The 67,077-nt window shown below is 29.7% G+C and overlaps 1 protein-coding gene across 1 annotated transcript; it reads right to left on the reverse strand.

The window, feature by feature from the left end:
- Positions 1-7,972: 7,972 nt before the first annotated feature.
- On the reverse strand, positions 7,973-51,787 carry Invadolysin (leishmanolysin-like peptidase, invadolysin). Its single transcript, XM_011506673.1, has 11 exons — positions 51,711-51,787; positions 20,496-20,607; positions 19,771-19,952; positions 18,478-18,678; positions 15,030-15,255; positions 13,821-14,014; positions 12,501-12,633; positions 11,615-11,774; positions 10,795-10,961; positions 9,442-9,561; positions 7,973-8,241 (listed from the first exon to the last, which is right to left on the reverse strand). The coding sequence occupies exons 1-11, from the start codon at positions 51,746-51,748 to the stop codon at positions 8,080-8,082; spliced, it is 1,695 nt and encodes a 564-aa protein (XP_011504975.1). The 5' UTR covers positions 51,749-51,787; the 3' UTR covers positions 7,973-8,079.
- Positions 51,788-67,077: the final 15,290 nt, after the last annotated feature.

A 67,077-nucleotide genomic window follows, 5' to 3' on the forward strand; every position in this document is an offset into this window, starting at 1 on the left:
TAAGGAAATAAAATGTTTTCCATGTTCTCAAACAACACGCATTGTAGTTATGCGAATAATTCTAAAATTATCACTTCGATCATTAAAATGTTTTTAATCGCGAAAACTAGTTTTTATGTTTCAAACGAATGAGTTTGAAAATTTTTTCCAACTAAAGTAATATATTTGAAAGCATTAGATGCAGTTTCTATATGAGTTGTTTTGGATTTTAGTTTGCCGATGAAATAATGACTTTAAATAACGATGATAAATTTGATTTTAAAAATCATCATTTGATCTTACATGTTATTCTAGATAATTACGAGCAGAGATTGATTCGATCAACTTCGTTATTTTACCGTATTTTTATTTGGAAAATACAATAAAGCAAATAATCTATATTTTATACTATATACATTCGGGTTGTCTAATTAGCCGATGAATCTTCTCTTGAAAAGAAATATTGTTTCTGAATGGGTAAAGATATCGATGTTATTATTTGTCCTTTTAAATATTTTGAATTTCAAAGTATCGACGTAATAATAAAGTAAGGAAATCAAATAGTAATTCGTAGAAGTTAAATATACGAAAGAGCGGTACTTTATTGAATTTATTTAACGGACGTTTAATATTTTTAAATACATTTAAATTTTCAGTGAAATCTTATAAATCAGGTTTATTTTATCTAGTTAGTACGACCTCTGAATTCTCTTGGACTTGGCTAACTAATTCAAAACTATTTATTAGGTGACGAATTTTTCAAAAATGCAGTTGTTACAGTTAGAATATTTTTAAAAAATGGTTGATATAATTTGTTATGCTATGTAGAAATCTTCCTGAAAAGTGGAGTAAATAACTTTTTTTATTAAAATTTTTAAACTATTAAAATTTTAGATTATTTCATGTTAGCAAACAATCATTAATTGTTAAATATTAAAAAAAAATAAAAAATCAATAGTTTGTTGTTAATTTCTACGTCTCTATTTATCAAACTATGAGTATTTTATTTTTTTTTATCGGCTGGCTTTTTGTTTGGTGTGATTCACATCATGTTTTAAAATTATGAATACAAATCTATTTTATTTAATAACAAAAATTTCGTTGTTTATTTGCGATAAAACACAAATTAATTTGTACATATAATAGATTTGATTTCATTGCTGTACTATTAATAATATCAATTTGTTCTATATTATGTTTATAAATAACTTTCTTAATATAAAGTTCTCTTAAAGATCACAATGTTTAAATTATTTCTTTGTAATGCAATCTATTTAAGTAAAATAAATCATTACAACGGCTCTATATAATATAAAAGATATGTAATTAAATAATAATATTTAATGTTAAAATTGTTCACCGAATTCTTTGTTAATTGTGAAAAAAAAATATATATAAATTTTATTCGCATTAACGAGAAAAGTTTTACAATCTATTTTATTTTAGTATTTTATTGCGGATTATTATTTGAAGAATAAAAAATATCTGATTTTTTTTAGGATTTCAAAATAGATATCGAATAAAAAAGATTAAGTATTAGCATTTTGTTAAAACTGTAAAATGGCTTGAGAAAGTGAATTAAATAAATTAATGAAAATTACAGTGAATTTCGAAAATCAATTTTTACTATTTTTTAGTTAAATAAATTCTCATTATGTTTAATCACAATGTAATTAGTTAATTTTGTGAATGTGAAATTATCCAAGTATAGTAAGTAAATTTGTCTTAAATTGATTAAATTAAATTAAATCAAATTAAATATCTAATAGAGAAGTACATTCTTAACGATGAAATAGACAATTGAAATTATTGCTCTTTTTGTTCGCCTATAAGCTTGTTATGAAAAATAATAAATGTAATATAAAATGGTACCTTAAATATATATATTAAATATATATATATATATATATATATATATATATATATATGTGTGTGTATACACGCACACACACACGCACACGCACACGCGCACACACGCACACACACGCGCGCGCACACACACACACACGCGCGCGCACACACACACACAAGCGCGCGCGCGCGCACATGTGGATATATAATAATTTTATTCTTAACAATTAAACTTACATTTATGAATATTTATCATCAACATCGTCAGTTACTTCTGTTGCTTTATACATGTCGTAGAAAAAATATTAATAATAATGTCATTTACGAGATTTCTCAAAGATTACATTATTTAATGATGATACTAATGTAAAAATAAACTTTTATCGTATACTCAAATAAAAGATTTAGTAGATGCCATAAATAAATACCGTAATTAAAAAATTATATAAATTCACTAACTCAAAATGTTAAAGTAGAAGGTAATTCGTATAACAGTATGAAATAAGCGAGCGCAGAAAGAAAAGGAAGACGGAAAAGATGAAGAGATTATCATTAAGTCACACGAGCATTTGACTAATAATTGTAAAACAACCAATAATCTTGTAATAATGATGAAAGAAGTAACATCTTGATAAGTGACAACTTCATAATTGTCACAAAATAAAGTGTCTGATATACTGAGCGATCAAGGTGCGAATTGAAAATTAAGGAAGGGTAGAAGAAAGTAGGTGGCAGGCGAAAAGGTATGCAGTGAATTTTGTAGGCACTCAGCTGGCCCCCAAGGGGACTCTAATTTACAATTATGAGCTTAAAGCGAGACAGATAATTCGACGAGCGACCAGCTTTCTTCCTGTATCTCGCAATCATTCAACGGAAGCTTTGCGGTTCTTACGTCTACGGACAGATAAGCGGTCACGGTGTGATATACTATACGAGGTGGGGGTGACAGTTGACACGACCGTGACCAGGAATATGAACGCAGACGGGAGCATGTGTTTGAAGTTTAGTGGGGCTTTGAAAGTAGGTATTCGCGAAAATGTCTCGTCGGATTTTCATCGTGACAGTAGCAAGTGGAATTAAAGGGCTAATGGCTTATCTAGTGAAAGACAATGCAGATTTTCTTGGCTAAATTTGCGTCAGTATTATAATTATTTGAGTGATGTGAAGTTTGATGATGTGCATGACTTTGTAATATCTTTGAAAATTTGTAACATTGAGATTGTAAGATATTGGGAAGGTAATGTGCAGTACTGTTTTGAATGTATTTTCAGCAATATAAGGATGACTGATGTTTATATATTAACGAATTCATGAATATCACATTAATCAACTTACTTTATTAACGTCATAATAGTATAACAATGTTATTATCATATAAATATATATTTTTCCACAGATAATTATTAATTTTGGCATAGTTATATATAAACTGTGAAATGTCGAGTTATCGCTTATATTTCTTAAAATATGCATATTTATTCTTGCATATGAAATAGATTATAAAAAAAGTATGTTTATAATATTAACAGTTGCAATTTTGTATTGTTGACGCGCCAAATAAATAATTAAAGTATAATCAATTACGTTGTAATTTAATAAGCAGATTGAAAGATCGTTTAGAAAATATTATAATACTGATTCGATGATTTTTTTTTCTTTCGGCTTCATCCAGGTTCATGGCAATGACACTATAATTTAATTAATATGACAATTCAGTAGAGCTCTTAAATAGTATATTGGCTATTCGTTCGAAAAATTTCAAAAGCATCAAATAATTATGTAATTAAATAATGTATAGTAGTACATAAAGTCGGCATTATTGTTTACAATAGAATAATATTCATTTAGTTAACGATACCTACAGAGGGTTGTGCAGGTAACTGTAATAATATTAGGTGGTTCAATGGTACAAGTCGCAGCCTTCCTCAAACTATATAATTTTAATTATTATTTCATGTTGATAGTTACTTAAAATGAAATGCTACATATTAGCAAAATAGTTAAAATTTTTATCGAAAAGCAGTAACATTAAATAAAGGTACGTTATCTACATTAATTATTACGATTAAAGTTATGTGGTATTATCGATCAATTCTAGATCGAGTCGGTTGCTGTGATAAAATAACAAATGATAATGGAAATATTAATAATAAGCTGAATAATCCTAGTTTTCCTTTTCTATTAAATACAGAATATTTACGAGTAATTTGGCATTGAAGCTTATACAATGTATTCTCTTATATTCAAATATAATACAGGATGATATTATTAAAAAATATTTATTATGTATATATATTTTTAAAATATTATATACGACCTTGGCTCGAAGATTAAAGAAAAGGTTTTGTAGTTGAAAATACATTTATCGTGCAATATATTATTTTCTTGAAATTATTAAAGATTTATTTAGTTGGAAATAAAAAAAAAATATAATTCTTTATATACCTTATTTTGATGTGCGTAGTACGTATAGGAGGAAGGCGAATAAGGAAAACGATAGAAAGGGATGAGAAGTGGGAGAGGGAGAGAGAGAGAGAGAGAGAGAGAGAGAGAGAGTGTGTGTGTGTATATAATGAGAAATAAGGGAAAAGTGATAGAGCATTTGAAATTGACTCTACAAACGTTAATTTTTGTAACTTTTTTCGAAAACGTATTAATTTAATTTATACAAATCATTTTGTGAATTGAGAGAATAAGCTTATTTCATCTAAATTTGTATGTAACTTTTATTTATAATTACTTTATAATTTATCAAATTACACTAAGATATTTTGTTTAATATAGCAATTGATTAAACGGTTAGATTCTAATTTTGAAAATGTTTTCACAGCGAATAATCCCAATCTATAATATTTGAAATTATTTTTTTCAATTAAATAAAATTTTCATAAAGTATTATAATACATAAAGTCATCAAATATTTCGTATGGATATATCGAGACAATATAAAATACCATTTTTATTTAGTTTTATTAAATTGTATATTTATATTCAGATTGTAATAAAAAATTCAACAGTCAAATTTAATTAAAAATTCAAGTATGTATATTTTATATATATTTAATTTTACTTTTTTTGGCAATTGTTTATCATAATATGAACAATTACGAAAAAAATAATTTTACTCGTTTTTATGAAATTTTTGTAAAACGTTTAATGGAAAACAGCTTCAATATTTTAATTATAAAATATGTACGTTAAACAATTATCTAAAATATTAGTTTGCTATTGTTTTTCTATTATTTCTATAACATTTTACCGTTTATAGTGATTTTTTTGTTTTTGTATTCTAGTAATAATAGTCGAGTATTATTAAAACATGTAGATTAATGTTTATAAATTGAAATAATTTAAATTTTATATCTTTATATATATACCGTTCTATTTGAATAATAATTAAAGAGGAAATTTTCCCTATTAAAATGTGTTAAATACAACATTGTATTTATTATTATTCTTTTATTACTATTTTACGAATGATAATTATTAATAGAAAAAATACTTCCTTAAATTGCATCTTCCAACAATGCATATATTTGAAAGTAGTATAAAATGAAATTATTAAAACAATAATTATTATTAATGCAGGGTATTAGGAAAAATAAGTTAAACATTACTTGTATTTTTACAATTTATCTCTGTCAATAATAAGTGTACAATTTTATTAATTCTTGTAAATAAATATTTAATAGACTTATATAAGTATATCTTTGCTTCATAGCTTTTGAAATAACATTCTATTAACATAACATGCAATATAACGTTATATAAAACGAGATCCCAAAAAATTTTGATGAAAAATATCAACATTAATATTTATTTTCGAAATGACAATTGTATAATCCTCGATAAAGTTCTAATGAATTGCAGTCAATTTAATGATTTGTATAACATTTACAATTTTACATTAAATAAAATTTCTCTTTTCCTTTAGTAAATAGATTTTATCTTATTAACATCCATCAATTTTTTTGACATTTTCTAATTAATTTATTTAAAGTAAAAGTGTAGATAAATCATTATATTGGGACTGATAATTCACAAACATTTACAGTTTTATCCTTTCGCTTTAATAAATTACAGAAAATTATTACACCTTATTATATTTTCGAATTAGTTATTAAATAAATTTTCATTTGAAAAGTTGCATAAAAAATAACGATTTAATTTAAAGTCTTAAATTGTTTTTGTTTCTGATGTATGTATATTATGAAGATATAATAAAAATACTTTGGAAATTAGAATACTTAGACTTTTCTGTTGTAATGCCATAATTTCCAAGACAAACTATAAAAAGAAAAAGACAAAGAGTTTTACTATATTTTTTATTTTTTATTTATTTTTTTTTTATAACTGTCGCATCTATGGATGAATGTTAATTATTAAAATTATAACTTGATATTATCGATATTAGATGAAAAATCTATTGATAAATAAAAACTTTTCTCACTTGATTGCCAATAAAGTGAAAAATAGTTTATTAACCTAGTTAAAGATAAATTTATATTATATTATTTAATTTAGTTATTAATTGAATAGAGTGATGTAAGTATTAAATAATAATATTGAATGAAATTTCGGCCTTTAGTCGATTGTTTCTCCATAGCAATTTATGCAACTTTACAGTTTCATTTAACTCGAACAAACCTAGCTATGGTACATACACTATGCATTTTATACTCTTTTGATATGGAATGTTATTTCTCTTCTTTCATTCGCCTAATGAGTTGTGTATTACGTTATGAGAGAAGCGAATAGTCTTTTAAGAATATATTGTCGTCAGATTTGAAAGTCAACGAGCGAATTTACATCGTTTCATCCAATCGACGCACTTTCGATAAGAATCTCTGTATATACGTATATTGAAATGAAGGAAAAATAGGATAATCAACCATATTTTCTCGCGTGTACGTTCTTACGTAAAAACTTTCTTTATATTAATTTGATTACCTTTCAACTTTTTTTATCCTTCCAAACAGATGTTATAAATATATCATAAATCTGAAGATTCTTGCATGGCAAGATGTTTACGATTTTCACAGTTTATCTTTCATGATTTTTTCATTTATTTACAAATTTATTGCAAGCATCTTATTTATTCTTCGGCATCGCTTGCTTTACCTGCAATATACTCGATTTCATATAACTGGATATATCTATAATTAATTTATGGGATTTTCTTTTTTTGCAAATAGTTAGATTAAACGTAGCTCTCCGAAATATTCAAGCTATTTACATATTGGAATGTCAGAATGCATTTAAAAACTAATTTTCACTTCTATAATTATTTACACGTATTGAAAAATGTCAAAGTACAGTAAGAGAAAGTAAAAAGTTTTTGCCGTTTATAATAATTTCTAAATACGCAACTAACATTACATCTAATCGGTCCTAAATCTTGATTACTTATGGCTTCAAGAATATAAAAATTAGAATAAATGGCAACAAATAAACGCACTCTTAATTCTAAAAAACTTTATAATAAATTGAAATTTCATAACGAGGGTAAAACGAATGTTTGCCTTTATAATGCTCGGCAAATTATTAATTTTTCCCTAAATGCTAAGGTATCAGAATTATCTCAGTGAAGGAGACGAGAGAGTAAATTTTCAAACTGTTTCACCGACTCAAAACTTCATTACATGAAATTTCTTTTATCATCAAGTGTATTTCAATTGATTTAAAATTTCATTACTCGTATAATGAAATTTGCCAACAATTTATATAATTCAAATACTCGTGGACGACATTTCTTCTATCTCAATATATTGGTAAAATGTTTATTATGTTATCAATATGTGATTAGCATCCTACTATCTACTTTACCTACACATCGTTCCAATTATACGCACGTCATTGAAATACATTAATGGATAATAAGCTTGAAATTCTTTAACAAAACACTCGGCTTCTCAAAAGCAATAAATGCAATTATTATTAATAAAAAATATTGATCCCCCGTTTTTTTCCCATTTAACCTATGATATTTTTTTAACTGGAGAATTAATAAACGTAAAGTTGACTCGGTCGGTAATCTATCACTCTCCTGTCTCTCACAAAATCACAATTGTCTGAAGTTGAAATTGCGAAGATTTTTGCATTACACGCCAGCAAGCAATTTTAAAATCTCCAACATTGAATCAAACTAATCAGATAATGTTCTCCCTTTCGTAACATCTTCGTTTCTCTCTCACGCTCTCCCCACGTGTGGCCTTAAATAAAAGTAAACTAGCTGGCGCACAGATTTGATCATCTGAAAACGAAGAGGAGGACCATAATGAGGCTGAGGGTTGTCGTATTCAGGACGCAGCTCGATGCCCGGTCGCAGTTGAGGGTGTCACGGTGATAGAACGTCGCCGGAGGATGTTCATCGCCTGGCTTACATTTCTCGTTGCGCAGCATGAACTCTTCCTGCGAATGTGACGTGATTTTCAATTTATTTGGTCGAAACTTGCACTTTTTCTTATTATTTATAAAATTAATTTAATCGTACGTAAGATTTGGAAGGCCTTTAATAATTTAAATACTAACTATCAATAATAAACATTAACTTGAAAGCTAAACAATGAAACTTTTAGTTTACATATAGTAATATTTCTTTAGGATGGTGATCTAATTATATATATTTTCCAGTGAAAATTCTAAACTAAACTTTTGCAAACAATTTTCGTGTAATTTGTGTAAATAAAATACCCTATGCATTTGCAATTTATCAAACTATTTATATAGTCGAAAGGGATGAAAAACATATTTTTAGTCTTGTATGGAAAGAATTATATTTGTACATTAAATGTACATAGAAAGTTGTCCGAAACATTTTAATTAGTCTTTTTTTTATTAATGTATCTTAAACGAATAGTAAAAGAATTAAATAGCGACTTACGTCGCAGCAATGTTATATAAAGTTTTTATAAAGCTTAGAGTTATAAGATAGTATATACTACTAATTGTTTAATATTATTAATTATAATCTTATTTAATTATTTTTTATTTGATAAAACTAGCAGTAATTTAAAAATCATAAATAAAATTACACACAATAAAATTTATAATTATACTTATTTTTTAAATGAAATAAATTTAATTAAAAAATTTCGACAAAACGTATAAAGGCGAAGCAAACGCTTTTTGATGTCTTTTATTTCGGTATTATTTTTCTTTTCTTTTCATTTCTTTCGAAACACACGACTGCTGCATATTGAAACCAAAAATTCATAAGATGGTTAAGCGATTATATGGCTTATTTGTCTTATTTATTGCTTATTTGCGCATTTCAAGTAATTATAACTAAAAATTATTAAAACATTTAAGATTGTAAAATTTCTTGTAAATGGAAGGTCGGAACAGACTAGCTCTGAGCACATCTGCCTCTTTTATCAAACAAAATTTCCAGCAGTTTAACAATCGATATCCAATAATCAATCCAAATAATGCCTACCATTGAAGGTTAAAAATCTCCATCTTGTCATTCATTAAAGTCAGTCATAAATAAGAGAAAATGGCGAATCGCTGATTTGTCGATACGCGCTAGCTAAGTAAGCTTAAGACGAAGGAGAGTGATCAAAAGGAAAAAGGTCTCATAAAGACCAATAGGGTGAACGGATTTATCACCTGGCAAAGGTCTCGGCATGGTGGGCAAATCAGGGCGCCCTTGTGAAGCCACTCGTTCTGCATTATCCTGATGGCGATCTCTTGGCCAGCGTGGTAACACGTGTACGTGTAATTCGTGACCTGCGGAGCACAATTGCCAAGGTATAAAGATAGAAGATGTAGGAGGTTGTTTAGTTAAGCTGCGAGTACGATCACGCAGATTAACCGCGAGAATTTGTGAATAACGCAATGATCTCGATAATGTGACGAAGGACGATGTGATAAATTTAATTGCGTAGAGAATTAATTGCTGTGGCCTATGTACATCTTATGCATTTGTCTCTTTCTTTTTGTGCCAATAATTTTGAAGTGATTTAGCGGTCTTTTCGGTTGAAGCTTTAACGATTATTTTACTCTAGTTTTTACCGTGATAACTTTAATTTAATCGGACACTCAATTACAAATAAATTGATAAGATATAAAAAATAAGGGAGTTTTTAAATAAACAGTAACTTAATTTCAAACGTGATGTCAATTTTTCGATTCTTCTTAGTATTTAAAAGATCGTAGCATAACGCGATATTTCAATCATTAAAATTAAATGAAAAAATTATGTATTAATAAATTTTAATAAGTCAAATAGAAATGTTTTTATAAATAATTGAACTCGATCTTGCCAGTTATTCTAAATTGTATATACAATATTTATGGTATTTAGCGGTTTATTAATGCACAAGATAAATATTTTATTTCTATTTATTTCAATGAATAAATTACGTTAAGCATAGTTTAAACATTGCATTTTATGTGAATTTATTTTAAAATCAAGTATTTTATGTAAAATATGAAATTCAGTAAAATTATGGTATAATATTAAAATATTAATATAAACAAGTTCAATATGTGCATACGTTTAAGTTTTAAAATACGCATGCGATTAAATATTATTATTATATTTGTGAATAGTTGTATATTTTCTGAAATGCTATTCGACAGTTTTCTCGACGATGTATCGTACTTTACGTATTCCTGTTCCCGAAAAAAGAACTTGGGGGTATTACTTGGGGTTGAATTGCAGTCATATTATTTGGTATTATTTCATGACAAAATACATGAAACGAGCCCCGGATAAGTGTATTAGTATTTTTCCACGATGCAGTCCCAATAAATTCCTTAGCTATTTATGAATAAGCTAACGTAGGTGTTGTAAAACAATATTTCAATAATCCCCTCATCGTTAGTACACAAATCAGGCAGGAATTCAACAAAGATAAAATAATCTAACAGCATCGGTAAAATGAGAGTCTCGTCACCAACAATCGGCGCAACAACGACAATATACAATCGGTTTGCCATTATCGCATTATTACAAACCATAATATGTAGCCGTCCAGCCTCGCACTTGTATTGGTAGCACCCGGAGCCCCAGTGCTGCCATTGTCGCACCTGTTTGCACGTTCTCTCTTCCCACATCTGATTTGTGTGGTCGAAGCATCGAGATTTACCACCATACCTCTCCAAGGCGAAGTTTTTTTGCGGATCTATCGACAGAGAGACATCGGTGTAAGTTATTTAGACATTATTATTTATTCCTTATTCTTAAATTAACGGTAGCGCGGTTAGACTTGACTGACTCCATTATGGGAATGGATATTAAAATGCTAAGAAGATGTAGGCTTAATAAGATTAGATATTACATTATCATCGGCATTGAGTCAGTGATTGCACGATATAATATAATGGAGATAACGATATGGCAATAAGAATCGATAATTGTATGTGCAAAAGTGAAATATTGAGATTATGAGTACGAGTTAAGTATTTGTGAATTAATTTACGGAAAAATTTTTTCATGTTTGTTTCAAGTTTCTATAGTTTTAAGTGAACATCTAATAAACTGTCCATATGTGAAAGAAATATTTAAGGGAAGAGAAAGCTATATAGTAAGTATCAGGGCGGTTTGTAAATATAATCGTTAAGAGCTCATAAGGAAACTGCTACGTATGTGTGCTACGTGCAATGGGTGTATCGTGCCTCTCTCTCTCTCTCTCTCTCTCTCTCTCTCTCTCTCTCTCTCTCTCTCTATCATTTTATATTTGAATTGTTTCTTTGGGATAGTTCTTTAGATGGCTATGACTTTAGGAAAGTGTATCGATACAGTATTTCCCAATTGTTAAAAATTATCTTTACTCACGTGGATTGTTGTCCTCGTAAAGGCAGTGCGAGCCACGAACAACTGTGTTGTTGGCCCTCCAGGTGAATTCCTGGTTGTAAGGGCAGTAATCTGCGAGAGAGATCGAACCACCGTAATACTCTTCCCGGCCCCGCGGAACGTTCGGGATCCAATCAAAATTCTAGAGAAATTGTTACGTGTGCAGTTAAATACATTGTGATTGCATTCACAGTTAATTAAAGCTTCAAATCAACTGTGTATTTGTAATTGGAATATTTGTTTTTAAGAAACATGAGTTTAAACAGAGTTCGTTATTTCAGTACAATTTTATCGAGAAGATTATTAGTAAACAGGTATCATTTCACCAGTATTAAATAAAATAATTTTTTTTATGAAAACTTGCATCACTATTTATTTAATTTATAAACCACATTAAGAATGTACGTTTTCACTTTTCTGAAAATACTGTTCACGATATCTCAATCTTTATATATGGGCAATTTTTATTAATAAAATATAAATATTGCTGTATCGAATATTTATGAGTATTGGACTTCACTTTTTATTGGAAGATTTATTTGCAATATACTGGTTCGTGAATCCGAAATTTTAGTCCAATAATTTTGAAATACTGTCAGAATTATATTAATCATAATTATTAATGGTCGAATACTTATTTCGTACAATTTTTATATAAATATTCAATCAGTTTAATTTTGTTGCAATTTACACTTGCACCTACTTTCGGAACTGAATTGATTTTTTAGCCTCAATATAACTGTAATTTTAATCGACCAAGAAAAATTAATTTCCTCTCGGCTCGATCAATGCTAGCTTTATTATTTATTTGCAGAATAAAATTTTATTCTGCAAGTTTTATGTACATACATTGCACGAGCGAACGAACCTGATATTGCTTAGGCAGCGGTTGCGGGTGTTCCACGAGGTTGCAAAGAGCGACGGAGCTTCGGTCGTCGGTGCATTCGGTTTGCAAAGGATCTCGCTTCACTTTATTGCAAAACGGATGAATGGATTTACCTCTGAAAAATTACGACATTGAAAGAAGAGGGCTTTCCAATTTTTAACTACTTATAAGTTTTTGTATCTTTTGTACATACGTTTCGTTATCCTTTCTGCGAAGCGGCAACCAACAATAAAATATTTATAGATTATATAGAATAAATTGTTAGTAAAGTGTCGAAGTATTACGTGGAAAGATTTATGGGCACTTGGATTTTAACCAAAATCGATAATTTATCAAGATTATTGTAAAAAATTTGCAAAGCACTTTTACGTATATAGAGAAAAATTAAATATTCCGAAAATATTATTACAAATAAATATTTCGATTGGTCGTAAGGGTTAATCGGAGCAAGTGCTTGTAATTATTCTGTTATTGTTATGTTTTGTTTTTGCTATTTTCGACTATTTACATTTAAAAATACTAAATACTCAATTAAAGTAGAGTAAATACTTTGAAGGACTTGTGAGTCAATAATTTATTTTCAATTAATAACGAAACAATAATTCACATTGAAAGTTATTTTATGCTTTATAGTTTAATAAAATTTGATCATTATATATTAAAGGATATTATAAGGAAATATTGTGCATACGATTTGGTTGGCATATTTAAACAAAAGATAATATTTAATTCTGTAATACTATTATTTACCCGTGGATTTAAAAGAATAAAATAAAAAGGATTTTCTTTGGAGGGTGTTGTACGAAGAATTTATAAGAGAATCTTCGCAAGAGAAGGAGAGAAAAATTTGAAAAAATATTTGATAGGTTATAAAATTCTAAACTATTGGAAAAATTGAAGTCATTGTTAAAATGTAGACAGCCTCTATTTTAGAAATAAGATGATAAACTTTTAATGATATACACGTGGGAATGAAGTAATAAAATCCCCTAAGTGAAGAAATGAAAAATCTTTCTCCTTCCTCCTACTGGCAATGTGAAAGATAGTTTGAACGTCTATAAAAAGAGTTTTTGCAACAGTTGTCATTATATTAGAAGGAATTATAGTTAAGTCAGTAGTTGAATTTGTTAGCAATAAATGAAAGTATTTCTTTGAATCGATACCGTCAACAGCATTTATATTATTCGTAATTTATAGATAAAGTTCACGGACACCTTCAGCTTACCGTCGCTATTCTATAGAATTAGTATGTAAGACGGCCATTAAAGCTAGGGATTCTGTAATCAATCGAAGTCAACGTACGATAACTTCGAGGACTTGGATACGATCCATTCTTTGCAGGACTTCATAGCAAAGTCGCAACCCAACTTCCTGCCCCAGCCGAGTTCCTGGGCCATCGAATAGTTGGCGCTGTACCAGCCAGTGTCCTCCATGAGCGCCAGGGTAATCCTCGAGTAGACGGGATTTTGGGTATGGGTGCCGGTCATCGCCTCATTCTGTACAAATACGACATGTGAAATATATGTCTTGGCAATCGATTAAAGGTCTCATTGGCCGTAAGTGATTTAAAGAGACGACGGCTTGATGGAACGGATTTGTCTGTCTCTCAAATAAATTCTCTCTCTCTCTCTCTCTCTCTCTCTCTCTCTCTCTCTCAGTATCTTACAGTATACTAGTGATATTTCTCTGCATCTAAAATACAGTGTATATATTTTTTATTGCTAAATTAGTCGAACCAATCAATCAATACGATTTACGTTAATTGCCATTTGAATTTAAATATCAAACTCATTTTTGCATAATCTCTTCTTTCCCACTCATTGTTACTGATTTATCATAATGTATCTAACACATCCAATATCTTGCGATAAATTCATTTTTATAATCAACTCGGGTACTACGGTCAATTGATTAAAATTTAATTCTTTATTATTATTATATTAATAATTTCGTATTTCTGTAGTGTACGAGTACTATATATAGTCAATAGTCTCGATTCCTCCAGTTTTTCAGACATTCTCTGTTAATTACCGAGTAAAGTTTTGTTCTTTAGGCTACATCAGTCTCCATTAATTATCTTTTTTTTACAACTCTCTCATTATTAAATAGATTTACTAAATTAACAAAACCATATTAATATATAGTCCAGAGTCCATTCGCGTTAAAGAATTGAATTTCGAAAAATAATAATATGAATAGAAGCATCAACGAACTTCAATCGAGTCATCATTTGTAAAGTTCAACTTTAATACTTTCTATTAAACGAAACGTAAAATATCAGATAAGAAACGGACAAGGAGCACAAGCCGCGTTATTTTTGAAAATATAATTTTCACAACGCTCCAGTTACTCTAACGAATATATTTAATAACATTAAGAGTTTGAGTAGCTTTGAATAAATTATTTCCAGCGACACCCTAATGAGAGAGATCCAAAGCCATAGACACTCATGAAAGGCATAAAATAAGTCCATGATAACGAATTAACGGTAATAATAATTTATCGGCTCACCTCGAAGACCCTCTTCTCCCAGTGCGTGAGAGCCGTGCCGTTCTCACCCTGATCTTCGAGTTCCGCGCCCTCCAGGTCTCGACATCCAAAGTGTGCCCGAACTTCGGCGCGCACTCGCGGCGTCACGATCATCTGCATCGAACGCCGGACGCTACCTCCGTGTACCTGCCAGCTATGTCTTATCACCGTGCGTATCGTATTGTCGCTCCATTGGTGGGTCTGTAACCTGAGAACGCAATGGTTCAGTTATTAGCACTTGGCCAAAATGGCTGTTGCTGCTTCTTCTCCCCTGTGATAATTAATGGACTAAGCCAGCGGCCCCATGGGAAACGTCTTACGGGAGTGTAAATAGTACGCGATGCTTATACCTTTTAAAGTTACACATTGCATTTATATTTGCGATTATTCTTGTTCACTGGAAGTGTGTGTGTGTGCGCGCGCGCGCGCGCGTGTCTGTGTCTGTGCCTGTATCCGTGTGTGTGTATAATTTTCTTGGCGATAAAATATTAATAGACAAGTTAATGGGTATTTATGTAGCATAATACGGTTTTTAGTCATATTAATAAGCAATTCAATTTATCACATTAATTTAAAATCAATATTTGTAATCACTACATTATTTTAAAATAAAATCAAAAGAAGAGGACCCACTTTAATTGTAAGAGCTCTGACTTGTCCATACTTTATTATTTTTAAATACTGTTTGCTTACCCATTCGTCACATTCTGGAGAATACTAGAAAAGTGTATAGATTTTGAAAAAAAAAACCTGATTGTTTCGTGATTAGGAGGGACAATCATTATTAAATGAAAAAAAAAAATGTCAATCCGAGATAATGCCGTTTTTGTTTTCGCACTATTTTTATTAATCTAGTAAATTTTATGAATCTTATTAAACCAAATAATAAATGTACGCCGTGATAAATAATTATTTGATAAGACAGATTAATTTTTTGAGCATAATATTTCATCAGATTAATAATTAATAACATTCTTACAATAAAAATTTTATCTATATTTCAATATAGATAAGTCAATGCTTGCAGAAATAAAAGCACAGTTATATATATTTAAATATATTTTTTTAATTTAATTTAATTTATTATCTTTTGTTTCTTCGCATACATAACGATAAGCATTTAGTTTGAAATGCATATAATATAAAGTGATCTTCTTTATCACAAGACTTTTATTCTACTGAATATTATATTAAACAAAGTTGCTTTTATTCCTTAATCGAGTGATTATTTCCAATGGTTATTTATGAATTATTAAATACTATACAAAATGGCATTGATAAATATGATAAATCATGCCAATGTTATTATTTCTTAGTCATTTGCCAGTAGAACGTTATCGTTGATGAAATGCTCCAGTAAAGTGTACCCAAGAAAGGAAATACATCAGAGAGATAAGAAAAGGGTCGTATCAGAAAAATCACAGTCGGAAAATGTTTCGCCGTAAATTTCGTGAAATCTGTTCGCTCTCCTGCATTGTGCAAGGAAAGAAAACAACGGAGCCAAGTACCAGTGGAAACCGACGTGAGTAGTACAGAAAGAAAAATAAAAGTCTCGGCCTTCTCTTTTTCACATCATTTGCTCGGCTTTTATGTCGGATTCGAGGATGAAAATTACGAGATACGTGGCTCGTAATACATTCGCATGAGCTTTAAGATAAGAAGCCGATTAAAATGAAGGTATGTAAGACACTTAAAATAATTGCGAATTCATAATCGAGTATCAATTTCGTAAACGGAGCATATCATTAATGAGTAAGATATATGTTGTATAAAAAGTTGCATCGGTTAAATTCTGCTTATTAATGGACATTTCTACTCGCAGAATAAAATTTTCAATATACGGTTAAAATAAATTATTCATTAATTTTATATTATTTTAGTTATATAAAATAATGACTTTCGATTAACATATACTTTAAATGAGTCGATAACTGTAAAGAATTTGTTAATATTGGCCAAGGAAACAAATAAGAAGGTTTAATAATAAAATTGAATTACAATAAATATAATAATTAATATGTTGAATTCAATTAGTACATAAAAACATTACGTTAAAAATAGTATTTTTATGTCTGTTTTGAATTTATATTCTATTTCACTGTTCTCTCAAATAAAGACTCTTAAATCTCAATTTAAGAGCTAAATTTAACATAATTATATAGCGCCAATACATTCGTTAATACTCGCGAAGCAATATTGATGGTAAATAATGTTTTTGAAAATTATGAAATAGACTTTTAGACTATAATAGTATAATAGGATTCTTGAAAAATAAATTTAATAATTAGATTAATTTAAATGTCAGACTCGGTAATTGACACTATCGAGAATGGTTAAGTAAAATTTAGTAAAGAAAATTCACGGCCATTTAGCAATTTAATATGCTTTAGAAAGAATCAACTCTCGAATATTAACAGTTTTAAAATAGAGTTAAGATTTTTGTTAAACTATCGCAAGTTATCTTAAACTGAAAATACTTCAGTAAGTTTACAAACATCAAGCGAATCGTTCGAAATGTATCCCATAAATGACTTTTGGATATCATTTTACGAAATAAGAAAATTTTATCTATAATGCACAAATACAAACTTTCTGCCTTTTAATAGAAGAATAATAACAAATGCCCTATACCTAACAAAAATGACTCTAATTCATTAAGTTCTATTCTATAAGCGCAAAAGTGGGAATTGCTAATTAGCAACATTTAGCAGAGAGCAGCCCGCTTCAAGAGTACAGCATTTAGCTTAAAAGTCAGTAGTATATTAAGTAAACCTTATTCAAATGGCCGCGATAAAGAATGAAAAGGATGGAGAATTGTGTGGGTGAGGGGGACGGGGGTGAGGCGTTAGGGAAACGATCGATGTTCGCTCGCTATCCCCGCGACTTCACAAGTCCATGTGTATTTGTTTTTGGAATTGGAAAATTCCGAGAGTCGCGGCAGTGGCGGCGAGCAAACCCGATGAACCTTCTGTCTGCCGACGCTGATGCGCGTCTCTATTTTTTCTCGAGGATGAGTGGATGAAACGAGGCCGGAAGAATTCATGGAGTTCGGTGTACTGTGTAATTTTGATTGGCGCTCCGGAATTCGGAACAGAGAATCTCAAAGCCCATGCGAGGCATTCATTTCCATTGGGTTATTTTACCGAGTTGGTCAGCTGTACTGACTGGCACTGATTATCGAAAAATCCTCGATAAACAACGCTAGAATGCCATGGTACGCTAGATGGACGATTATGCTATAATTTTTTAATCAACTATCCTGTTAAGAATGTATAATTGGTATAATCGTTCGTTCAAGACACAGTAACCAACGCAATCAAATATTTCTCCGATCGAGCACTCGTAATGGCAATGGAAAAGTCAAAGTTCATGTCTCGTAATAAGTGCCCAACTAATTTTACGACCCCTGAAAAGAAGATAAACTACTCACGTCTCGTTGAGGGGTGGCTTCCCCGTCTCGGTCCTCTTCGTCCTCGGCTCGCCACGTCCGTCCCTGTAGAAGGCGTAGAGGCTAACGGAGAATCCGAGTGCGTGTAATATCTCGTGCTTCACGGTGCTCAGCAGCGTTTCCAGCTCCTGGGGTTTCGTACTGATGCTCTCCGGGCAGAGGTTCGCATGGCCCGCTATCGGCCTGTTTAAGACAATTGTCTCGTATTGTTAATTGTTCTTGGGGGCATTTAATTTTTTTTTTTTTTTTTTGTTTTATTAGGGTTTTGACGATGATATGTGTTGCGTGTATGTGCGAGTGGTTAGTGAATGTGGATGGTCAGCCGAATGCGAGTGAAATTATGTTATGCATCGTATCAACGTGCGTAATTCTTTAATTTTTATATCATTGATAAAATGTCTTCTGGGATTGATAATATACAAATACGAAAGTTAAAGTAAATTGAAAGGAAGCATGATGATTTTCGCGATTAGTTAAATAATTGCAATCATTTGAATCTTGTGAAAATAGATTGATTTTCAATTTATTTCAATTAATACTTGTTGGCTATCTAGCGGTAAAAAAATCATAATTTACGGCTTGTCGTGCCACTCGTTAAATAGAACATTTTACAAGAACATTTTTCAATTCCCCAATAGCGAGATAAAGTCAGTTTTCTCATAGTGCCAAAGAGGTGTAGTAAAATATCCGGTGGATTTTAATTTCAATTTCAAATAGGCTGTACTATTATTAAAATTTTCTTTTCTTTTCCTAAAAACGTCTATAATCCATTATTGTAAATTATTATAAATACGGCGCTGCTTGTTTTGGAAATAAAATTGTTAAATCCTAGGCTTTTCAGTTAATTTTCTATATCAGTGTCAGAAGCACTTTTTTAATTAATTTGCAATGTTAAATTAAAATTTAAATCAAATATCTACGACTATTAAAAGCTTATGAACATTTTTAACGTCAGAGTGCGGGACTTTAATCACCTATGCAATCATTTTAATTAAAAAACGCATCAGCGCTCCATCGTAAATTTCTGTACAACATTTATTTCAAATTCCAATAATCACATCACAATCAGCACAATAATTCTGACAATGACCTTTCAAAATAATACCTATATTGAATACATCGTAACAGGAAGGAATAAATTCTCGATCGTTAAAAAATATCTTAGTCGATTACGAAGGAACGTAAATTCAAAGTCAATGCGAAAGTCGGAAATCAGAAATCAGAAATATTATGCAGGTCAGAGGTAACTAATAATGTTTTAGCGCTACGACTCACCTGTCGAGCGCGGCTTCCTGCTGGCAGTGGGCGGCGTAAGCGACGGTGAGGCCCTTTTTGCACCTCTCCGTCGACATGGCCGAGACGTAGAATACGAAGTCAGCCCCGTCAATGCCCTCGCCCGGGACGCTTCCCAACTCCACCCGGCAGTACAATCCAGCCTTGTCGCACACTCTACAGGCCTGCGACGAGGAATCATAGAGCTCTACTATATCGACTCAAGCCGCGGATAAAATTTTTGACCATCCTGCTAATTTGCACCTTAGGACTCGATCCTTAAGTCATCGTGGCCAATGAAATCATTGCCCTTCTTATTAGCTTCGATTTCGAATTTATTTCACATTTATTTCACAGCTGGGGGTGCGATATAATTATTAATAGAGCTATTTTTTATTTTCAATGGTTCGAACACTGGGACTATTCGTGATTCCCATCTTGTTCTCCCCTTCTCTTTATCATCAAATGTCTGTTCATTACACCGATCATACAATATTAATTTAATTCCAGCATTTCTAAGTAAAATTATTATCGATGGATTATTGAATTGAATGCGATTGTAAAATTCTTTAGTAAATCTACGTATTTCCATACATTATATGGCCAAAATAAGGAATGATATTAAAAGAAAGTCACCTAGCGTATACGATTAAAATATTCTCTATCGTTTATAATTTATTTTATGGACAAACCGACAATTTCTTTATAAGGATAATACTTATACTTACGTCAAGATGCTGTTCAGGCACCACAACTTCTCCGCACATCGTTTCCGCTTTGCAGGTATCAATGCAATGGGTAAGATTATCCTTGACAAAAACTTGAGTACTGTCGCATTTTCTGTAATGAAAATTTATTAAAATATTAATTATCACATGAGGAAAATTAGATATTTCGAGTCAAGTCAATTATAAGAATGTGTATGTATTTCTTTAAAAATTATATTTCGCAGAAATAAAAGTTGACTGTATTAGATTAAAGTAAATGCTGCAGATATTCTTTACAATCGAGGGAAATATCAAGAATAGATAAATCTTGAGTTCAACAAAATTGCGATTATCAATCGTCTCGTTTCGCAGAGAAGGAAATCGTCTTCTCTTTTGTCTCTCTTGTTAAATTTTTTTTCCATTCTCAACAAGCGCGATTTTGTCGAACTTCCCAGCTATAACCATTAACAATAAAATCCCTTGCCATAGTCCAAATGGAGATTAAAATGTCTCTCTCTCTCTCTCTCTCTCTCTCTCTGTCTCTCTCTAACTTACTCACTCGTATGTGAATCGAAGGATCGTTACGTAGGGGTAGAAAAATTTCTATTTGCAATTCTCGTATCACTGACTTTGGCAAGCCCATTGTAATTCACAAAACTAAACTAAAAAGTTTTTCAATTTTTAAATTCATAACTATTAAATAATAGTGTTATTAATCGAAATACTATGTGCTTTTAAAAAAGAATATTCTATTTTCATCTCTTTTTAAAGACTGGGGATGTTGATAAAACGTAGCAACTTTCATATTATTTTTATTTAAAGACATTTAAATTTCAATCCTACATTTAAAATTTTGCGCTTGCGTAGGGATAAATAGTCCTTTTACTTTTCATACACTTAAAATGTGGAATGGCATGCTTTAATAGGATTTTTATGTTATTATGTGACCGAGAAGGCATATAATAAAAAGGAGTAAACGGAGAGGAGTATCGAAAAAATCTAGGATACAATGAATTAAAAGACAGAGGAGAATAAGTAGAAATTCATAAAAAGTTCAATTTTCATTTCATTGCTTTCACACTTCCATAACACAATTGTACATAAGACAAAACATGAACAGAAACGAAATATACAAATATACATAATGAAATAAAATTATTTACGATCCATTCCTATACCTGTTAAATACACGATGTAATTTACAAATTTAAATTGAAATATCTTGTATATGATCATTGAAAAATGGTTATATAGTGATTGAAAAAAACAAAGTATTTTATTAGAATATTTTATAATCATGTTTGAAATTACTTAAATTATGATATGAAACGAATTCGTATGAGCAATTAATATTTTATTACATTCAACATACTCCAATAAATTATTGCCTTTACCAATTTTGCTTCTTTAAATTATGTATAATTAAAATTATTTCTACATTTTATTTGTTTTTAATCATAATCAATTATATAAAGGTTTACATACACATCTGCAGTATCTACAGTCAATAATGAAGATATTATTCGAAGCAATTCCATTCTAAATTTAAAATCAATATTCGGCATGAGTGATCAATAATTTCAATCATTTGTTTGCCATTGGTTTTTCTTTTCATTAATTCCATTATTTTTCGCTCATCTGAATTCAATAACATAAAGTATTTTCACTAGCTTATTGTTTCGGCATGCTTTCACTCCAAGCTTCATTCCTTTCTTTTTAGAATTATCCCCTTCTTCTGCACTTTATTTTATTATTATTACAATTATTATTATTATTTATTATTTCTTTCACTACATAAATTAATTATTTTAACTTTTATTATTTTGCAATAAAACTTTATACTTTTAATTATAATATTATAAGGATATTGGAATTTTATTTCTTATTTCAATAAAATATAATTTTTTGAAGAATAATTAAGTTAAAAAGAATTCAATCTAGTTTTTTATTTGTTATCTCCATCGCGCATACACTGCCTTACAAGACTTTTATTTACTTTTCGTATCAGCACTTTAATTATGTGGTTCGAATTTTCTAATTATTTTCTGTACTATGACCGTTCATTTCGTAAATATACGTAATTGAGACAAAAGTCTCGCAATAATATTCTATTCATTTTAACCTCTCGATTAATAATATCTTTTAATAGTACGTTTAATAATACGTTTTATCTCTAATTACAATTTTAATATTTATATTTATTTCTATTTTTCACTTATACTTATATTTTCTTTTCTTTCTATTCAATCTCATGCCTACATACTCTTATTAAAAAGTAAATTTTTTTTTGCATTTGAACAACCACATTTAAAGCTTCTCGAATAATAGTAATAAATCAAATGTTTTTTATATTTAAATTTGTTTATCTTTATTTTTAGTAGAAAATTTTTCTAATTTAGAATTAATTTAAAATCCATTTTTGGTATAGTACCGGATTGCTTCTCTTTTTAAATTTTCTTTCTTTTTTTATCACTAATCTGCAAAATTTTCGAACGTTTGCACTATTTTTATGTTTTAATTATCTTTACAAACATATTTTTATGATTTTAAGACTATCCACTATATAAAATCCCTTTCTATTTTCATGTTCCTTTTGATCATTAATACATTAGCTTTCTTTATTGTTATCTTCTTTTAAATTACCTTTCATATTTTTTTTGTTTTCTTATTTCGAATCTACACTCAATTTAATTTTTTTCGGCAAATTTTCCATCTCTTTGTTTCCATAACAAAAAACTGTAGCAAAATTCGTAATAAAATTCTAGATAATTAGTATAAATTGTTATCTATTCATATCTAGGATCTAATCTAATTTTCAAACCAATTTTATTCTCATTTCTCTTTGATTGGCGAATTGTATTCTACTCAACTCATCTTAGTGATTTTATTCATCTCTAGCTCCAGAATTTATGGAATTACGCGTTAACGCTTTCAAGGACAATGATAAAGTGACTGTCGCATTACTGCAAGTGTAACGGCTTGGCGACATCGAATATGCTTGTCTGTCGGCGCTTAGATGTTTCCCACACGTGTCGTCCGCGTCGTCCCACATCCGTTTCTCTTAACTTTCCTCTATAAGAGCTGTTAAAGCTGCCTTTACACGTTTTACCGACGCTTACGCTTTCTTTACAGATGAGCTTTCCAACAATGTTTGGAACGGTTATAGCGCTTTTTTTACCAAATGTAGCATTTACTTATATTGGTGTTCCGTGAGACCAATTTGCAATGTATCCTTATATAAACTTTATAATATACATAATTTCAATTTCAATGTTTTTAAACAAAACTAAATTTACAAACACTTTCATCAGTAAATTTAAGTAACGTAAATTTAAAAGTAACGGTTCCTTCAGTGTATCCAAAGGAAAAATTTATGACAATAATAAGCCGCTATAAATTATAGCGTCAAAATACAAAAAATGTATATTTTTTTTTATTACACTATGATAAATGATTTGACAATTTTCGGGGGTTATCTTTATGGTAAATTTATGAAAAGCCGATATTAAATTTACATCGTTAAATCGATATTCGTATAGCTTTCGAGATCTTGTAACTCATGCTGCATCAATGCGGAAGAATTTAATTAAAGTATGTGCATATAGTGTCTGTAATATTGCTATTGTTCGTAAAATAACATTAGTATTAGTATCAAAATAATAATATCAGGCTTGAGCATTAAAATAATGATACTGCATTATAAACATATGAATGGATATAGTTTACGTATAAGTTGTAAAGTACTTTGCGTACACTTGATATCCGACACGAGCTGCATAATATTTTTAGAGGTGCATGTGACTCTGTGAATAAATAATGTGTAAGATATCCCTGATAATTGTTTAGAATGATCATTCAAATTCACATTAATAAAATTCAATTTTCTTTTTTTTTTTAAGACCTTTCTAACCAAATAATACCGCTGAATGAATGAAAACTACGTTACAAAATAATTATTTGTCAATTGAAGAATTTTTTACCTTGCATATTTCTATCTATGGGATGTATTCTAGAATGGAAAATTCGATGCGCGACTTATCCATTTCGAAAATGTCATTTCCTAAAAATTGCATATCCATTCAATTTCGTGGCTGACGAGGGAGATGAAATTACAAAAAACAAGTCGTTGACAGTTATCGTTTGATACTCAAAACTTCCGGAATACCTTTTGCCTTCACTTTACTATGCGAGGCTTATAAAGAAAGAACGTATACTTTTTCCAAGCAATGTAGATAAAATAAAATAAAATAAGGTAAAATAAGGTAAAATAAGGAGAAACGCTTGGTCGTATTCGAAAAAATCGTGAAATATTCATGGGTTGGCTAACTAAATTGTCAATGCCCATGAGTATCGAGTAACGGTTCAAGATTATTTATAAATTACATGATTACTAATTATAGACATAAAAACATTTTACGTTTGTGCATCTGTAGTTATATAATAAGGTTTTTGTAATTGAATTAATAATATCATAAATTTGTCGAACTTTTTAAACGATACTTTTCAAAGTTCTTTCTAATGGAAAATAATATTTTTATATGACTATTATATGTTATATGTAATTTATTTTCGTAATGCTTTTAAAAGTTCGTAATATCATTATTGGTGAATTCAGATGGATATGTGACATAAGAAAACTCCTTCTAGCTCAATAAAATTGTCAGATAATATTTTAGTTGTATAAATATATTGAGTGATAAAAATCAACACGCATTTTATAAGCTTTTAGCGAATTAAAATTATATTACATTATGTAACGTGAATATAATACATTTTTATATTACTTTTTAATCTTGCACTTTTACGCCATCAATTTTATTAAAAAAAAAATTTCATCCGTACAAACCGTTTTTCAATTTGAAGTTTCATTTAATGTTCTTTTGTCTTGTAAAATCAATATAATATTAATAAACGATACTTTATAATTATGATTAAAGAAAAATATATTCAATTAAGGTAATATATGTTAAAATAAAGTTGTAATATGAATTTCATTGAAAATGTATTTTTAAAGAAAAATTTATAATATCGTATACAGTGTAAATATTTTAAAAGTAAAGGAATATCTATGTGAGAGTGAGAAAAACGTGTCTATCGTGGCATTTCGTTACTCTTAAAAGCTTTTGAGTTCGGCAGTGGAAAAATACATCACGTAGTGGGACATACTTTCATGTAAGAATCGATATGTCACTTTTGTATGAAAAAAAAAAAGTGGACTTTATGTATTTTTTCAACTCTTTTTATAAATTTACATCGTGTACCGATGGTTCAAGTTATAGCGGATTTCTCACTACGTACGCACTGTCAAAGAAAAAGGACACATATTTCTCATGAGTTCAGCGGAAATGGAAAACTTTAGTTGACTATATTATATGATGTTGTTTGGACTATAAAAAGAGGAAGAAGTCGTTGAAATTCAACTACAAACCGGAATTCCTATCACTGTATATATTGTTTTGTGTACGCGTTTTGTGTATGAGAAAATATTTAAGAACTTTGGACGAATGAATTAGATTACATTAAAAATTTAGTCATCACAATGTATTGTTTATAATAATTAATATTATAAATTATTAAACTTTTTTTTTTCATTAAGTGATTAATAGAGTATGTAATCAGTATTTTAATATGTAATAATATGTAAAAGTAATGTAACATAATTCCTAAATAGTAGTTTCAAATTACGATGTAGCATGTGTTGTTATTTATGACGGTTGTTTTAATCTACCTGGTATTTATATAGCGATTTTTAAAAGTAAAACACTGCATTATATTGGTATATTGGTACAGGTAATATTATCCTTACCCTTTTTCCATTTTTGGAAACAGCATGTAATTACTCTCCATCATTTTGTATACATGCATTATAATTACATTTTGAACAGAAAACAAATACTGTTGATTTATACTCTGACATTTGTGAAATGATAAAATATCGAGGGAATAAAATATGGTGAAAAGTAATTATATATTTGTATTTACTATCTCTTAAAAGTAATAATCATATGTATATATTGTAGAAATTTTAAATTGATTATAAAATCTATTAAAACACAGTTATTGAATAATCAGTAACATACACGCGTGCACGAACGTAGTCGCTAATATTAATGTACAATTAACAAGAGGCATTTACTGTATGTAACACATGCATAAATTAGTAATGATTTTATGCACAGTTCTAAATAGGTATAAGGTAAAGAGAAACAAATAATGGTTAACATATTTATTGAGAGTAATTATGCAGCTTCATTGAACTGTATGATCGTTTAAAATATATCGTGAAAAGTTTAAAAAAATTATATTCATGAGAACAAATGCTTTGTATTGACAATTTTAACGAAGTCGGAGTGAAAATGTACAGTTACTTTATGCAAATCGGTTAGGTACAATCAATTTTTGCAAATCTATGCGAAAAAGGTGAAATGATCGGAGGTACTAACATTTTCTCAACCTCGGATTATGCGGCACTCCAACTACATTAAAAGCAGTTCTTACTGAAATCGCAGAAACTTGCATTTCTACGAAGAAAACTGCAAGAGTCATTTGCTCATCTCCTCATCAAAGAATTAACGTTGTACTACGCGTATCAAATGGCCAATGGTCGATTATCGATTATGCGACTTCCATTAGGAAATTAAATATAGAAGATATATTCTGGGTGCAAATTTTATTCTGCCAACATTTATTCGTATTATTAATCGTAGCGAGTGAGAATAATTTTATAGTATAGAATGCTGGACTGTTATAAGCTATTTAAAAACGATGGTCATCCTAAACTTTAGATCTTATTTACTAAAAGTTTTATAGTAAAATTGTTTGAACATGTTAACCTACTCGTCAAATAAGAGCTCTGATAAAAAAAGTTTGGCTTCGCTTCTTGAAAGTAGATTAACAAATTGTTACAAATTATCTTTAGATAAATAATAGTTTAATTTGACTGAATAATATATTAATGTAATATATGTTATCTTAATATCAATTATTGATTTTTTGTTAAAAAGAAGTTATATTAAAAAATCATATTTTTATAAAATTATATCGAAGATTTTAATAATTAATATAATGAAATACCATTTTAATACTAAAGCATTATTATTAAATTTACAGATTTGGATAAATATTTTGATATAGCGCAACTTATCCCTTTTGTATTTATTAGAATAAAAGTATTATCTAATGTTCAAATAAATAAAAATCATTACACGATAGTTATAGGAAATAAAATATTATAACCTTAGTGTTTGAATAAACGTAGATTTTGATTATTCATTTTAGTTCTTTTTTAAAATCAAAATTTTCACATTTAAATGTTGAATATTTGTTTTTCTTGATTATTAATGAATGAATTCGAGAATTAATTATGGAATAAAATAAAATTGTATAAATATTAGGAATATTTACAAAATTGTAAAAAAAATATTTACAAAATATTTACAATATATATATATATATATATATTAATATTACAGGATAGTTAGTTCTCTTTGCATAGAGTACATTTCTCACAGTATAGAAACAATTTTTGCTATACAAATAATTGCGTTTTATCTGTACTAGTAGTAGTATAATCAATATAAAAACGACTAAATATATTGAAAATACTAAAACTTTTTAAATTTGCAATCAATTTAATATTTGTGTATTTATGAAATTTATGCAATAACAAACTTAATAAACTTCGAGTAGTAATTTATAAATGCATTGTTATAAAGTGCAAACTGCATAAAATTATTCAAGTAAATTTAAGTCTAATAAGTTTAATAGTTTTAATTAGTATATGATTGATGAATAAAAAATTGCTTGTAAAATCTTTTCGAATTATTTAAGAATGAAATATATAAAATATTTCATTTAAGCTTGGGCAGGACATTATATTTTCATAAACTAGCGTCTTTTTATAAAAAATAAATAAGTTTGAAGGGAAACTTTTTCTAATACTAGTCTATAACCAGATTTCCTTTTCACTCGTGTCAACATCTTTACATGTTGTTTACATGTTTTTTTTTTCCTCAAAAGCTTTTCTTTTACTAAGTTAAATCTATAATTTATATATTCAACATTATTATAAATTTTTTTTGGATAAAATACTATTTATATTACTCATAATTTAAAATCATATTCGAATTAGATGTAGATTTCTACAATAATAATATTTATACAAGGTTCTAAGTAATAAAATAATTTATTGCTAATGCTTGATGGTAGCTTTACATAAGTAAACTTAAATTTTTCCATAACTTTTATGATGATTTAAAAATACTTAAATTTGTATATAAAAAAATTTATGAAATTTATGAAATTTATGAAATTTATGAAATTTATGAAATTATATGGAAAAAGCTCGGTAATAAGGCAAATAAGTCGTCATAAATTCTTACTCTTTGGGAGAACATATTACTTATATATATATATATATATATATATATATATATATATATATATATATATTGTACACATTTTGTGAAGAATTATTGTACATTTATGTTATTAACGTTAAAGACTCTTATTTAATGCTATTATTCTATTTTACTGTATTTCGCACTTAGAAATAGCAGTGTTGTATAATTATATGTTTGAAGACAGATACGTAAAACTTGAATAAATAGACTTTTTGAATTGTTGATGAAGAATCCTACAATAATCACCGTTGTATCTATAGGCATTTTTTAAAAATGTTTCGAAGTAGAAGTTCAAAGAAATTTTGTAAATTATAAAAGAAATCTTTATTATATAGTAAATGAAAGTACGTATACCGAACCGTTTTATTCTAAATATTATTTCTGTACCATGCTAACTTCATAGAATAGACAAAAGATTTTCGACTAAAATATCGCTCATAAAAGAGATTAATTTTTAATTTTTGTCTATAAATATCAAATATTCAATTTTTAAAGTTTTAAACAATAAATGTTTAAATATAAAATTTCTGTTATAATGAGGTTTTATTCATGTTAATTATTACGAGTCGAGCAATAGAATTTAGGTTTAGAGTAATAAAGCCCAAGTGTAGTAAAATTAATTAGATATTAATAATAATATATGACAGGATATAAATTTTTGTGTGAGCACGAGGAATTTTAAGATCTAATTAACTTACCTAAAATCTTGATTTGTCCTACGCTTAAGAATCATTAAGATTTTTAGAAATAAAAGCTAATATTTATGGTTAGGTATATTAACTATTATATTTATGATAATTGTGATCTTTAAATTAAAAAATGTCATAGAACGGAACAATTGAACAATATTGAACAATGAGCATAAAGTTATAGGCAGCAGAGTGTCAACTTCGATAAAAATACTATTTAATTTTTTACACTATTGTTTCCACTTTGAAATAACTTTCGATTCTTTGACTTTGTTTGATTTCGTCTTTATCTTTTATCCCTTGATAATAGAAGCCACTGGTAAATATGGAAAATATCAAACACAAAATCAATAACTCGCACTTGTATATTGCAAAACGATAACATAATGAGAGAATAAATTAATTAGTTTTCAATTTTCAATAAATTATACCAACAAGAATAAGATTCTCATTAATATATTATTTTATAATAATGTAAAGTTATGTATTGTTTATTAATTAACTCAGCTTTGAGCTGGATATGTTACATTATATGTTAACATAATAAATCAACATCTTATTTACAAAGAAATAATCATTAATTACTAATTAATATCTGATGATTGGAAATGAATAAATAGAGTCCGATTTATTTTTCATTATCCAACTAGCTATGCGAAATATTTTTAATAAAACGAAAAGTCTAAAATAATAATGGTCGTGAAAATATTATTGACAATATAAAATTATGGCTAATGATAATATTTCAATCACGATCATAAAGAATACGCTTTTAAAAACACCAAAAAATCAAAAAACAACCTCGCTTCGTATAAATTGTTTATAAATCATACTTAAGATTATAAAAATTAAGAAGAAGTAATGATACAAAGATTCAGTTTCAGAGTTGGTTCAGTAAAACAATATTACAATAGAAGCTGAATAATTTGAGCAACAGCTACGCTACGTTTAGTTCAAGCGGATGTGGAAATTTTTGTCAAGTATAATTAGCAAGTCAAGTCCTTGGCAAACTTTTATTATCTTACAAATTTTTAATACAGAAGATGGCCACTGTAAAATCCCAAGAAATTGTTCTCGCATGTGCAATTATAAGCTCATGGGACGGAGGGGGTGTGGAATGGGTATAAAAGTGAAGGCGCGAGGAAGCGAAAGCTCGGTTAAGACTAATAATTAATTTTCGCACAATGCCATACGGGTTCTCGAGGTCGTATCGCCTCTTGCCTCGTCCTTTCTACCTCGTTTCGCAGCTTTTCTCCTTGGCTCTGTCCCGAGTTCCCAAAACTTTTCGTCAACTTAGCAAACGAGCCGTAGCGTAGTTAATAGCTTCTCTTCTTCGCATTTCGGACACTTGGTCTCCCCTTTCTTTTCACACTTCTTTCCTGCCTTCTTAAGAGCTTCCTTACATATGAACTCCGCCCCTTGTTCGGCCTCTCGAATTTTCTTCTTTTTCCCGACATGCACCTGGTTATTAAAAGGATGCTGCTGAGAGTTCACATTTCGACCTTTTTCTTTTATCATATTAATTATTTTTCTGGCTCTTTAATGCTCTCGCGGTCGATCAATGTGAGATGAGCTCCATTGCGAATAATAATTGCAAATTTCAGCGAGAGGATTTAGAAGAGAGAAAGTTTCAAAACTGCACGAGATATTACAATTTTCTTTTAAAATATACCATTAGAACTGCTTTTAAATTATTCAAGTGCGTCGCTTACCCGTTTATATGAGATTTTGTTATTTTATAATTGCGAGATTCATCGCTTTTCAGGCAACAGATACTCTCATTGTATTAAAATACAGTATATTAATATTAACGACTAAGGTGTATAATTAAACATATCGCCATGTGCTTTTATAAATATTTTAATGAAATTTATTCAACGTGAATCAGAAAAAGTGAATTAATAAATAGTAGAAGCAAGAAGGAATAGGTTTTTGGGTTTTAAAAGACTATTACGAAGTTAAATACCGAAGTTTTTATAATTATAGATTTAATTTAATTAACTAATTTTAAATTGTATAAAAAAATTTTATGATGAAAATAAAGTCGAATGAATAATTAATTTACTCGTGAATTTTACTTCTCATTATAATTGAAGATTAGAATTTTTCATTACAAATATTTGTTACAATTTTATTGTTAGTGATACAATAATGTAGAAAATATATTTTAATATTTTAATAGTAAAATCCCTGTTTGGTTTTCTTTTATATTCCTTATTTTATTCCTTACTATATTGTATAATCAATGAAAGACTGTATAATAAAATAAAAGTTAAAATTTCTAAAAATTTTGGCGAATTGCGAAGTACTCGGATACGCCATCAGCGTTTAATTCAACTCTACCGACTTATTAACCTTTTTTTCACACGAAAACTCAAATTTAAAGCAACAATCATCGTGCACCAACCAATCGATCAGTCGGTAAATATGCGGATTTTCATTAGTTGCTATGCCGAGAGCCGTTAAAGTGCGAATCGGCTTGTCATTATGGGAACGTGACGGAAACAAGCTGAGCGAGCACTTTGAAAAAAATGCCCTCTGCACAAAACTATTCGATCCAAAAATTCGAATGAAAAGTATATATACAGAGGGGGTGGAGTGTCGGATGTAGATCCCACGGAAGCAGGTCGAGAGTAAAGAATCAAGGGAACAATATTATCAGCGGCCAGTAGAAACGAAGAGGTAATAGCTTATCGATCGACCAGGAGTTGCGGTTGTAATTCTTCACTCGGCCATAACGATTATTCTTTGATAGTCCACTTTTGAAAACAAAAAACAAAAAACAAAAAAATACAAATCAAAAAAAAAAAAAACGAGAAAAAAGGCACAAGCTGTCACGAACGGTAAATCAACCCGGACGGGTGACCCATAATTTTTTCGGCCTACGGGAGTAGTTGTCGCGTAAATATTTGCCAGATAATTGGAGAAACGACGGCATTGCTTATCTTTGCAAGTTGAAATCTGTATGAGATAGAGCGACCGCTAACGTATATGCGATTATGATTAACTATGGCCGTGCCGAAGTGCTGATGTTTTGCAATTATATTTAGAGGCTGCAGACTGGATATTTCACGTGCAAATATTTGTGCGTAAAAGAAATTCGTCGCTCTTCGGTTTCGACATTAATTTTCAATTGCTAATAAGCGTAACTGATGAATACAATTGCTGTGTTTAATGAAATGATTTATTTACAGACTCGGCTACAGTAACATAATTAGTGATGGAATTAGTAAAGGAGAAATTTTACATTTCATCCCAAAATTTATAATATATATTAAGATTAAATTGATAATAAACACCATTAAATGTAATAGAATGTTTTAAATACATTTATTCGCTTTAAAAATAATGTTAATGTATTGTAAAATATTTAAATCATATAATATACAATTGTATACGCATGGGTATATGTATAAATTAAAATAATGAAGGAATTCAAACTCTATGTTATTGCTATTTAACAACAACCTACAATATTTTACTTTATACAGTAAAATTATAATATAAATATTTATTTCATTAATACGGTACTAGAGAAGTTTATAATGATTAGTTATTTAGGGGACTTGTAAAAGATATATTTTGTTGAAAAAAAATAAAAATTGAAAAATAATAATTCGAAAGGACTAAAATGACATAGATACAAAAACTCTTTACAATGTGACGAATAAAACGTTTGATATAGTATCTTGAAGCGGAGTTAACAGTTAGCAGACAGTATTAACAACAATTATTATCTGTCCAAATAAAATTTAGCGAGAAACTTAAACAATGCTTAGTGAACCGAGGTAAAATAATAATAATAGCGCAGCGTAGCTTTTAATTAACCAGAGTGCTTTATTATTGAACATATGGCCAATGTTCCAACATCATTCAAACACGTTTATATATTATATTTAATAAAGTGAAAAATGTTAACACATAAATGATGATAAAATAAAGTATAGGAACTCAATAAAAAAAAAAAAAAAAAACTAAATAGAAGTCTTAGTCTATATGGATTATGTACATTAACGGCCACATTCTTACTCGCACTGATAAATTGTATATACCGAAGCCACTTGTTTTAAGGAATTCGTCTTGAGTTTTCACCATATCTTACTTTTTTTTTTTTTTTTTTTTTTTGAAGGTAACTAAGGGTAATCCCCTAGGGGTTTCCGGTGCTAGCGAGATTAAATATAGGGAGTATATAGAGATACATATAGGATACCTACGTATACTTACACGTATACGTACAAAGAAGCTCTCTGAGAAATGTAAGAGACAGTATTGTAAAAATAGTCTGTATTAGTATGCGTTAGTATATGATGTACATGTGCCGCCGGGAGGAGTAGACGTGGGAGAAAGTGATAATATTGTGAAAGCAATTTAATCAATAAATTGTCGTGCGAGGAGTAGGAATGTGGAGATTTAGATAATGTGAAAAATGTCGTTTCTGATGAATATACGGAAAGTGTTGGTCGAATGCTTTGTTAAATACTCAGCTGCTTTTCAAATACTGACATTATTAAAATTTTCACATTTAAGCTGAATATATATGATTATTCGGTACATATACAATTTAATATCTTTCATGTATTAATTGAAAGAGGGGATAAAATTTCTTTCTTAAAGTTAAATTATTTTTGTAATATTAATTTGTCTTCAATAAACGGCATTGTATGTTAATACGATTACACTGAAATACCGAAAAAGTGTATGTAATATGAGGTTAAAAATGGGAATTCTATATCATCTAAGGGAGGTCGATTTTTACAATATTATATAACTGAAAAAACCATATTCAGGACTTCTATTGTACTATAGACAAAAAATAATTGTAAATATATTTCATATCAAAGTATCTTATAGTTATAAATTTAATATTAATGTTATGATAAATAGTTAATTTTTCTGGTCAAATTAAATGGGATTTTCTACGATTCTGAAATTTCATAAAACTTTCAATATCACTGGATTTCAATGGAAATTTGCAAGTATCGAAAATCATCAAAAATATGCAAAAACTTGTAATAATGTCTAACCTAGTTTTCTAATACTTTTATTACACTTATAATTTGAAATTTATATATAATTATTTTATAAAAATTATCGATTAAACTAAATACAATTTCTAAAATATATCCAAGTTATTCAGAGGTATATTCTTTTCTTTATCAGAAATTGTGAATACAACTAGCATAATACTTATGTAACATTTTGACAAAATTTTTCAATTCTAAGGCAACTTTACAATGGTATTACGTATGGACAAAAAATTTAAAAGATGTGGGCAAATGTACGAGGGAGAAAGGATAGTGGATTCACGAATGAATTAAAGCGAGTAGAACAGAAGAAGGACAGAGATAAAAACGATTGAAGAGCCGTTGTAATATTACCAAGACAATATGGTGACAATCAAAGATCAAAAGTTCTAAAGCAGATGTCCCGTAAATCCCAAAGCAAACATACCGTACGTGTAAAGGGAGATTATTGATACCACCACGTGATTTCTTTCACTATGGTAACTCTCATTTCCGTCTCCGTACCAAATACTTTCGTAATGGATTTTAGAGTATGCAAAACTAGAGTTTTCCAGTCGCCGATGGTCGCTAAAATTTTCGCAACAATAAACTGCGTGATTGCCATGTCGTGGACTATGGTTCACTCACATTCAAAGCCCTCGGGCCTCACACAAAAGCTAGGCTTTGTCGCGTGACACCGAGGGAAAATGTATTGCTTTGTTCTTTGTTTTGCGCCTGCGGTCTCGCAGCTTACTCTGTTTTTTCGCATTGTTTGCGTGTGCAATACCATCGAGAGACTTTACATATTGTCTTTTTTATCCCAACATCATCACCTTCTCAATATACTTTTTGCACTGCATCCAACTCAGTTTTCGAATTCTTCCGTTTACTTACATTCTATATCCGAATTTATACATTTATTACTAATCACGATCAATTTTTTTTTTGCATTTGCATTTACATATATTATTTATATTGATCAAATCTTCACCGAATAAAACTAATAAGAAATTTATTTTTAATAGCAATTTTTATATTCATTTCAAATGATAATTTTTTGTTAAATTGCCTCATTCTATTTTTTATATCTTTTATTTTATTAATCTCATAAAATTAATTATTAAACCAAATTCTTTATGACTGATTTCCTTAAATTTAATTTATAATTTTATTACTACTATTACACAGTACTGATGTCGAGCCGAATATTATACGTTATTAAATTTCTTTCCTTAACAAACTTTATATTATAAATTAATGATAGAGTAACTTATATATAATATTTTTAATGAAAATATTTAAATTAATTATTGTAAGCTCTTTAATTACATAAATAATGTTCTGCTTTAGTTTTTACAGCAATAATACAGACGTTTGATGTACAGTTAAAAGCTTTATTATTACATAACTAAATTTATTTGTATTTAAATATAAATATAGAGCATGAGCAATGAACATAACATAGTAATTACCCCCTACCCCTCCATAAATAAGCAGTTACACGTAGCCATTTAATGATAAGGAATGAACTTAACGAACACTTAATCAGTATTTTAATACGGAGTAGTTTTATATTACGGAACGGAAACACGCAATTCTTATAAATACAATTTTGCCTTTACTACTATCATAGCTAGATAATAATGTTTTTATAATATTATCTTGTATAATAATATAATTATTATCTTTAGCAAAATATTTTATTACCATAATTATAAATTTCACTTACAATATATTTATAATTTTAAGAGAAATGTTTTGCTATCTATTCACGTTATAATTTGTAAATGATTATAATGAACATAAATATTATATATATATATATATATATATATATATATATGTGCTTATACTTATTGAAGTTATATTTAATAAAATTTACTCATTATAAGATACATTAAAAAAGGAATTGATTTTGCTATTTAATAAAACTTTTATATTGGGGTTTATGGAATTTTATATCGAAAAGTAGATTTTTTTTTATTTTCATTTATTTTTATTTATTCTTTTATTATTCAAGTTTTTCATAAATATGCTACTCTTTTTTGCTTTACCATATTATTATTCGCGCAGTCACTAGCAGAGAGATACACGCAGAATTTGATTAAAATAAGTCTTAATGTTGGTAAACATTTTTAGCTATCTGTTAAAATCTTCTTTTTCACATACAAAGTTAGATTGAATGGATGAATTTGTTATCTACAAGTTTCTTCTAGATATTCGTTCATAGACAATATTTTTTCTATCGTTTTTTACGAGAATGTAATTTGTGATAATTAAAAATTATTCAATTTTATAAATTATTTAAAATAAAATCATATAAATGTTATTCGATATCGCATCAAATTATTATTAAAACATATGCTTATATAATAACAATATTTATTTTTTGGATCACGATGATTTATTGTTAATAAAATTCTATTTTAATTGCAGCAAAGCATGAAAATTAGTGTAATATAATAATTGGTCATAATTTTTTATAACATTTTTATAACTTTTCTGGTGAAATGAATAAATAATAATTCCTTAAATAAAAGCGTTTAGATAGAAAGGCTAATAAGAATAAAAGTAATGAAAGTGCAACTATTATAATCTGGAAATAAATAATAACAAGATTGATAGAAAACGATGTTGTTTTTCAATTACACGATATCATGTTTGACAAAATGATAAAAATTCATACTAATATAATTTGGCATAATTTACTCATTATTTAATATTTTTAATTTTACTCATATGTTATGAAGTATAGAAAAAACGTATTTTCTCAGTCAAATTTAATTTTTATTAAATTTAATTTTGATTTAATATATAAAAGTTTGTATGATTTAATAAAATCATAGATCATTTCAAATAACATTTAAAGTCAACTAACCTTTCTAATATGATCAAATTTATTAATATTTGCTATGTACACTTATAAACTCCATTCATATAAATAATTTTTTGTTAGTAAAATAAACAATAACAAATCTTTTATCTCTTACATGGAGTTATCTTCAATGTCCCTTTATTCAGCATTTACATTTTTGAATATTTTTTTAGATACCGTTTGTGTTCTATCCCTTATCTTTTTAACCAATACTTGATTTTTTTTTTGCGATAGTCATTGGTATTTTTCAATAATAAAATTTCAAACTATTTTCTGTAGTTTTTTGTATTTGAGATTATACATTTTTATTTGAAATTAGCTTGTCTATTGAAAATAAAGTTGAGTGAAATATTCATACGAATCGAGAAAAAAGTTTTGTGATAGTTTAAACTATATATTCATGTAAAAAACAATCTTTGATAATAAAAACCTATAGAGATGGCAGGTAAAATATTTTACATTTCGAATTGAAAACGCCTTTGATGTATGTCGGAACTGAAATGTTTGATATCAAGATAGATGATAGATTTTTTCAATCATTAGAAATTCTATGTATTAATTCTTAAACACATTTAATTCGAGGTTAATGAATTATTACATAAAAATCTTTTGTGCACACATATTAAGGTAAGGTAAAATTTTTCAAAAAAATTCTCGGCGAATGGACATTAAAAGACCATTGCGAGATATTAAAAATAATTTAGTTTTAATGCTTATTTGAATACAATCGTATATTGAAATAAGTTTTATCTATGTATACAATTATATGGGAAACCAAATTTTTCTAAAATAAACCGAGCTCGCTTGACGAAAAAATATGATTGAATGTGATAAAGACAATTTCTCACTTACTGTAGACGAATAAGTTAAGTAACGTGTGGCGTTAAAATATGATGAATGATGATAAGTAAGGATATGCTTGGTAAACGACAAGATTCCCAAGGGAGATTTTTACGAAACAATGTACAATATCTTGGTTGAGGATCGAAATAAGTCAGCGAATATTGCGACAATAATTCCCAAAGCGGAATGACAGTTAACGGCAAGCGATAAAGATGAATGGATTTAGAATTTAACAAGCATACAGGAATGTTGTAGATATAATGAAGTCAAATTTATTATTATGGGTAATTTTATATTGAAATTATTTTATGAATATATAATTAATTGATTATTAAATGGTTAAATTGCTTTTCTACCTTTTGTTATTCGAAGTGAATTATCAATTCGAACTCCTTGTTTATTATGTTTGATAATTTAATAAAGTTAGAAAACTCCAATCCAAATTGGTAAAATTATTTTATACGAGAGAGTCTGGAATGTCACATTAAGAATAATAGTATTTGAAATTAGGTAAATTGAATTTCCATAACTCAATAGATTTTTATAATGTAACTTTTAACTTGTTTGTAACTTTAAATTTACAATTTTCAATATGTACATGAAATATATTCAGAAAATGCCGTCACTCCTATTACCGTTTCAAATATCCATCAAAGTATTGTCGAATCTCGTCGATTGTTATTACAATTAAACACAGTCGGCATTAAAAAATCAAGTTGTTTAACATATTTCTCCGCTGACTCTATGGAACATTTCAAATCACCAGCCACTAGCACTGCCGAATGTTTAGAAATACAAATAATCAGCTGGGCACCGGCAATTCTTCCTTGATTGAACCAAGGCTTATGCCGTCGTAATTATTCATGTCACTATCGATGGAATAATTCGTCCTGCAATCAGAATTCCTGGATCTATGCATCCGTGTAAATAAAAATTCGGTTAAAGAGGGCAAATGAGCAGTGTCGAGGATAAATGCGTCCCGCGGCAGACGAATTCCAACCGTCCGGGGCTGCAAGATTTGTTGTGAGGGCGAAAGGCGCCGTCGTAATTCCAAAGACAGATGATATTTCTGTATTAGCGAGCGTAGCACGAGAGAAGTGTAACTCCGTGCACTGGTGAGGGGAGGGTAGAGGGGCGTCAGCCTCGTGTTTTATGGAGGCTTTATTGGCGGTAGATGTCCGGTACGGAGAGAAGCGCCGAACGGTAAATAAAAGTTCCGTCTCTCTCTCTCTCTCTCTCTCTCTCTCTCTCTCTCTCTCTCTCTCTCTCTCTCTCTGTGCGTCTAGCAAAGCATTAAAGTAGCTGGATATTATTGATTGCTGTTATTTCAAGAATTACTCGATTTATAGGCTCATTTATTTCTTTTTCATTCCATTGCTTTTATTTTATTTTATGGTACCGCGCCATCTAGTGCAGTTGTGTTCGTTTCTAATAAATCGATGTGTAGTTGATGGAGTTATGCGGACAAATCTTCTTTTTAACTGAGCTTTATAATTCTTACCGTCTTCGTGAGGATGTTTATCTCAAATAACGTTGGGCAATTACATGAATTCTTTAACTAACATGCCCATAAAAAGTATATGTATATATAAGAAATGAAATTTCATATGGAGTATATTGTAATTAGTTGTAGTTCACTGAAGTTCTCAAAGTATGAAAAATAATAGAGAATCGTAGATAGCAATCATAGGTATTATTTTCTATTTTTCACGTAATCATAATAAATAACATTGCTGGCTTTAAAAAGCTCGACGACACTTAGTCGGGTATCTTAGGGAATGATAATAAATAAATAAATAAATAAATATATATATATATATACATATTTATTAAAAGTGCATTTATATTTATATCATAGTTTTTATATAAATTTTTTTTTTTTACGAGCTATAGGTGAAATTACTTTGTTACTTGGTCATTAAATGCTTCAACATGACGGATTTTCTAATAGAAGAAAAGAAAATAGTCGATGTTAAATATATAAAGATCGTTACATTCCTCGTAGATCATTTGGTTTTATGTCGAAATATGGAGCATCCGTCAAAAACATCTTTCAAAGAGCTATCGATGAACTTTTCAATCGTCCTTTCTGATTTTTTTCCCACATTTTTCCAGGAAACTCAAATTCCACCAATATTATGTCTATCTATATTTTTTATTTTCACGCGTCGTACAATCGAGTATTGAAGTTGCTCGCACTTACATGGCGTTCAGATTCGAAAGTAGTGCAACTGGGAAAATGAAAAAATCATCTCGTTAGTGCGGTGGGCGAGTGAAAAATGGTGCATCTTTTACACTCGTGGAAAATCCGTGGATACTTAAGTGCGTGCGACATTTCGAAAGATTTAGACGTAAAAGGGGACGCGTTGAGCCTCGTAGAACTTCTTAGTAAATACGTTGATGGCTGTCGGTGTTGAACTGAGGTGCGCGTCTTTTGAATAATGGATCAGCTACCTTTCTGCCTTTTCATTTTTCCAGGCAGTTTACAATGGACTGTCGCGATTCAGCAATACCACTGAACATGTAATTTCGGATTTTCGCTTTTCTTTTGTTTGCGCATATATTAACAAGAATCCCATCTCGTTTCCGCATGCATTATCCTCATTATATCTTATACATATTTGTCCAGATGTCTTTTTTTTACATTCTTTTACTAGATTTGTATTCTAGATTATTGGCATACATTATCGTATGTCCAAATAAAGATGTACATTTACGTATTTTATTCATAAATATTTTTGTAGATTATAGATCCACATTTAAATACACAAAGTGTTACCGAGTCAGATCTTGTACAATGATCTACAATATAACAAATTTCACAACCTTAGAGCAAGCAATAAAATTATTTATGTAAAAAATCTAATATTGGCATATAAGTATTTGATTATCGTTGTTTTATAAACTCATTTATATGAATTCATAATTAAGAATCCCTATGATTTTTCTCTCTTAATTTTCCCTTAAAACTAAAAAAATCCTTTATCTTCAGAATTTTCTGAAAAATCATCATTCTCTTGGAATTTCCATTATAACATAATACTAATAAATAAAAACGTGCGATAATTGTCGAATCAATTCATTATTACCAATTCAAGCCTATTATTTTAATTCATATATATACACATATTCAATAGAAAACAACGGCGACATTTTACGAAAAATATATCAAAAAATTCGTCAAAGTAATCGGAAGCGCATTTGAGTGTTGTTTTGAAAGTAGAACGGAGATGAAAATGGGCGCATATTGGAGGAAGCTCGGCATTACTTGGCTTTAAAGTTGCAAAGCTCGCAGCAGACAAGATCCAGTAGCTTATACGTCGCTCCAGTATCCTCTAAAGTGGATGTTGGAACGAGGTTTGACGGCGAGACGCCGGCTCGCTAACGATCAATACGCTGGCCCATGTGTGTGGGTGCATGTTGCCAGTATCTGTTTATCCTTAAGCGACGGGGAAACAGGAGGCGTTGAAAGGCTGTTGGAAGATGGCGTACTGTGCCTTCTAAAGTGCACCGGTACGATCTTCTCGAATATCACGTGAGATGGTTTAGTTTCTACACGTGGCATTCTCTATATAAAAGATAGGTCCGGCTCCTTCGGTAGTGTAAAAAGAATCAAATTGAGGTGACCAGTGTCCCTTTTTTCTTCTTTAAGTCATGTATTTGGTCAATTTTTTTACTTAATTTGCTGGCTATTAATTCTTGTAATTTCTCGTGGTGTATATTTGTATATATATTTGTGATGGCGTTGAAATTGTATTTTCTATTATCACTACTTCAAATTACTAATATGTGTAATCATAAATCAAAGAATAAAAAATCTCAAATAATTTTTCCATATTTCATAGAATTCTTTACTACACTGTATTGCGGGGGGGGGGGGTTTTTTTTTCACGAAATTCATAGACATTCCGAGGAATTGAATTTTTTGCTCCATCTAAAATCTAAATACAGCTTTATGTTTCTTATTTCACGGAAATATATTTTCTCTATAATATTATACTACTATATGTAATATATATATTTTTTTAATTTAAAATTTTATTCTTTGTTTGTTTACTATTTGTAATTTATAAACTATTTATAAATTATAGAAATTGTATCGTATTACGTTTATGAGGAAAGGAAATTTTTTTTAATTTTTTTCTATTTTATGAGACTTATACATAATTTCATATTTATTAGGCATTAATGATTAAACATAGTCGAAAAGTTAAATTTTCTCGAAAAAAAAAGAAAGATTTTGTACTTAAAGGTTGTTATTTTATGTTAGTTTAGAGCTATTAATATAAATAAAGAAAGAAATAGCTAAGTATATATAACATACATAACCAATTTTTAGCTTAGTTATAAGATAATTTTCGTAACAACAACTTTGACGAGTTATGCTTTCAATCATGTATGATCATTGGTGTCTTGGTTTTTTTTAGAAAGAGTTTCCTAAAGTAAAATAATTGCACAAAACCCTCAGACAAACGAGAAAGAGAGAGTTAACTTAACGACTGGGCAGTGGTTGGGAAGCGCAGTGATAAAGAAAAAGTAGATAAGGTTTCTATCAACTCTACTTCATTGGCACACACAAAAGAAAGTCGACTCAAATTGACAATTTTAATAGTAATAAGTAGTGCATACAAGATAAAAAGAGTTATAAAAGTTTAAGTATAGTACAAAACGAATTTTAAAAATGAATCTAAATATGACATTAGGCAAGGGCTTATATGAAGAAGAAATATTTTCCATAATGGTAAATAATTTTATTTGTGACAACAAACATATATAAATTATATAATACAATAATTCTGCATTTGCCAAATTATTAATTTTATTAGAAATATTAAAATAATATTTAATACATCGATGATGGAAATAATAGATTTTATAGAATTATTTTATGAAAATTTTTTTTATAAATTGTTATAAAATTAATTTTTACAAAGATTCTTCTCATCACAATTTTTATTAATGTTAAAAATAAAAACATAAGCAACAAACAAATAGTATGTGAAAATCAATACTGAAAAGAAAAACAACAAAGAGAGAAATTTGTATAATTTATTTTTAAGGGAACATGTTGATAATCGCGTTAAGAAAACAAATAAATTGAGAATAAACAGAGTACGAACAGCAAAAGTAATTGTAGAAATGAGAAAAAAAATAAAATAAAAATTAAATGAACGTACAAAAGCCCTTACCTGGAAAAGTAGTCCCGAAGTTTCATAGAATACTACGAGAATCAAAGAGCGGAAAAGTTTTGATGAAAATGTGTAAAGTTGGGGAAGGGGCGAGCGATAAACTTCCTGAGTTACACAAAGCCAATAGACGATCGGAATTTTTTCGAATACCAACCGTTAATGAGAAGAAAAATAAAACGTAGAAGTATCGTGAAAAATTAGACTTTCCTCGTATCTATACATAAATACTTTAACTTTATGATTATTGCACTTTAGGAATAATAATACTGTATCTGCTTTCAATCATATTATACTATTTATTATATATTTTAATAGTTAGAACAGAAACGATTGCATTTGTTATTACAATATTTTAATATATTTATATTGTCATTGTTAAGAGAAAATAAGATGATTTCGCTGATAAATTTCAGAAAAGTTTTTTCAATCCCACTTACTAAGATGTTATATATAATATCATATCTTCAAAACATATTTTTCAAATATTCCTAAATAAAGATTTTATAAAATATTTAATTATATGATATATGTATATACTGCATACATAACTTAAATTATCAAATATCTAAACTAATATTTAAGTAGATTTGGTGAATTATTGTTTTCATGTATGATGTAATAACATTTATATATTAATTGCAATAAATATTTAATTTCTCTAAAATTAATTAATTTTCTAATACAAAATGCATCGAAATAACATATAATCGGCATTACAACTGTATAAATTTTTTAAAAATAACTATAATAGCTTCAACTTTTATGTACATTAAGAATAAATTTATATTCCACAAAAATTATAAAGAACTTTAGTATAGCATTTTCGGAGAGACTTCATATCTGCAGTAATGCAGAATTAAAAATTCTAATTCAAGAATTTAATTCAAGAATGGGGGGAAGAGAGAGATAGATAGATAGATAGATAGATAGATACAGAGAGAGAGAGAGAGAGAGAGAGAAGCAAAACCACAAATATACAGTATGAATTTATTTTCCATTAGCGCATTTAATTTTGCGATGATTACCAATATGGTGTTTATGTTATTAATAAAAGTTGCCACAACGTTGGTTTACAATCTTTATCTCTTCATTTTCCTCGTTTAGAAGAAAGGATTATTTTATAGTGAAACATATTTTTTCTCAAAGTAAAATGCTTCGATTTCAGCAGTTATTACAAGTTTTTCTTTAAATTCTTAAAAATAAAAATATGCTTTCTAAAACTGAACTATCACGAAATAATTTTATAGGTTAATTGCTATAAGTAAATTATTATAAAATTTATTATAATAGTTATTATTAATAACATGTTGTGCTTTAAAATTGATGATTATGTTTAGTGCAAATATTATTTATATATATGTATTACTTGAGATTAATATAAATTGAGTGGAACAAAACATAAATTATAATATTAAAATAATTGTACACTGGAATAACTTTTGATAATACTGTAACACTTCTGAAGAAAAATGATTTGTAAATGATTTTTATTCTATTATCATAACTTCATTTAACTTTACAATCGAACACGATTAAATACAAATTTAATTGATTAATTCATTGTATATCTAAAATTGGATATTGACTTACAAATTGTCTTTATAAAGTATTTTAAACATTAATAGTTTATAATAAAGTTAATAATAATAGTTAACAATGGGCTAATGCAATGAACAATAATATTAAAAATGAGTTAATTTAATCAATATTGATTAATTTGACAAAATTTATTTTGTTGATTTAATTATTGACTAATTAATGTCTGTTGAATTTTAATTATACAATATGTTGTATACGTGTATGTTACAAATTAAAATTATAAGATTAATTATTATTTAAACTAATGAATTTCATTAATTAATCCAATATATACTAGAATAGTTTGTATGATTTTATTATTTCCAGTCTAATACCTGATTATTAGCGTATGAGGTAGAATGATAATATAATATAAAATAATAATAGATTAAATAAATATATAATTAGTTTACAAAAGATATTTTATATAATTTTATGGAATTTTTCTTAAATTATATTATCTTACAGAAGATTATGCGTATATTATTAAATACATTAATATTGAATTCAAATAATTAAATATATTTCACGAATAATTTAATCTTGAAATATCTACATAAATATACAGCGGAAAAATTCATTTTAACATTCTTATTTCGCTTTCACCAATACGAGATAGTATTACATAGTAAAAAGTTACGAGTTTTGCAATGGAATTTGGCACATCAGAAGGGATTCGGAAGAATAACATGTAAATAGTAGAATAAGTAAATAAAGCTAATACAATACTAAGAGTACATTAACACTTTATAATCGATAATTACTAAGATAAGTAATTCTAATGAATAATAATTTAATATTATTATATTTGTTTCGAGCTATTATATATATATATATATATATATATATAAATATAACAATTCTCGGGTTATTAAGCAATTCAAGTTATGGCATACTTTATTATCGAAAACCAGTTTGTACAAATTCGTATTAAAGGAAAGCTGATTTGAAGGCGAAAATCGAGCTAAGCTAAATAAAAAATGCCTACTTAAATGTGCAAGAGTACGACGATGTTAAACAAATGCAAGATTTTACAAACCTGAATGGGATGTAGAAGGGATATGCCCAAGGTGAGATGTCTAGGACAACTGCGACTCGAGCCAAGTGGCAAATAACGGGCCGCAACCAGCAAAAACAAACACACGCCTCATAAACGGAATATGCATTCGATCGTATCTTACGTACGCCACACAAACGTGTTTGCCTCCTTCTCTACTCCAGCTCCCTCATTCGCTCACTCACTCACTCACTCTCTCTCTCCCTCTCTCTCTCTCTCTTTCGCGCTGCAGCTTGACGCGCATTAATTTCAATTATACTATTCGCCGTCAGATTCCCACTTATACGCGCATCAGTCTAGGAAAACACAAAAGATTAGAAAAAGATTGACGAAGGCGAACTATTAGCGAGCCACAATCGTTTTGAATTTTTCCAAATTTTCTACCGAGGTAAAACATATTTATTGTGATTCTTACTTTTTCATTTAATGTGCGAAATAACGTGTACGTATAATAAAGAGGTGATAAAGCACATAAGAGGTGAAAAGTTATTCGAGATATGGAGAGAATTTTATTAAGAATTTGAATTATTTAGTTCAGTTTATTAGTTATTACAGACATTAAAGAGAAAGAGCCTTCTTAATAACATAACTATGGACTATCGATATTAATGAATTCATTATGTGCACGATTTAAAGAATAAAATGAATTTATATTATTATTCGATTTATCTTCATTTAAGTTGGTCATGTTATTTAAAAAAAAAAAAAAAAAGTAAAATATATTTTTCACAGAAAAAGGTCGTATTATGTAAAATCATCGTTTTACTCGATTAATTTAGATATTCGCAAATATATAAATAAAACTAGTATAATTAAATACAAACAATTTATTCAAACCGTGTTGATATCAAATTGCTTTTATATAAGATTAAATGTCGATGGATTCTAACGAGGTAAATTACACTCCATTGAGTGATTGTATCCGTGATTATTTTATTGCTCGAAAGAGTCACCATCAAATATATAATGCAATATTTCGTAAATACATATGTGGAAGGAGGATGATACTCGTGCGATATATATGCCTACCATGTGTCCGAAATTCGCTTTTATACGCCCGGGTGAGTCCGAAGTTTATGCTCTTTATGTGGTTGGAATTTCCGGCTCCTGGTGTTTCACATATTGGACTAAAAGTTCGCCAATGAGCGACAAACAGTCACGAGATACATAAATCTCGATATATAAAGTTAAAAAAAAAAAAAAAAAAAAAAAAAAAAAAAAAAAAGAAAAAAAGAAATATCGAAAGCAAGAACATTGTTTCGATAACGTTGAACAAACAATAAATAACTAGAAGTTGGATCCTCATTACTAATGGCTGACTTTGTCTCGTTTTACAATATCTGTCGATCTTTTGCCCGTCGATAGCATTAATGTAGAGTATTTTTATTCTCTATCTTAGATCTCAATCGAGTAATTTTTGGATAAAAATATTTTGTACTTTCAATCACCAAAATTCACAATTTACAAAGTTACAAGCTTGATAATTGCTATTCAAGTTAATATATGAAACTTCATGCGATATTATAATGTTACAAAACTCGACATAAAATAACGCTTAAAATTATTTAAGCGAGATTTAAGTTATAGCTATTTTAAATAATTTTAATTCAAGTATAAATAGAGTGAAAAATGTCATTGAACATAGCAAAGAAAATTATTAGTGCATTTCATTGTTTATATCTTTATTGAATATACAACTAACATTTTAATATTTTTTCCCATGTTGTCGCATTAAACAATAAGCTAGAATATTATATAATATTCTTTATAATTTATTTTGCTCACATATAACTTTCATAGGAATGTTCGATTCGAAAAATCAATAGGAACTCGGGATTAATAAAAAATGAATAATGGATTGTGACATTGATTATTTGTTAGTAAGAGAAACTTTAAAAAAAAAACTCATTTATAAATATATGTACCGTAATATTTACGATTTTATATTCATAAAACATTAAGATTATCGCAGGCCTGATTATTATTTTATAAAAAATATAAATATTTTACTCATTTATTTGTAACATATTCAAGTACATATGAATCTGAAATAATATTCGGTTTAACTATACAAATATTCTGTTCAATTCGATGTACAATATTTTTGTTATTAAATACATCAGTTATAAGCACATCGATACTTTATTAATTTCAAATGGTGCGTAACGAAGAAAATGTAATAATTAATTTAATGGATTTGAAATTGAGAAATATCGTGGCTATTTTATTTTTCCAGTAAAATTATTAAAACAGAAGGATATTACATTAAAATATCAATCTATAGTTTTTCATTTCAACAATAATGAAAATGAAACTATTTATTCATTATTAATTCAAATTAAAAAATTTATTTATTATTTCAAAAATTGTTTGGTTTACTTTATCTTGATGTAAGACTTGAAAGTAATATTTATTATTTTATAATTTACATGCTTACGCAGATATTCGCTAATCATTTTTTCCATTTTAATAAAATCATTATTTCCTTTATAAACGTATAATTCAATAAATTCAATTCAATTGCAAAACCGAACTTCAAATATTTTCTGGTGTTTCTTTCAAATGGAATTTGTCACTACAGTTGTGAATACATTTTATGCCGAATATGTAATTAATTAATATGAATATATATCGGATTGATGCACGGTTATATAATATAAAGGAATTGCTGGATAAGTAGATCAACTGTTGTCTAAACCCTAATCATTATATCGAAATTTACAACATGCTGAGCTGTAGTTGTATAAATAATTGCGGGGTTTCGGACTCTCCTTACATACTCATGCCTTTTCATAGTTTATCAAAAATCGAAGAAAAATAATTGATGGTCCTTGTGATAACAGTCGTAATTGGAAAGGCGCTTATTCGAAATCGAACTGAACGAACAAAAACTGTAGAACTTGCGGCTTATCGATCACTAAATACACCGGTACCAATACTAAAGCTTCATCAAAAAGTCATCGATCCCTCGCATGGTAACACATAACTTCCGCATGGCAATTGAATTTCTAATCTGGCGACACTTTTTCAAATTCCCCCGAATTGCAAATTCCCGCCTCGGCTGACCGTAAGCGGACCGTATCTACTGCTCCAGGAGACGACGCTCGTCTCCTCGACCAATTTTGCGCAGCGTTTGTATCAGCTTAAAGGTCGTTCCTTTTGCGAACGTTGACGAGCAATCGAGGACTAGTACCTCATTATTGGTAAAGACTTAAGCTGAGATTGATTTGTCCTGCTCGAAGCCTGACAAATTAACATGGTCGGTGCAAGGAAGGCAGAAGCTCCATTAAATCGTGTCTATTCCGAGATGTATTAGATGCTAGTGATTTAAATTTTGTTAACTTTATTGTCCACCGAGTTCATAAGGGCATAAGTGACGGCGGTTACGTTAATGCAATTACATATGCTTACAATATTGCACCCACATAAAACGCTCTTTCTTTTGCCGCTGATTTATGACTACGTATTACGAAATTCTTTGAGTTGTAAATGAGGGCTCGAAGACGTTTAAATCAATGTTTATTATATTGAGCATACAAGCATGAATAGAAAGATCCAATAAAATTAATACCTTTGGAAAATTGTTATTATCATTACTTTGTTACCGAGATTAGTGATTCAGTTTTTGCATATGGCAATGAGTAAATATATAAATGTAGAATAATATGGTCATTAGTATGTAATTTTTTCTATCGAATAATATGAGCTTGATATTCGTTCGGTATAGAAGATGCAAAATAAATAATAAATTGCTTTCTTTTTAATGTAATATATTACTTTACATTTTTATTCAAAATATTTTAAACTAATCCATTATAAAATATCTACACTTTATTAATTCATGACTAAACACTATACTTATTTATACATTTAATAATCAGTATTTATATTATTAATGAGATTCTATACATAAATATACACATACGCACACAAATATATTAATATTAATATATTTATATATTAATATTAATAATTATAAGCTATATGCTATTGTATCATATTATATATATATATATATATATATATAAAAAAAATGAATACATCCCCATTCGGATACATGTAAGTAAAATTTTTTGAGAATTACGTTTCTCTAAATAAAAGAATGTATTTTTACTAACTTGTAAAGGATTATACTCACGCGCACACGCACGCGCACACACCCACACACACGCGCGCACAAACACACCGTTATTTATGTGCGTGCGTGCGTGCGTGCGTGCGCGTGTGTGTATTTATGTGTATATGCGCGCGCGCGCGCGGGTGTGGGTTTGTGTGTAAATATTGAATAAAAATATATCGATATTCTTTGCTTCAAATAGTCTTGAGTTGTAAGGAAGAAAAACTATTACTGCGATAAATCGTAACTTGCAAATTACTTATTCGTAAAACTCGTCACGACAATAACTTCGAGTCCACTCTTGCGAAATATTGCCCGCTTCAGGAGATCGAGTAGATTAGATCTTTACATGGGCAACAAAGACGAGAAATATAATAAGGTCGAGCGTTGGTCGGTGGAAGGAAGTGACGGCGGTGAAAGAGCGAGCAAAGAAAGAGGACATATCCGTGCTTAGAATGGGGGCGACGGGCCCCCATTGTTATACGTGAATTGCTCCGAGGGAAATTGGATTGCAAACTATCGCCTCTGATGAGGAAAACTCGAAAATTCTGTCTCCAGTTTGCGTTTTCGAAAATTGAACACTTTCATTGTGCATGTGCGAGTCGACGATTCGATAGAATCGTTATTCTCTCTCGCCGGAATATTATTCTCTCTTCGACATACTCTCGTAGATGAATAAACACGAATGAAAGCCAGCGAATGGAGTGGGAATTAGCCGTTAACTACGCATTTGTATGTACTCAACATTATCACTATTTACAGTTTATTATTAGTTAGGTGATACTTCATACTGTCGTCTCGTTATATATTGATATTTTGTCATTAATTATTAATTTTTTTTTTTGTTATGAAGCTGATACTTATACTTGTTTCCTATTAATTACAGTTGGTCTAACTTTATTGTCCATTGATCTTTATCGTTTTACAACATTCTTTATTAGTTTCAGTTTTATAATTGTGACAACATTCGTTGTTACTGTCATACTTTAAAATTAATAGCATAATTGCATAATAGTTAAAATTTATTCTGTTGTTATATTATTTTATGCTATTTAATTATCATTTTATTATACGCGATAAATACACTAGCGTATCAATCTCTTATAAAGCGTATAAATTTACTCATTGAAGCACAGCTTAGAAAATAATCTATTCAATTTTTTATATGTTCTGTTTTTTTTTTTTACATTACGTATAAAGTATAATCAAGAATTAAAAAAAAATCAAGTAAATATCAAAGCAAGTATCAAAATTACAATGAAAAAGATAATACCTTATAAATGTATGCCCGTTTAGCATTTTTATTTATATCTTCGTTAAGTATGAGCATTTAAAATTACATGAAACCAATTAATCATTTATGCAAAATAAAAAAAACTAATTTCATTCAATGATTAGTCGTAGTTTTTAATTCTTGTAATGTCCCTGTTCAAAAGCTTAAAAACTACGAAAGCATTTTTTATTTAATATAAAATTTACATACCGGTTAAGTCGTATCGTTCCTTTCGTTTCACGAACCATCAATGCTCTTTCCCAAAAATGAACAGCTTTCGGCAAAATAGTATTCTGAAATAAACAAATAAAAATATGATGTTTGTAGGATACCAGGCGATACAAATAATATGATATAAATCATAAAGTATATTTAGCGTTTATGAAATGTAGCATATACGAATAATTTTATTCCTTAAAAAAATGACTTGTATAAGAATTATTGTAGCTTGCCAAAATCTTTTAATCATATACTTCAAGAAAGTTTGATGAATCAATAACTGTTTAGTCGGGAATATCAAATATTGAAATTTCCATTTATTTTCAAATAAAATTGAAGAGTATGAGGAAATAAAAAATTTTGTTTGGCAAAACAGTCAAAGTCAAAGTTTACTCACGAAATAGCATTAAATGTGTAAACGAATTTTTATACCAAAATATCATTGTTTGATGATGCATGTCACATCATCGTGTTTTTAGAAGTTGTTCAGTGAAACGTACACATCGATTCAAATATTTATAAAAAACATTCCAGACGGCTACTCTAGAAAATCGTTTAAGTTGAATGGATCGAAGGTAAGGGAGGCAGCATATATATATATATAACATCTACAGACAGAGAGATAGATATTGTCGATAGAAGTATTTTACGTGTCGTTACATACACAATTCCGACGACGAATAAATCGATAAGTTCACGAGTACGGAAATAAGAGGAACAATTGAACGGTTTACACGACAGTCAGAAAAGATAAAAAATATGACAAGATAGAATTGCAACAGAATAAACTTGGGAAACGTTTCATTATCGCCAGATTTTACCTATTCAATTTTTTCGTATTAAAGTATCACAAATTTTTATGTTTTACTTATCTTTAAATATTAAATATTTATGAGATTTTTTAAAATTAAAATGTAAGAAACAATTGAGCAAATTAAATAATTAATAAAAATTTTTTTGATTTATCAGTAGAAATATATTACAAATTAAAAGATTGCAAGTACGATCGAACCATAACTATTGGTTTATTGGAACCATTTTAGGATTTTTACAATAACTAGTGAAAAAAATACTACACACACTAGTAAGATATTTCCTAAATCAATGAAATTGTGATAGCTTGCCATTATTACTATAGTCATTTTTATTGATTTAACAAAAGTATAAAATACACATTAGTTTTTTGTACTTTAAAATCTAATTTTTATACATATGAATAATAAGTATCCTACTTGTAATGTATTTTTTTTTTGTCCTAATGTAATGATATTTATTTCTAATAATAACTACTTAAACAATACTATATCAATTAATGTTCTTTATGGATACAAAAGAATAAAGATAATAGTGCTTTGCTTCCTTGGTTTAATTTTAGCAAAATATGTTTTTAATGCAAAGACTCGATAAAATACTAAATATACACAAACTTTTTTGTTGGCTGGTTTTACGTGTAAAGTTTCGCAACATATTTCCCGAACCTAATGAGCCGTTACGTTACTTTTTTTTCAAGGTGCAACATAGAAATAAATTAAATAAAATAAAATTCAACATCCAATGTTTTTCGAAGCCATAAATAATTAAAAAATGTGATGGGACTTATCGTAACCGAAGTATAATCATAAAAAGAACGAGAGTGTACTCGGGAAGAAAAGAAACAGGTCCGATGGCAAAATGTCGAAGTTAAGCTTCCTCACGAGCTTACTAAAACCATCGCTGCATACCTGACAAGATAATATAAATATGCATTGATGAAATCATAAAGAAAGTTAAACTGGTGACAAAAAGGACGGCTAGCGGATGGGTTGGATTGGACGAGAGGGTCAAGGAAGCACTTTGCGCTAGATAAACCGTGCGCCAGTCCTTTTTAAAGGAGCATGTAGAAATATATGCGTAACTGCTGAGGCAGATGTGTTGGTAAATTACTACGTGAGTGATGGAAAAAATTTTCACCATTTTATATTTTACATTAAGCTCAGGCTTAAATCTCAATGAGTTTATAAAAAGTTAAGTAATTTTAAAAGACACAGTTCCTAAAATAAATTGTATATAAAAACTTTTATTGACGGTTACTCCGTAAATGTAATTGTAAAAATATTAAAAGATATTTCAATAATTGAAAAATATTTCATTATCAAAGGAATATGTGTTTCATAAAATTGATAAAATATTTCAATATTCTTTTAATAAAAAGTCTATAAAGGTTTATATAAAGTAAAGTCTTATAGTGTCAAAAGATTTATTAATGCCTCTTTCATATATTATTTTTCAAAACATTTATACTAGCGTGAAAAAGCCAGTTAAATTTTATAAATATTATAATTGATATTAATTTATAAACATTATTAGCAATATTTATGTTTTAAAGGGGAATTTGGTCTCTATGTAGAAGCAAATTATTAATCGTTTCTAATCGTTCAATGTTACACATTAAAATCGCAGTTCTTAATTTCTAAAATATGCTATATAGTTATGTCATTTTAAAGAGAAAAATTTTTTTCATGTCTTTTAATTATCAAGGTAATATAGTATAATGAGAGTTATGTCCCTTTGTTTCATAGTGCTTCTAAAAGTTATTACTATGCGTAGAAAAAAAAAGAGAAGCATTCGGGTTGCATTTTTACAAAATTACAAAATTTTTCTTGTATAAGCTTGTAAATTTACCGGAAAAAAATCATAAGTTCTACTAAAATTTTATTGAATCTAATATTTTAAATAAAAAATTTTTTTATCACGATTTTCTTAAAAGTTAGTTTTTATAAATTGTATAACTAATATGCGGTAAATGTATTTATTTTTATGAGAAAAATTGTAGATATTACTAATAAAATACACACTTTATGTTTAGTACGACTTTTAAAAATTACCGAATGTTGCGTAAATATGTTTGTGTACGCGCGTGCATTACTACAAAATCTGCATATAATAGGCCATTAGAATAATATGCCGCTTTACAAGTATTTAAAATACTTTAAGGTGAATTTAAAGAGAAAGTAAGAGACGAGGAGGTCGCGAGAAAGGGAAAATAAGTGAGCGATGGTTATAAAGTTGAGGAAGATAAAAAAGAATAATAGATCGAGTGGTTGATAATGTAGAAAGAAGGTGGAAAGCAGTAAAGACGAAGTGGAAAAGACGAATGGAAGGCAAAACTGAGGTGAGAGGGAGAAGAAAGGTAGGGAGCAAAGGGCAAGTTTTTAAATAAATCAAGCAGATGGAGAGCCTCTACAACACGCCCAAATGTAACGAGCCTCCTTCCCCTCCTCCTCCTCCTCCTCCTCCTCCTCCATCCCTTCATGTTCCTCCTGTTCCTGCTGCTTCTTATCCTCTTTCTCTTTCTCTCTGGCGTTTGTGCAATTTACGATCTCGATAACTAGCGTTTAATTCATTGTGCCGCTACATCGTTTCTTCGGTCGACAGCGAATAAGTATAGTACGGAGGTTAAGTAATTTAAGAGAAAAAGAGACGGCTTCCGTTTGCCGATTTTCCACAATCTTAAGCCACGGGCGGTAATGTTATTCGGTCTGTTTGAGCACTCAAGTTTATTTGTACTTATAGGGACCGTAGTTTGGAAGAGTTTTGTTGCGGGAGAAATCGAGGATCGAAATTAATGCTCAGCGAATTTTATTTCATCGTTTACGCTATATTTATTGTGTGCTCCTGTGGAATTGAAAAGCTCCGTTTTCAAATAAATTGATATTTAAACGAATGAGCAAATAATCGATTTTAGTGGCAAGGAGCGGAAAAACGTTCAATTATTCATATATTTAGTTCTCGCATTAATACTGTGACGATCGTCTATACTATAAACATTCGACCAACATGCATCTGTATTATTGAATTTGAAATTGACTTTAATTTTATATTCAAACAAATTTTTTACAAGTTTATACATTAATTTAATAAATTTTCGCGTTAATAACACGAGTCCACAGATTAAATAGCTTATTTTACATTTTTAATACGCTCGGTCACATAGATATTGATGAATCAAGTTACGAGATTCAGTTTTTATCGTTGAATAAAATATTTTTTATTAAAATTTTGGCTTTATACCTTTAGCTTATTAAATTATTTATCAATAATTATGATTTTTGTTGTGAGTACAGCATTTAACGCAGCTCAAACATCGCTGATGTCATTCCCTTTTTACCTTAGATTTACAAAAGTACTTGCAGACGATATTTACATGAAACTTATAATACTCGAAATAAAAACTTGAAAGGACTTCACCTTTTACGTGATTTTCATCAGCCAATCTATTTAATCGTATTGTTTAAATTCCGAATATGAAATGCTTAGCCAATATAGATAAAAAACAAAGTTCTTTAATACAATCTCAGTTTAATAAGAAATACTTGTTCTCTCGCACAACGATCTCTTAACGTCAAAATTATATAGAGACGTTTCAACGGCGAAAATGTTGTAAAGTGTACAATGAAGTTCCCGAGCGATTTGGCAAGTGCAGAATAGCCAGAAGAACGGGTTTCATCATCCTTACGCTTCCTCTTCAGCAAACATCGCGAAGAATTAAGAGCACGAGTAATTAAGAAATCTTTGAAGTACTTCTTTATATAGTCATTGAAAGGTCAAATTAAACAAAGAAATGAAAGAAACGCGCGTTCAAACGCACAATGTATACACGCAAGGAAGATAATAGGAGCAAGATAAAATGGGGTTTGCGATACAGTCAGAGTATAAATACACTGTCTTTGACAGTGGCAGAAATAACAATTGTAAAAGTTTAGTTGATAACACATCGAAGAGAGAGAGAGAGAGAGAGAGAGAGAGAGAGAGAGAGAGAGAGAGAGAGAGAGCGCGACGAAATACGAATGAGCATATATAACTTATAACGCATTTACTTGCCGTTACGCTATCACTATCAACGTCAGCGTCACTGTTTCAAGGGAACGGATGGCGTTTACACGTAATAGTAAGCGCGCACTAAAAATTTTCGGTACGAAGGAGGAACGACTTTGAGGGGAGAGATTCGCATGTACGCTCGATGATCGAATGTAATTTTAATTGATAGAAATTGATTGCGACGGATCGTTAATGTTGCAAATTTTGCAAATCCCAGTAATTTAATTTTTCTCTATCTACGCGTAGGGCAATAGTTTAAGGTTTCGGCAGCAACCAGCCTGAATTCAAATGTGAACGTAACTTTTCTCTTTTTAAAGCAGCTCGTTTCTTTTATAACGATCGATTATCGAAATAGACAGCGATCGTATCACTGTTTAATTTGCGACGTTAAGCTTACGTGAAGTTTACTGGAGAAAATCTAAATCATAATAAACTTATAAAAGTTTACGCAAGACATTACATGTTACGGTATTACGGAAATTATGGTGATTAAGAATGAGATAACCAAAGGTATAGGGAATTTTGAAAATTCTATTTCAACGATTGTACAATCTACAATGAATTTATAGGGAAATAATATCAGGCGCATATATCAAACACGTGGTATTTCAATGATCTATGGATTCATCCATACAACGTCATCAATACAATGGCTCCGATCCTCCAATGAATTACGTGACGCATCTAGAGTCGCCGGCTTAAAAATCCGAAATCCCGTTACGGATCATCAGACTCGTAAGGCAACGGTACCGTCGTCTTCCCGGAATAGCTTACTCGGTCTCTTCATTCAATCAGAGAAGCCATCAATTCGCAAAAAGAGCAAAATAAGATTCACCGTCATCCAAAATGCTCTCGCTTCCGATTACGCTCAAGGGCTTTTATCTCTTTCGCTACGGTTGGAGATAAACGGCAGCTCACTACGGGGAAATCGGCGATCCAGAAGGGATTACGGGCCGACATTTTGGCAACGAGTTGTCCAGGAATGGTGGGCCGAGCATAGACGGGGCACAGCTTTACGAGAGTTAATTGGACTGCCATCCGCAGGTGTATTCGCCAAGCCGAGGCATTAAATTGCTTCTTGATGAAAAAGAAAAAAGAAAGGTACAGGGACGAAAAGTGTCGGAAGACGAGTGGGTTTGAAATGGGCAAAATAATAAATTTCTTTATTAGGTATTACCGCATTTTTTAATTCAAAGGATTGTCCAGTCCTTGATTGATGTTTGTTGGTAATTTCTTTCGTAACATGCTTCGTTTCAATTGTTCCCTTAATATATTTTCTCGCATTATCCGATATTTGAATGCTTATCGAGCGTTTATCTATCGCGCTCTTCCACACAATAATTATCGTACGTATATTTTATCATTTAATACAGTTATTGCGGGAGGTCGTGTGATTTAACGATAAATCAATAATGACTAATGTGATTTAATAATAAATTAGTAATTATTAGTGTCATATAATGATAAGTCAGTGATGACAAGTGTGATTTAATAAAAAAAATAACGAATAAATTATTTCGGTGAATAAGTATAATTAAGCTTCTGTTTCGGATTTTTATATAGATTATCTTTATATATATATACATATATATATATATATATATATATATATATATATATATATATATATTATATTAATATTATATATTATATTATATATTATATTTTTATATAAATTATATTATTATAGTTGAAGCAATGCCTCACATACTCGACAGACAAATTCTCGTTCGTTTTAAATTTAAATTATTCTTAGTTCTGGTTGTTGTTGTTGTTGTTGTTGTAATCATTGTTTTTTTATTCGCTTTCGCCGTTCAATCGAATATCTATCAATTCACCGTGAAATTTTCTCAAAGTCATTGTAAACTGATTGTAATCCGATTAAATAAGCCAAATTCGCTTTTCTCCGGAGTTCATGAATTCTCCCTATCCGCGTAGACACGCATATCCGTATAGACGAGAGCGCGGATAAAGTACGGAAGAACAATGACAAAATCCTTCTTATACCCTCGAGCCAGTTTATAAATAAACACTGATACATCAATATCTCCTCTCTGCACTCGCGCGCTTATTTTGAGCATACTTATTGAAGGAATAACGGCCTTTTATCTCTCGGAACTGACACACATTTCTTCGAGGATCTCGTGTACGAAGCTCGAGTCCCATATAATATCGATATAATCCAGCGAACGAAAATGATTAGGTAAATCTTATATACAAACACAATATTTTCAAAACACGTTCGACCTTGTAAATAAACGTGCTCGCGAATTTTTCATTTCCCCTGTACTCGTACGAAGAGCTGTAAATTCTTTCAAATAACGGGAGTACGCCTGCACAAACAGCAACCCTGAAATCGACTAAATATATAAAATAGCTAGGTAGAAGGAGGGGGGAGGCGGGGGGGGGGGGGGGGTCTCAGCGATCCATCCTAAAGGAGTCGAGGAGAGGCGAATAACATATAAGCATATGTCTGTCACGAAAACTTATTCCCATTCCCGGTGCCGATAAACGCGTGCTCTGCTATCGACATGTACTGTTTCATTATTTCACATATTCAGACCCAGAAACTCGAAGAACATTTTCATTTTCATTTTTCTTATAAATGTTATATATGGCTGCAGTTAATCATTATGGTCGTGCGAGATGAAACATTCCCGCCGACCGACATCTCAGCGATGCACTTGAATTCGCGTTATCATACTTGTTGATTTCTGAAACAATTGCCTATTAACTGTATTAACTTCATCCTTAGATAAACTTCTTAGATGAAAAATAATGGAGAATTGGAGCTCCGATCTCTACCTTTAATATTACGGAGCTATATTGTGAAGGGGTTCAACAGGATGAAATATAACGTTAGGGAGGGGTGGATAGACGAATAAACAATGCGATAGTATACACAGGATTATATGCCCTTTCCGTAATTCGTCCTCTCGGCTTGTACTTGTTCGGTCGAATTCGGCGTGTCTGTGCGTGCTTTCAAGATGCGATCGATCATTGATTCATTCTGGCTAAAACGTTATCGTGTACGAGTTAGGTGCACGTGCGTACGCGCTACATCCGTGTTCGCTGGCTTTTGATGTTTCGTTAATGAGTTTCGTTTGATCTTTAACGCTCACGACAATTTCTTCACCTTCCGTCGGCAACTTGTCACTTCCTGTGCCATTACCTTTTATGCGCTTACGTTGGGACAATTAATACATTGAACATTTACATGGGGACATGTTCAGGTTTACGAATGATGTACCTTTGAAATTTCATCACTTAATCTATGAGTGTAAAATGTTTAATGTTGATAGCTGTGATTAGATACGAACTGTGGCTCATCTTTAATTTTACATTAGCTTCAAATTTATGATTGATAATGATTTTCTAGATAGAACCTATTCGAATAATATTGATCCAAATATATTCAATGTATGATGATTGGTTGGCAATAACGTTACTATTACTAATATTTAATTAAGCACACGGCGAACTTTGAATCATTAACTATTGATATATTAAGTGTGTGTTTGGACAACTAGGCGGATAAATATGGAGAATCGCTGCATAATCAATTATTATACTTATAATAATTCGATTAGCTTAATTCGCAAGTTCCATTTTAGTATTATGGAATCTTATAATTGATCCTGACGAATTATTGTATCTATTTCACACACGCGCGCGCGCGCGCACACACACACACACACAAAATACACGCGTGTACACAGGCGGCATTCATCTGGGAATTTACGAAATTTTCATTTATAATTAGGGAATTATATGAAACGTGCTTATCGATACACTAATTTATTTCTTAATTTATCAATAATTATATAATTTCTATTCTAAGGTGTTGATTGTTAATATTGGTTACGTTATTCTCTATGTATTTAAAAATCTCTATTATATTTTACATTTTTCTCTAAACCATTAATTAAAATAATATTAATTTTATCGTCTGCTCGTTAATGGTGTTTGAAATTTCCTAAAAAATTTTTTAAATTTTGTATCTTATACTATTTACAGATTTGTTTGCATTCGATAGCGTTTGTAAGAAATTTATGGGCAATTTCAAATGTCATAATTAAACCTCAATTTCCTTTAAAATCCCCTCGTACTTTCGTATTGTAACTAGTAAATTGATATCGCGTTTTAAAAAATTCTTACTACAACCGTCTTATTAATCAGTCAGCAAAACTCATCGAACCCTACATTATATCAGAAATATAATAGAAATACACATAGACACGCTCGCTCATACATTTTAAGGACTTCATTGTAATAAAATTGAGTTAGAAAGCAGAAAAATGCCGTCATAATAATGCCGTCAATCCAGAAATACGAATCGAATAAAATTACGCAGCTATATTATTAATATACTTTCATTTTAAGTATAAGTGACTTTGTTAATTGATTATTATTAGGCAATTATTAGGCACCTTCGCTGACTTTGGCGTAACGAAAGGAGCTCGGAAGGAAAATCTCCTATCCGCATAACGACAAAACAGATGAAATGAGAGAATCTCATTACGAGGCTCTCGGCGAAGGCGCGATTCTGATAATTCAGTAATAAGGTACTCTGGTGATGCGCCGAGGCTGTAAAATAGATCGAACCGCGATCTCGGAATATCCTGGCAAATTTCTCCGTGCATCCTTCATTAATTCCCGTTCTATTCGGCACATGGATTATATACCATCATCTGTCGATAGAGAGATGTTCTTTCGTATGGAGTCGCGCGATAAACCAAGCGCCTCATGGGAGAGATTTAGAGAAATCCGTGAAAATACGAGTGACTATTATTATTTTAGACCTCGGAAGGTTATAAAAGCCAAGGAACGAAGGCTGGGGTATGGACATGTAGACGGGAAAATCAGGTAGCTTCGAGCGATATCGCCTTCAACTTTGGCAAACGCCGGTTTCGTGGCTTGAAGGGAATTGATTTTCGAATTACTTCGTATCAGCAGATTTATACGCGCGGTTTGTTCGTTTGTTTTGTGATCAATGGTCAGTTGTTATTTCTTAATCAATAAGTGCGAATTAACTGATATTTCATGATTCACGAGTAACGTTTAAAGTCCGATAATAATTCATAGCAGCTATTTTGTAATTTCGGGAGCAAGTCACAGAGCCAGCCATGTTTTCTAACATTTTTATTTGAGTATTTAGAGCACGATAGGTAGGAAAGATCATTTGCATTCGTAAAACCTATACAGGCAACTCTATAAATCAAGTGAGCTATAACTTTATATTTGAAGGATGAATTTTTAAAATGACAGGCCAAAAAATTCATGAACAATTCCACGTAATAATGGGTTCGGTAATTGCACGAGATATCAGCCGTGAATTTTAAATTAATAGCGCACGCGCGCGAATGATTTTTGCTTGGGAGAATGAGCACGCCAGCCAGATCTTACGGTTGGAGCGAAATATTAATGAAAATTGTGAGGGCAAAAGTTTTTCCTTTTTTTCATCGGAATTCCTTTCTCAAAAGAAGACGACGGATGGAAAGAAAGGTTCAGTTGCCACTCGACTTTTTTCAAGTCCTTGTGGTCCTTTTGAAGTTAGAGTGAGTGCCGGTTTCGAGTAGGAAGAGGCTTTCGTGTGCTGCATGGGTGGATCGATTGTTCCGTGGTAGCTTAACGGCTGTTCTGCCGAGCTTTTAAAAGCTGAAATGCAATTATGAGGCGGTTTACGGCATCTCGGCCTACCGAGTTTCTTCCTTACTTTTATTATCCTTTAGGAGGCTCGTGGGTGCGGCGGTCGCTGAAAATCCTCGATACAAAATGTGGTTAGACAATCAATTAAATTCCATGGATTTTATTTTCGTAATCAACAGTACATTTTTCGCCAACAATAATACAAATTCGCGTGTCATTTTTCAAGCTTCTTTCGTAATGAATTTCCTAAACTTTGATTTTTTTTTTATTATAAAATTATTATAGAATAGGGCTGGGTTATTGAAAGAGGTAAATTAAAAAATCAATCGGAAGTATAATTTATAAAATAGTGATTGATAAATTTATTCAGTACATTATGAAAGACATCTATCAAGATTTTTCACCCTTAACATTTAATATAATTTATTGGCATCCTTTTATAATGATATTATTATGATTAAATGTGAAATTTTAAAAAATGAACGGTCACGAACTTATCACTGTCAATTACGAAGAGCCGAGGCGGCATGTTTTTTCCACCAAGTTTGTGAAAAAATACTTATCAGACGCGAAGGTATAAGTAAATGACGAATGCACGCGATTATTATCTCTCGCCAGTGCACGAGACTCCTTCATTATGAGCTTCCTGATGTTGATTTACGAGGACATTGATATTACCATTATCATCGAATCTCGTTTAACGGAACTGACGATTCCATTGAAGCGAAGGTATCGATTGTTCGCAGCTCACGTGCCACGTTTCACAAATATCTCTGCAATTGTTGAAAATGTTCCTTATTCATGTTCAATGACGAGAATTTGAAGATAAGCTATTACACGAAGAAATACTTTGAAAATGTAAAAAATTACCATTTCTTTGTGAACGACTGATTGTTTTTTAATAGACTACATTCTACTAGTTTAGTAAAAATAAAAAACAGAACTTGGTAACGTGTTCCTCATTATATTGACAGTATATTGAGAAGGTTGAAAAATTTATAATCAACATTCACATTATTTAATTCCAAATTATTGTTGTTGAGAATTTTTCATAAATTGTAGTTTATGAAATTTTTAATTTGTGTAAAGGTATATTTGCGTCTCAAACAGAAATTTATAATCTATATTCACCTTATGAGGAAAAATCATAATTTCTGATTATTTTTAAGAAAATTTTTTAAAATCCATTATTAATCCTTATTGACTATCAATAAATGCAATAATATATTAAATATTTATAAGATGTAATACATTTATTAGACGCATATTTATTAAAAATTGTAAACTTATTTCAAAGGTTTTGGTGCGCCCATATATCGCCAATATAATATATTCACCAATATTCAACATTTATCAATTTGTTTATATTTTTTATTAATGTTTTTGTAACAAGAACATTTATTATTAAGTACTTACATTGATTAATTCAAATTTTTTGTCATCCAATCTGAAACGAAAAGAAAAGAGTAATTATATATTTATTAAGCATTTCAATTAAAGAAATTCGAAATCGAGTTAAATTTAATTCGTTGGCGAATTTTTTATAATTTGATTAATAACATTCATATAATCAATACTATTATCAATTAATATAAAGTTGTTAATAACAGTGAATGGAAATAATCATGTAACAACATAAAATTTCTAATTTTAAATAATTTCAACGTTTGTCGGTGCAATTCAATTTTTTAAAATTTTCCCTCGTTAAATTCAATCAATGCTCAAAAATTATTTCGTTTCTGACAAACGCATTGTGTTTTAAAAATAAAACAAAATTGCAAATCAAATGATGTTCCAATGTGTATAATTTCAGTTACATTAGTTTTAATTAACGTCAGCAAATTCGACTTAACGGACATACATTAATGGATATACATAGAAAAGAATATCACACGAATATAAAAGAAAGATCGTATTTTCCTTAAATCTGTTTGTTAAAGCAGATGCGTTTCGGCGGGTAACAAAAGAGTAAAACAGGAAAGGAAAGCATCACAAGAAATATTATCTTTAATCATTCCTTATAGTTCTCAGTGCTCCAATTACTGTCACTTCGCAGGTTCTTCAATGAAGCACAAACAAGGATTATTCAATCACTGCTGACAAACGCACGCGTTTGTCGAAGCGTCGCGGCGATGAGGGTAAAGGAGGATAGCATGCTTTAGAAAGTGCAATAGCTGGGCTTAAAACAATTAAGTATATCATTACGGTAGAATATTTTACATTGTTTTATATGTCACGTGACGTGCTTCTTCTCTCCGTCTCTTTTGGATTTTTCGTCGGAATATTCATCATCATTTTTATCACATTCTGTTTATTCCCGTAATCTAAAGGCTTTTTAAGGCATTGATATCGCAAAAAAGTTCATCTGGTAATTACATTCCATAATTAAAACTCGTTATTAATTAAAACACATTTTTAAAGTCAACCAAGGGTTTGATCCTTCTCGATATTATATATTATCGAGTGTCATACGGTGAGTACGAGAAAAATATTTTATCATTCATATGGTCCATTTCGTTTCAACAATTTTCGCTCTATTCGTATAATTTGTGAAAATTGTAATTTAAGTTCTTTACACGAGATTTATATGATAAAAATATAAAAAACGTAACTAATACTGTTTATTATAATTATTGAGCTAAATAATACTTATAATTTTAGGCAATTGTATTTACAAGTGTGTAACTGAATACCTAACCCAAATATAAGTTTTAGCTCTCTTTAGTAATATCTAATTTTTCGCGAATGTTTATCTAATATGTGGAAATTGTTAATTATTTAATCTACCCAAGATATAAATATTCGTTGGCATTATACTATTTGCACTATTAAGCTTTAATAAATTTCCTCACACTTTCGTGACTCTACGTGTCATCGTAACAATTAAAATTTCGATATTTCTTTGTAATTCTAATTGTTGTATTGCTTGTAAAAATTGTCGTGATTGTGTTTCACAATCTTTAACTCTAACATTGTGTCATATGTAAAGTAGTGTGAGACCATATTTTAAGCATGCGATACATTGATAAGATATATCCTGCATTTATATTGTATCCGGTCGAAAGGGAAATTTCTGTCGAGGATTAATATCCTTTTTTTATTCAAATATCGGAATAATACCTGACTTGGCAGGTTCCGTTGATTTAAGAATATCGGCTCAGGATTATTAAATTAAAATTTGAAATCAAGTATTAATATAGATATGAGATTATCGAAATGGCTGCTGAATTTTGCGTAAAATAAAATTTTAACTCTATATCCATGGTAATTAAGTAGTGCATCTAATGAAATTTCTTGTTAATTTTAATGTGATTTGAGTCACAATTGCACTAGATACGTTTAATAAATGTTTAATAACAGAATATTATTATATAATTCGGATGACCATCCAAGTTTCTATAATTTTGACTCTCAGGTGAAATCGATGCTATGCCCCATTTAATCTAAATATCCACGCTTCTTCGGAATAGAACGTCTGTTGCGACTATTTCTTATTGAAATTACTACACTACTCTCGTATGCTTTATCACTCAAATCTTTTTTATTGGATAAGCGATTATTTATTATTAGATAAGGGAAGATATTTATTATAGTTGTAGCCAGCCAAGTATGCGACGATTAATTATCCGCCGACAAATACACTCTCGAATTCCATTCGCTAGTCGACTGTTTGTCGCTTCGGCTTTCTGCAAGTTTCCACAAGTTGTCAAATCGATATGTGCGACCGATTAAAAATGTCAAAAGGCAATTGCTCAGGTAGCATTGGCCTTGTCTTGCAGACTGTCTCGAGCCCTCAACTTTTCACCTCGGCTGCCCATCAGTCGCAGCGTAATCCAGATGAGCTCTATCCCGCGCTCTCTTCTTTCTCTCTCAATTCTCATCGCGGCAATTCATTTTCTCTCTCCAAAAGCCCTGCCTCTCTCTAACCACTGATTAAACTCGTTATATGGCTGCTTTATAGGGCGGTAAAAACGATTAAAGAAGTAGAGGGAGAATAATAATTGATGAGTTAATTAAAGTTTGAGGGGTGGAAAAGAGGTCGAACTTGTTTGCAAAATTCTTCGATGACATTTAATGAGGGTATCGTTATAGAGTGGAGCGGAGGTATGGGAGGAGGAGGAGATAACAAATGAGAATGTGTATAAGCATCGGCACAATTTCGGTAGTTTTGCTCCAAGTGGAGCTTTAGAGGTGGTGGCAGCGTTCATCAGAGCTACGTGCAACAATTTTCGAGAGTATAGATATCGATTGGAAAATAATCACACGAGTATTACGAGGCCATTGCCATTTGCTCAACCGTTACGCAACACTGCACCTATTGCAATCGACTCACTCGTTTTTCCTTAATTATGTGTATGATTATTACCATCACTATTATCAGCGATTGGATGCCATTTTGTTGAAGTTATTTTGAGCGTTGATATAGATTTTGGTAGTTAACGCTAACTGAGAAGCAATTGATACTTTGAGGAAATTCGAAATAAAACGAAGACAGGTTTTTAATTTGTTTCGTTTAATTACCATTTGTATGGATGCTAATTTTCCCCTTCGATGCTTCCAATTACGGTATAATATTCAATTTCGACTGCAATTAGTTAAGAGCCTGAATCGAAAAGTCGATACTTTTAAAAGAGTCAATGTTACACATCCTCATCCTATACAGTATTTATTGCTTCTTTTTTTCTTCCCTTTCAGCCTACAGAAGTATTACTTGTTTCTTTCTTTCTTTATTTTTTTCTTTCTTTTTTTCTTTTTTTTTCTTACCGAATGCAAATGCGCGCTGTCGGTGTCGTGAGAATCGCAAGCTAAAATGAGTTGAAGAGCGTAGCCGGTAAACACACAGCAAACTGAC

This window comes from Ceratosolen solmsi, unplaced genomic scaffold (assembly GCF_000503995.2).
Source record: "Ceratosolen solmsi marchali unplaced genomic scaffold, CerSol_1.0 scaffold6, whole genome shotgun sequence".
NCBI classification, from domain to species: domain Eukaryota; kingdom Metazoa; phylum Arthropoda; class Insecta; order Hymenoptera; family Agaonidae; genus Ceratosolen; species Ceratosolen solmsi.

Bases quoted from the DNA above. Each gene is read 5' to 3' on its own strand.
- Invadolysin (XM_011506673.1), bottom strand. From the start codon at position 51,748: ATGGTTCGTGAAACGAAAGGAACGATACGACTTAACCG. The intron at 19,953-20,495 runs GTAAGTATAAGT...TCCTCGTCGCAG, and splicing joins TGCCTGAACAGCATCTTGAC to GCCTGTAGAGTGTGCGACAA. The intron at 14,015-15,029 runs GTGAGCCGATAA...GTATTTGTACAG, and splicing joins GGGAGAAGAGGGTCTTCGAG to AATGAGGCGATGACCGGCAC.